Source organism: Narcine bancroftii, unplaced genomic scaffold, assembly GCF_036971445.1.
Source record: "Narcine bancroftii isolate sNarBan1 unplaced genomic scaffold, sNarBan1.hap1 Scaffold_122, whole genome shotgun sequence".
NCBI lineage: Eukaryota > Metazoa > Chordata > Chondrichthyes > Torpediniformes > Narcinidae > Narcine > Narcine bancroftii.
This window is the reverse complement of record NW_027211857.1, coordinates 122361-194449: the sequence shown is the minus strand read 5'-3', so window position 1 is coordinate 194449 and position 72089 is coordinate 122361. Positions and strand designations below refer to the sequence as shown.

Below are 72089 nucleotides of genomic sequence, written 5' to 3'. Positions count from 1 at the left end.
TCTCTGCCACATTGGGTCGAGAGCTGTTGGTGAATTGTAAAATTTTTGCTGAAGCATGGACTTTGATGAATGTTTATCCACCCAATGAAAATGATGAAGATGCTATTTCTGAAACTTTTTGGAATCTGGGTCAAGCTAATGAAAATATTTTGGTTGGTGGGGATTTTAATTGTGTGTTGGATAAATTTCCAAAAACTTTACAAAGAACCAAAATGGCAAAATGGATGTTAGACTCAATGAAAGATTTGAATTTGTTGGAAATCTAGAGGAAGTTAATACTGACAGAAAAAGAATTTTCTTTTTATTCACCCAGACATGATTCTTTTTTGAGAATCGACTTTTGCTTCATGTCAGCACAATTACAGGGTAGATTTATACATGCAGAGTATAAGAGTAGGATTTTGTCTGATCATTCCTCATTGTTAAGTAGAAGTACACAATCCTTTATCTGGACATCTAAAATCCAGAAAGTTCCAAAGTGGGGAGAGAGACGGCAGCGCGAGGAAGGCGGGAGAGGGGTGGGGGGAAAATGGCAGCGTGACTGGAAGGGAGTGAGGGTGGATACAGCAGCATAATTTGGGTGGGCTTAAATCTGGCTTTCCAAAATCGAAAAAAATCTGAAATTCAGAACACAGTGACCCCCCCCCCCCCAAGGGTTCTGGATAAAGGATTGTGCACCTGCACATGTTCTGGTTTGTATAATGTAGACACCCATTATCGCTGAAGATTTAATGGGATGTTATTGAAGCAACCAAAATTTCTAAGTTATATCAAAGACCATATTCAGTCTTATTTGCCAATTAATACATATTCAGTACAAAGTAAATTTGTTTTGTGGGATGCTTCAAAAACCTATTTAAGATGTCTGATAATCAATTATTCTACAAGAATTAAGACGCAGCATTTGGCAGAGAGGCAAAATTTGGAGAAGGAAATAACAATGTTAGAAAAGGAATTCCAACGAAATTCGACTGTGGATAAAAAGACTTTCAACCAGGTCATCACTCAGCTTCCAATGTTCCAGAGAAAACTATCCAAATTTGTCCAACCTCTCCCCAGAACCAATGCTCTATCCCAAGCAACCCCCTGATAAACACTTTTTGTCATGCAGCAACTAGAAATGCAGAAAACACTTGAAATGTGGTCTAACCACGTTTATACTTCATGCCCTGCTCAATGAAGAATACTTTCTTTAACACCCTACACTTTTGTTGCCACTTTCAAGGAGCTCGCGCTTCCACCCCAAGATCCCTCATTGCAACACTACTACAAGTCCTCACAAAGTGCAAGACACTTGTCCAGATTAAACTCCATCCGCCATTTCTCTGCCCACATTTATAAGTCATCTGGTCTGGAAGGGAAAATATGAGGGGAACTGGGTGGATCAACAGGACAGAGAGAAAAACTTGGCGGGGTGTGCGCAGGTTACATGAACTTGGAAAATTCCATATTCATACCATCAATTCACAAATTCAATAAGAGATGGTTCCTCTGTCTTCTGCCTCCTCCATTGTCTGGGTGAGGTGAAATACAAAGATCAGTGTGGGAATGGAATGGAACTTAAAACAGCTTGTGACCATGAGCCAAGATGGCCATTGTGATCCAAGTGGAGGTGCTCAGTCAATCTGTCATTTACTCTTGATTGGGTTTCCTGCCACAGAGGGCACGGACATGGTTGGAGGAAGTGAATTTGAAACTTTACCCTGCATGAGAATCCCTGGATGGTGGTAACAGTTATAGATTGCAGGGGAAAATGCCCGAGGACTGGGAGGAATTAGGAATTTGTAATTATTTGAAAGATCTTACTGCAAGATTCATGACCAACGAGTAGGAAAGCAGCTTCACTCTATTCTCCCTCTCAGAAAGATTTAGTTAATGAACAAAACAATCTTTCAGCACAGCCAGGGGCAAAAGGGCTCTTAATTTAGACTTACAATCAACAGACTTTGAAGTTACCTACCATAAATGACTCAAAATTCAATTCTAGATTCACTTCTGGTGGAAGTATAAGAGCCAGTGGCTTGCTTAATCAGATTAGCCTATTCTGAGTTTCCATTTTGACTTTCACACCATCAAATGCAAGCCCCAGTTTTTGATCCCCCAAGTATTTTCTATCCTTACCCACTTTACAACCACACCTACCTGAAATTGGAACAAACAACAGCTAATTTTAACATGTATAAATCATATACAAAATAATTTACCCACATTTTCACATCACTGTAGCCACTGAGAGAACTTCTGCCCATCAGGAAACTACATCAGCCACTACAGCGTGCTATTTACCTTGGTGTAACTGACACTTTTCCAGTGTTACTTTCAATCATAATGACATATTCAACATGCACAATATTTATTTTCTTACTGACCAGAACTATAAAGCATTGAGTAAAAATGAGAAAAGCTCAAGTCAACCAGGAGATACAAACTCCTGACTGCAATGTTGAGGTTCACATTTGCTACATTATTGAAGTCTCACAGAGCTTACAAGAGATATTCAAAGTCAAGCAATAACAGAAATAACAGAATATTACAGCACGGTACAAGCCCTTTGGCCCATGATGTTGTGTTGATCTAGATATTTCTAACAAAAAGGAATACCCTGTAGCAGCTACTGCGGTAGATGGTACTAAATATAGGCAAACACATACAAAGGTAGTCAACTCAAGACTGGTTTATTGCAGACATACACAGACCTTTTATTCCTTGCCTGTCAATGAGAATATGAGTGAACACCTTCTGGTCCACAGGACCAGCAGGTTAAAGCTATGAGCCATTAGTGCCCAATGCCTTTAGGCAGGGGCTTCAGCTGATCCACTCACTGTACTTTGGTACCCAGCACTGTTAGCCCGCGACGTGTCAGGTAAGTCTGTGAACTGATGGTGGTGGTTTGTAATACCGCGCTGTGCATCCGCTACAACCCTGTTTTTCTTTCACCCATGTATGCCAGTCTAAGAGTCTCTTAAATGCTCCTTACGTGATATTGTAATGGATAAATATATTTGGAGAATTTGGTAATATTTGGGACTTTGGTAAGATTTAGAGTAGGGTACATACATACACAGACATACATTTTAAAACATATTATTTGAAAGACTGAAGAAATATTGAAGATCTCTGGAGAAAGTTATTCACATTCACAAGTTGGTATTAGTCAAACTGATGTCATAAAATGAATGACCATTGTTTGGAAATGGAGCCAGGATGGCTACAAGTACTTTTCTGCAGGGGGCTTAAAGGAAAGTCACACCTGGGTTTTGTTTATCTAACAACAGCTTGAGCAGAAGAAAGAACTCCTGTTGTTTGGAATAAGAGGAATGGAACTCTGTAGTAGCTTGCAGAAATAAGTTACCATCTGGAAAACCCTAATGGGGCAAGGTTCATCAGTGAGACATTGAGGTGACTAATGGTGGTACCTCAAATGTGGAAATCCTGGAACAACAAATCTCTCTCTAAAAACCCTACAAGAATGATCCTGAGCGCTAAGCATTTACCTTTCGAGCACCAAATCCTGGTGAAATTTATACACATTGATCTGTGAACCAAATAACTTTTCTTAAATTTAAACACATTACAAACATGTGCACTTAGAATTGAAAGGGGGTTAATTTGGGTTTGTTAAGTATAGAGTTAAGTGAAAGTTTAATTCTACTTTCATGATTAAATTTGATTAAAAATAACTTCTGTTTTAAAAACCACTTGTCTTGGTGAATGTCTCTTGCTGCTGGGTTTTGGGATCTTTTGGGCTCTTAACAATATCTGTTTGGATAATGACATTGGGCCTGTTCAAAGTAGGAAATGGCTTCTACCAGCAGGAGTTTCTATTTGACAAAAAAATATTGATAGGTGTCTGGCCACATACGTTTCCTAAAAATTAATACCCTCTCCCTCCCTAAACCACATTCAGCCCTGTGACATCTTTCTACGTTGCATTACTGGGACCACCAAGGACCTGACCCATTTCCCATCTCTCCTTGCAATGCCAATATGGCAGCTGCCATTAAGAACTGACAAATCACATTTTAATTCAGCAAGTAACATGAAGGTTATCCTAACATTCTGCTTAAAAGGAAGGGTCAACAAACCTTCCTAATTTTGTCACTTCATTTTTATTTTGCTTCCCATGGGGCATTAGCAAAAATGTCCCATCCATTTGCTCACCAAATTATGAGTAAAATCATGATCCCTGTTCATGAAAACCCATAATTTTCAATGTTACACAGATAATCAAGGAAGAATTCTGTAATAAAAGTGAATAAAGCATTGAAAGAATTTCCCCCTTATCAACGCTGAGATTGTAGTGCACCAGGTGACCGGGCAAGCAAAAAAGGCTAAATGACTGCAAAACTTGGACAGTCCAAGATGGCACAGAGACCCCTTTACCACTGAGAAGGAGCCTGGGCCTAGCACCATGTGCAGGCTGAGATGCCCTTCACTTCCGCGTAGCGACCAGCCAGCTGGAGAGTGATGCCACAATGCAATGACGTCACTGCTGGAAGTCAGGGGTACATCACCAGAAGTGGGTGGGCCAGTGAGCACACGTGGGGAATTTAAACCAGTAAAGCCAGTCTTTGTTTTACACTCACCTTGGGTGGATGTCTCTTTATTTGGTAGCACTGCTGCAGTGGATGCTACAAATCGATAACTTCTTGCTGCAACCAAACAGGTCTGCAAGATACACCAACCTAAATAGAAAATATGACCAGAAATCCCAGAGATCATAAATTCAAAAGGATTGGTGAAATCTTTACTCTCTATTGTTAACACCAAAGTCCCTATTTTTTTCAAGGCATTCGGACAAGTAACTGAGAAACATTACATTTTAAACACATGGTACGTCAGGATCAGAAGGATTGGAGCATTATTGTTCAAGTAACACAACTTTAAAAAGTAACATCTAACTTTATGAAGAATGTGATGCTACAACAGGAAAAAGGAATGGAATCAGACACATTCTATGAGCATTGGGAAGCAAAGAAAAATGGATTGGTTTTCCATCCCTTCCTAAGCGACCCAATGACCCCGACAGGTCCTCCCCGACTTGCGACCGTAATGGAGTCAGATCCCACAATGGTCGCAAGTCGGAGTTTTGCCCTCGTGCGAGGAGCCCTGAAGTCTTAAAGCCTATTTTTAAAATTAAATGATTTGACAAACGAGAACAGAGACACAGGACACGAAAGACCCAAAATGTCCGGATTGACTTTGTGACTGAGGGTCCATTGGATGGGGGCAGCCATCTTAATTTCTGTGCGCATGCGCCAGTCATCAGTTGGCGCTTGCGCAAATGTTTCGCTTCGTGGCCCTCAATCGGCACATGCGTATCTGCAACATATGCGCGAACTCACCACGCATGCGCCAACCAGACTTGCCTATCTCCTGCCCCCGCCCCCTCCATCTGCGAGTTACCCCGCGGACCGCGCGGCTGAGGAAGGTCACGGCGCCGCCACTAACTTCTTCCATTTTGAGCTCGCGGCGACGCGACGGACTCCGAGCAGGCGAGGCCCCCGCCAACGTCCCGCCTCCTCACAGCACGAGCCAATCAGCCCGCGAATCCGCCGATCAATCCAACACGACTTCAGCGTCCAATCCGATAGCGGCCTCACCGAATCAGCCCATTGGCTCGTACAACTGAAGCAACCAATCAGCGAGCGTGCGAACACAAAGGCGCACCCAATCAGCATTGCAAGACAGAAGACAGGCAGTGGAAGGAGCAGGAGAACCCTCAGCCCTTCCATTTCATACTACCCCAACAACTCAATATCTGCCTATATCTGTGTCGTGGGGGCTGAGTAGAGGCCAGTTTGCTCATGTCCAGATGGAGGGGGGATGAGGTGGTTTATGGGGGGATTTCTTTATTCTTTCTTTTATAAATGCCACGTATATTTGTATTTCATTTGTATTATTATTAATTGTGTTAATTTTTTGTGCATTTAATTTATAATTAATATATTTTTTAAATGATCAGAGATCAATCCACGGGACCTAAAGAGGCCTAGAGCAACACTGGGGACACTCTCCTGCCCCCCACCTCCCCAAATATCAATGTGATCCACTACGATCATTGACAAAATCATCGAGGACCCCTTCACCCGGCCAACAGCATCATCCAGTTATTCCTGTTGGGAAAGAGATCCAGGAACTTTAGAGCCGGTACCACCAGACCTAGGAACAGCCTCTTCCTCCAGGCACGGAGAACATGGAATGATTGATGAGCTGCTCATACAAATACTCCTCAACTCTGCTATTTATTCAACAATATGGAGTTATTTTTCTGGACGTGCAGCACATGTATCATTTGTCTGTTGGTGTTAGGGCTTGGTTGTGTGTTTACGTATGTTTACCCCACTTATCAGGTCGTACTTGTGCTATCCAAGGGTAATAAATTTGTCCTTGTACTTTGGAGCAGGTGCAGAAGAGATTTCCTGGATCGGAGAATGTATCTCATGAAGCAAAGTTGACTGAGTAGGGCTTTTCTCTTCCCCTCCCCCAACCCCACAAAATTGACTTTATTTACAAATTATTTCCAAAGAGGAAGACCATTCCAAGTCTTTTCTCCTCCTCCTGTTGTATCCAGATATTCCCTTCACTACACATTGCTGCATACATCTCTGTTTACCTTCATTGCCACCACTTTGATACTGTGTGATTACTGCCCTCCTCTGCTGTTGGACGAGTTCCCATTGGTCTCAGCCTCTCAGTGCCCGATAATGGGAGGATTATGATCCATCCCCATGTTGCCTTCGTGTTGGCTGCGCCAACCCACTGTCCATCCCTCAGCATGACTCCTGCAGCCTGGAATGTGCCAGTCGACAGCGTTGCCACCCTGACATCTCCACTTGCTGAAACACCAACAGGTTTAACGTACAACATGAGAGCACAGTACAAGCACTTCGGCCCTCGATATTGTGCTGACTGATGTATTCCTACCAAAATAAAAATAACTAACCCCTTCCTCCCTCATAACCCTCCATTTTTCTTTCATCCACGTGACTCAGAGCAGCTTAAAGGCCCCTAAGGTTTCAGCCTTCACCACCACCCCAGTTCTAGGGCTCGTCCCATGTCCCTGACCTGGTACACATACACTGCATCCCCTCCCCTTGTCACCCTCCTGCTGCCCCACCCCGAGGCAGTGGTGAAGGTGGTTTCTGTCCCAACAGGTATTGGGGATCTCAACCAGGGAGCAGGTCCGGGAGATGAACCGAAACTGCTCTGAATTCACATTCCCGCAGATCAGTGCAGGACCGTGGACCAAGGTGAGTGACCCTATGGTGAACCGGAGCTCCAGGGGTTGTCTCCGTCCTCTGGGTCCATCCCCAATACTGTCCCGTCACCCACCAGACCCATCCCCAAAGCCCCCATTTCCCACCACGCCCATCCCCAAACCCCTCCCCCTGCTGAGATCATCCCCAAAACCCTGTTCACCTCCGGGCCTGTCAACAAAGCACCTATCCCCCACCGGTCCCATCTCCAAAGCCTCTGACCCCCAATGGGCCCGTCACCAATGCTCCACCCATTGCTTGGACTGTTCCCAGAGCTCCTGACTCCAACAAGGGCCTTCACCCAGCCCGTCCCCCCAACATGCCCAGCCCAAAGTCCCCATCCCCACCCCCCTCCCTTATTTGCCTGTACCCAAAGGCCCAACCCCCATCAGGTCTGTCCTCCCTCACTGGGACCCTCTCCAATCGATCACCCATCACAACTACCCCACCCCAGTTCTTGAACCTCCCCCTTCTGCCACCCACAGGCCTTGGAATCTGAGCTGTTCCTGGGACCCCCAGACAATGGAGATGTGGGGAGGGCAGAGTGGTCCATCACCTTCCTGGTGGCAGCGTCCCATACCTTCACCAAGCTGGGGAATCCCTTGACCCTTTGCACAGGGATATCTGTCCCATCTGAGCCAGTCCTCTCTCTCCCCCCACCCTGGAGAATGTGGCCCAGTTCAGCTGGCTGCTACAGTACACACTGCCCTTCACCTTTTGCCCCAGGAATCCTGCTCCCACTTGTCCTTCAATGAGCTATGTGACCACAGCCAGGAGCTTCCCCCTCCTCATTACCCTGTGGGTGAGTGGGTGGGACATGACGACGGGGTAGTAGGTGGTGGAATTGGGGTAGGAAAGTTCGGTTGAGACCTGGGAAAGAGAGCGGTGATCATCCGGCTGTGATCATCTGGCAAAGATGGTGTGAGGCATTGAAGACAGAGTCAGTGGGCAGTCCCCTGCTAGGTCCATCCCCCACTGGGTCCATCTCCAAAACTTTCCTCTGCCAGGTCCATCCTCAATATTATCCCTCACTGGGTCCATCTCCAATCACGTCCCCTCTGGGTCCAACCCAAATACCGTACCCCGCCGGGTCCATCCCCAATCCTGTCCCCACCGGTTCCATCCAAAATCCTGTCTCCCGACGAGTCTGTCCCCAATCCCACCCCCCGCCGGGTCTGTCCCCAATCCTGTCCCTGCCGATTCCATCCAAAATCCCGTCTCCAGACGAATCCGTCCCAATCCCATCCCCCGCTGCGTCCATCCCCAATCCATTCCCCCACTGCATCCAACCCCAATACCGTCCCCCACCAGATCACACCCCAATACCATCCCCCACTGGATCCATTCCCAATCGCATCCCCACCGGGTCCTCCCAACTCCTAGCGATTCTGTCCCCAATACAGTTCCCTACTCAGCCTGTCACTAATTATTTTGCCCGACAGGTCCTCCCACAAACGCAATTCCCCACAGGTCCCACCCCAAAGCCCCTGACCCCCACCAGGTCCATTCCCAAAGCCATTGTCTCCCACTGGCTGGTGCCCAAAGCCCCTGCCTCCCCACTAGACCCATCTTGAAGCCCCAGCCCTCCATTGGGCCTGCCCCAAAGGCCCATTCCCCATCATGTCTATCCTCCCACTGGACCGATCCTCTCACTAGGCCCATCTCCAATCGATCATGCATTGGAACTGCCCCACCCCAGTTACTGAACCTCCCCCTTTCCCCACCGACAGGCCTTGGAACCTGCTGCTCCAGGGACCCCCAGATGGTGGAGATGTGGGGAGGGCAGTGGTCCAGTCTCCTTGCCAGTGGCAGCATCCCATACCTTCACCAAGCTGGAAAATCTCCTGACCCTTGGCACAGGGATATCTGTCCCATCTGAGCCAGTCCTCTCTCTACCCCCACCCTGGAGAATGTAGCCCAGTTCAGCTGGTTGCTACAGTAAACTCTGCCCTTCACCTCTTGCTCCAGGACTCCTGCTCTCACTTGTCCTTCGACAAGCTGTGTGAGTACAGCCTGGACCCTCCCCCACCTCATTACCCTTGGCCCTGTGGGTGAGTGGGTGGGACATGACAGGGGGGTTGTAGGTGGTGGAAGTGGGGTAAGAAAGTTTGGGTGAGTGCCGGGAAAGAGAGCGATGATCATCCGGCCAGGGAGAGGCATTGGGGACAGAGTCACTGGGCAGGTGTCAGAGCCTCAGGGAAACAAGGGCACTGGAATTGGAAGCAATCACAGCTCATGGAAAGTCAGAGGAAGAACCCTAGGAATCATTGAGAGTGGCGAGATTAGCGTCGCGGTTAGAACAACGCTGTTAAGGGGCCAGCGAGCCGGGTTCAAATTTGACACAGTCTGTGGGAAGTTGTTCGTTCTTCCCATGTCTGCGTGGTTTTCCATCAGTTGCTCTTGGTCCTTCCACCATTTAAAATGTACCGGGGGTTGTAGATCATTGGTGTAATTGAGTGGTTGTGGCTCATAGGCTGAAAGGGCCTGTTCCCGGGCTGCATGTGACAATCTAAAATCTCCGTCTAAAATGATAGTCCAGCCTATCATGAATTTTTTAAAGATTCAACTCAAATGACTGGTCTAGATAGACAACTCTGAAGCAGTCCTTTCGGCCCTTCTTTTCTGCTGGCCAAGCTGCTTGCAAACAGTCCATATCCCTCTCAACCTTTTCATTCCACGGACGCATTCAACTCACATTACATTGTCAATCTGTGGGCCTGTGGGAAGAAGTTATTTCCCTGCCTCGCAGCTTGATTTTGTTCCTCCTTATCTCCTTCCTGATGGTAGTGGGTCAAAGATGCTGTCTGCTGGATATCTGCAGGTCTATTTATAGGCCCTATCCTTGGACAATCAGTGGCTCCTTGTCTCAAAGTCCCATCCATGTGGCCTCTCCCTCAGCAATCCCTCATTGGAACACAACTACCCCCTCCTTACCAACCTCAACCAGCCCTTAGTATCTTCATGACAGTTCCAGGCACCTGTTATGTCGACCCTTGATGACCTGCGCCAGCTCTAATTTGGACCCTGCCTCACCTAAACCATTGGAATAACCAGCACCTTCTACCCTCGAGAACCCGAGGGAATCCGCACCCTCAGCAGTGTCCTGCTGGTGCACCATCGAATGCCCTCCATCCCCCTTCCATGGGTTCCCTGCTGTTATCAGGCTCCTGTATGGACCCCACCCTGGCAAAACTACCCATATTTTCACTGATCCCTCTGTACCTCTACATTCCATCCAGGGATCAGTGTTGTGCTGTGGGACTGGTGGAGAACAAAGCACCAATATCAGGAGACAGGGAGCAGTGTAGAGAATCCCAACTCCAGGAGACAGGGACCAGCACAGAAACCCCCAGCTTTGGGAGAACGGCTGAGTTTTACACGTCTGGAAGTGGCTGGGCCTGGAAGAATACAATGCTATGTTCCAGGGTAAACTGGAACAAAGCGAGGCAATGCACTTTGGTAAATCAATCCGCTGTCCTCTTCACAGTCAGATCTGACTACCTGAAGGTGTCGGGAAACTGGCTTGGAGGGGCTGAGGCATGCTACAGGAATTGGTCAGAGACAATTGTAAATGTCCACCAGAAATTGGGTCTGTGGGAATGACACTCCCTCTCAGTAATGGGGAAGAACAAGGTCATCAGGTGCAAGGTGCTCTCGGTACTGCTGCATGAGATGCAGGTGTGGCCCATCCCACACACCTCTGCCCTGGCAGTTACCAGAGAAGTTTCCCTCTTCATGTGGGGGTCCAAAATGAATGGAGTGGGAAGGAGGTCCATGTACGTTGCCAGACTATGGTGTTATGAGCCCAAAGGACCCCAAAACCCAGCAGCAATAGACATTCACCAGGACAAGTAGTTATATAAAGATAAGTTATTTTTAATTATCTTTAAACATGAAAAGAAAATCAAACTTTAACTTATCTCTATTAACTAACCTTAATCCCCTTCTAAGTCTAAGCGCACGTGTATGATGTGTTTGTAAATTTAAGAAAAGTTATTTGGTTCACAGTTCAATCTCACTTCTCATTCTTCTAAATTCACTGGTTGTAGGCAATTCTGATACTGTGCACAGAATTGAACATGTATAAAGTTCATCAGGCTTTGCCACTCAGGAAAGTTCCGTTGGTTTTTCAGAGAGAGATTTGTTGTTCCAGAATTTCCACAACTGAGCTACAACCATTAGTCACCTCAATGTTTCGCTGATAAAACTTGGCCCATCAGGGTTCTCCAGATAATAACCTCCTCCTTTCAGGCTAGCACAGTTTTCCTTCCTGTTCCACTTATTTTGAGAGAAAGTTCTTGGACTACTGGGAACTTTTTTGGGGAAGCTGGGACCTATACCATAATGATGGGTGAAATCTTAATCCCAGAGGGACCAGTCTCCTGGTGGGGGCATTTGTTAGGGCTGTCAGGAGGGTTTTAAACTGGTATGGTTGGGGACAGAGTTTCAGGTCAGCCAGGACAGTAGGGTGAGGGTTAGTAGGATAAGGAAAGAGACAAGTTTAAATAATTTGAGGGAGGAAAAGCAGGAAGTAGTAAACAGATGTTGCAGTGAAAATTGTGAGAATGGAAGAGAGGAAGATATGCAGAAGGTAGGATGTAGGAGATCCCTGAGTTGTATTTATTTTAACGCGAGGAGCGTAGTAAGAAAGCTGGATGAGCTAAAGGTGTGGATTGACATGTGGCATTATGATGTGTGGCCATTAGCGAGACATGGTTGAAAGAAGGTTGTGACTGGCAGTTGAATGTTCCAGGATTTCACTGCTTTAGATGTGACAGAGTTGGTGGATTAAGAGGGGGAGGTGTGGCATTAAATGTCAGGGAGGATATTATAGCAATGCTGAGGCAAGATAGACTGGAGGGCTCGTCAAGAGAGTCAGTGTGGGTAGAGCTGAAAAATAAGAAGGGTGAGGTTACTATTATGGGGTATATTATAGGCCTCCAAATGGGGAAAGGGAACTAGGAGAGCAAATGTGCAAGGAAATAGGTGGGATATGCAGGTGAAATAGGTTGGTGTTGGTTGGGGTTTTCAATTTTCCAAACATCGATTGGGAAACGCAGTCAGTAAAAGGGCAGGATGGCTTAGTATTTATGCATTGTGTTCAGGATTGGTTTTTGCAGCAATATGTTGAGACGTCAATTAGAGTGGGAGCAGTGTTCGATCTGTTGTTTGGGAATGCAGTGGGGAAGGTGACAGAGGTGAGCGTTAGGGAGAACTTTGGATCCAGTGATCATTTTGACATACTCTTAAGAAATTGAAGAGGGAAATTAGAAAGACAAAAAGAAGGGATGAGGTGTCCATAGATAATAAGGCGAAGGTGAATCCTCAGGGTTTGTTCAGATATGGGAACAGTAAAAGGAGGGTTAAACATAGAATAGGTCGACTGGATGATGGGACCGGTGAACTATGTCAGGAACCGTATGAGATGGGAGAAATATTGAACATTTTTTTCTCGTCTGTATTCACGAGGGAAAAAGACATTGGGCTATACAAGATAAGAGAGGCAAAGGGGTTAGTTATGGAAAGGATAAGGATTAGTAAAGTGAGAGGTTTAGAGCTTCTTGGGTCAATTCAAGTGGATAAGTCTCCTGGTCCTGATGGGATTTTTCCCAGGACTTTAAGGGAGGTCAGGGAACAAATAGCGGGGGCACTGACAGCAATTTTTCAAAGATCACTGGAGGAGGGTGTGGTGCCGTGGGATTGGAGGGTTGCAAATATAGTTCTGTTGGTCAAAAAAGGCAGTAGGTGTAGGCCAAGTAATTATCGGCCAGTAAGTTTGACTTCCGAGTGGAGAAGTTTATGGATGGTATACTTCAAGATACTATGTACAAATATCTGGATAGGCAGGGATTGATTGGGGGCACCCAGCATGGGTTAGTGAAGGGAAAGTCATGTTTGACGAAACTTGTTGATTTTTTTGAAGAGTTGACAAGAAAAGAGATCTATTTGAATTTTAGTAAGGCTTTTGATAAGGTTCTGCATGTCAGGTTATTTAGGAAGGTTCAGTCACTAGGGATTAATAGATATTGAGATGGGTTCAGAGGTGGCTGGGAGATAGACAGCAGAGAGTCATGGTGGACAACTGTATGTCATGTTGGAAGCCTGTGACAAGTGGAGTGCCTCAGGGATCGATGCTTGGTCCCTTAAAATTAATGATTTAGAGTAGGGTGTGGTGAACTGGGTAAACAAATATGCAGATGATACAAAAATAGGGGGTGTGGTGGATAGTGAGGTAGATTTTCTTAGATTACAGGATTTGCTTTGTTTGGAAAAGATGGCAGATGGAATTTAATGTTGACAAGTGTGAGGTGCTGCATTCCAGAAAAAATAATATAAATAGAACATATGCAGTTGAGGTGAGGGGGTCGAGGGGAGGGGGTTGAGGAATGAAGAGGAACAGAGGATTCTTGGAGTTATGGTACAGAGTTCACTGAAGGTGGATTCCCATGTGTTATATATAGAGAATTTAGGTTAAAATGGCTTAAGTTAAAATGTGATGATTAATCATAAAAAGGGAAGCCAGAACGGACAGGGAGCTTACTAGCAGCCAAGGACAAAAGGTTCAGCTGGATATGTTTTTTTAAACATATCTTTCCATGGTCATAGTGAGAGACATGCAGGAGACAAAAGATTGATAAGAAGGGTGAGAAACAGAATTTAGTGTATGTAGAGTTCGCAGCGTACGTAACGAACGTGATAATTAAAAATGCAGTTATACTTAGAATGCTTTTGCAATACTAACCAATTAAAACAGTATTAATAAGTAGGGGAAGGGCAAACAACAAGGGTATAAAAATCAATGCACTGTATGTATCGGGGCTTAACTGGTGAGAAGCCAGTTGAGTCCAACTCTGCAGACTTGTAAATAAAGCTTGTCGTGTCATCAGTTTTAAAGAGACTCATGTGTGAGAAGTTTTATTTCTGACAAATGGGGACTCCTCCGGGATCTACACTCCAGCCGTGAGGGGAGGCGAGAAGAGGGACATCGGAGGTGGTGCACCCCGCTGAGTTCAGCGGCTCCTAGTCCCTTGCTCGTCGCTTCGGGCGGCTTGAGCGAGTGGTATCCGGACAAGGTGACACGACAAGACGGAGAGGAGAAGGGTGACGGTTCAATCCCCGAGAAGACACCGGTAAGTGACGACTTACGATTGTGGTGTGGGGATTGGGTAACAGGTTTAACGGGATACACCTGTTAGGATAAAAAAAACCTAACGTAATAGATAAGGTATAGAGCTTTTGTTGTGGCGTGAGGACCCTGTCGTGGGACTCTAGGATAGACCCCAGGGAAACCTCGGCGGTAACCGAAGGAGGGACAGCACCTCCGACGAAGTGCCGAGAAGAGAGGGGTCGACCGCAGGGAAACCTCAGCGGTAACCGAAGGAGGGACAGTACCTCTGACGAGGCATCTGAGAAGAAGGGAGTAGGGTCCAGAATGAGAGGGTCCTCAGCAACGATAAATGGATCTAGGTGGGAAAATGGGAGGATCAAAATCTAAGGGCTCGTCTGAAAATTCAGGACAATTCCTGGGAGTTCCCCTTGACATCCCTTTGGGGAGAATGTTTGAAAATTGGGATAGTAAAAGATATCGAGACAAAAACAAGAAAAAGATGGTCCAATATTGTCTCCTTTGGTCGAAACAACCTATTAAAGGTTCCTCGGTCTGGTGGCCGAAATTTGGATCTGATGAGGATTGGGTTAGACAAGCATTAAACATATATGTAAATTCGAGACCAAAGGTGAATCAAGAAGAGTCAGCGTATGCATTTTGTTGGGTTCCCTGGCCAGGATCCTTAACAAAATGTTTTAAATTGAGGGTTGCGGGAGAAAAGAAGTGGGAACCTCTGGACAACCTTCCCCCTCCTTATATTCCCCCGGTGCCTACTGCGCCCGAGGAAAGCTCATTACCGGAGGGGAAAGGTGATGAATCTGATTGCCCCGAAAGGGGCCGGGAAAAAAAGAATTAATTAAGGGAGTCGGACCCTAAACTTCCACCGGTAAACCGACCCTGGACAAGATCCCAGACTGGTCCAGGACCATCAAAGTTTTCAATAAGCCTAAATCCCCTGACGGAAGTTCCTATGGGAGGACCGGGAGGGGGAACGGGATATGTGAATGTTCCCCTAACTAGTACAGAGGTGCGGGGATTTAAGAAAGAAATGAAAAAGTTATTGGAAGATCCTATAGGACTGGCCGAACAGCTCGACCAATTCCTGGGACCAAACACATATACGTGGGAAGAGATGCAGGCAATAATGGGAACATTATTCTCACCCCAGGAGAGGCAGATGATTTGACGGGCTGCCCTCCTCATGTGGGAATATGAACAACCTGGGGACCCCAGACTCCATGAACAAAAATATCCCTTAAATGAACCCAGGTGGGACAAACGAACACCCGAGGGATTGGCAAGTATGAGACAATATAGAGAGTGGACAATTAAAGGGATACGGGAGGCTGTGCCAAAGGGTCACAATTTCACCAAGGCATTTGGGAACCACCAGGGGAAAGACGAGTCCCCTACTGATTTTTTGGAGAGGGTGAGAAAGAATGTCCAACAGTATGCGGGCGTGGACCCTAGTACACCAATGGGTGAACAGCTTATTCGAATTGAATTTGTTTCCAAATCATGGCAGGACATTAGAAAGAAACTAGAAAAGGAGGAGGACTGGAGCGAAAAACCCCTAAGTGACCTGTTAAAAAAGGCGCAAAAAGTATATGTGCAGAGAGAAGAAGAAGATCAAAAGAGGGCGACAAAGGTTATGGTACAGACTATCCGACAGATGAATGCTGAATCCAGAGGGGAAAGAAAACAAAACCTTCCTCTAAACAACCCAAGATATCCAAGAGAGGGAAGACCCCGGAGGTTCGTTAAGTGCTATTACTGCAATGAGGAAGGACACTTTAAGAGGGAATGCCCCCGATACAAGAGGGAATTGCGTGCCCTCGAACTTATGGAAGAAGATTAGGGGTGTCAGGGGTTCCAAATGTTAGGGACCAAATATAAGAGGGAACCCCTGGTAAAACTAAAAATTGGTCCCAAGGGAGAAGAGGTGGTTTTTATGGTGGACACAGGAGCGGAACAAAGTAGTGTAATAACTGTGCCAATCGGAACTGAGCCTGTAAAAAGTAATTTGACAATTTCTGGGATAGAAGGGGCTCCCAGAATGGTATCAATAATTCCCCAAGTAACAGTGAAACTGGAAGAAAGAGAAGGGGTACAAGACCTCTTGTTATTACCGTCGGCTGGATTTAACCTCCTAGGAAGGGACTTACAGGCTCTCCTAGGTTTGGGTGCTCTCCCTGTGGACGGAGAAGTGCGAGTCCACCTCTGCGCTTTAAAGGAAGAGGATGAACGGCAGATTGACGAGAGAGTCTGGTATAAGGAGGGAAATCGAGGAGGTCTGGACATCCCACCTTTACATGTCACATTAATACCAGGTCATCAGCCGGTAAGGAAACGTCAGTATCCTATTTCTTTGGAAGGGAGAAAAGGGCGACAGCCGGTAATTGAGACTTTAATACGAGACGGACTATTAGAAGAATGCATGTCACCTTATAACACCCCTATACTCCCAGTGAAAAGTCAGATGGATCCTATCGCCTAGTTCAGGATCTAAGAAGTTTGAATGCTATTGTTCAGACCCGCCACCCAGTGGTGCCTAATCCCTATACTATTATGAGTCGGATTCCCCCAGACCATGAGTGGTTTAGTGTTATCGACTTGAAGGATGCCTTCTGGACGTGTCCATTAGAAGAGGAAAGTAGAGATATGTTTGCGTTTGAATGGGAAAATCCATGGACAGGTAGACGGAGACAGTTTCGGTGGACTGTATTGCCCCAAGGATTCACTGAATCTCCAAACCTGTTTGGACAAATGCTAGAACAAATCCTGGTGGACTATCCACAATCTGATGATTCCCAACTAATGCAGTATGTGGACGATTTACTATTATCAGGACCCAAGGAACAAGAAATGAGGGGAGATACAATTAGACTCTTGAATTATCTGGGGAAAAAGGGTCTACGGGTGTCCAGGAACAAGTTACAGTTTGTTGAGAGAACTGTGATATATCTGGGACACCAGATAAGTAAAGGACAGAAACGGATTACCCCTGAACGGATTGCGGGAATCACTAGAATGCCTTTACCCCGTAATAAGAAGGAAATAAGACAATTCCTGGGACTCTTAGGTTACTGTAGGTTATGGATAGAGGACTACTCAGCTTTGGTGAAGTTTATGTATGAAAAACTGACAAATGAAAATGAATATCCATTGAAATGGACCCAGGAGGAGGAGGGATGGTTCGAGGACTTGAAGCATCGCCTGACACGAGCCCCAGTACTCACTCTGCCCTCTTTAAAACAGCCCTTCCAGCTATTTGTCACTCATAACCAAGGAACAGCTGTGGGAGTTTTAACACAGGAAAAAGGCGGTCAGCGACACCCAGTGGCTTTCCTTTCCAAAATGATGGACCCAGTGTCTCGCGGATGGCCGACGTGTATCCACGGAGTAGCGGCTGCTGCTCTGTTGGTAGAGGAAGCACGTAAACTTACTTTTGGAGGAAAGATGACTGTGTACACCTCCCATTCTGTGAGTGTTTTATTAACACAAACTGCCCATCGATGGCTGACTGATTCTCGCATATTAAAGTATGAAACCATTTTAATGGTCGGAGAAGATCTACAGTTTGCAAAGATTAATAGCTGCAACCCAGCTCAGTTTTTATACGGCAGTGAAACAGAGAGAGAGGTGGAGCACGACTGTGTCGAGTTGACAGATCTTCAGACCAAGACCCGAGAAGACCTTTGCGATACTCCGCTGGGAGAAGGATATGAATTCTACATTGACGGCTCCGCCAGATGTGTTGACGGAATGAGAAGAAGTGGGTATGCTATAATAGAAGGAAATACTTGGAAAGTAGTAGAATCCACGAGACTACCCGGAAGCTGGTCAGCACAGTCCTGTGAACTATATGCCTTGCAGAGAGCCCTCAGAATACTGGCAGTGAAAACTGGAACGATTTACACTGATTCCAAATACGCATACGGGGTAGTGCATACCTTTGGTAAGATCTGGAAGGAGCGTGGTCTAATTACATCAAGAGGAAAGGAATTGGCACACGAACAGATGATTACTCTAACTTTAGAAGCCTTGACATTACCCCAGGAAATAGCAGTGGTCTACATACCAGGTCATCAGAGGGGAGATACCCCGACAGCAATTGGAAACAGACTGGCTGATGAAGAAGCCAAAAGGGCAGCCATGCAACGAGAAGTCCGTTTGCTGACCTTAATCCCAATAAGGCAAGGCATAAAGAAGGCTCCCATTTTCACTGCTAAGGAAGAAAAGGACATGGCTCAGCTGGGCGCAAGCCAACTGCCTGATGGAACATGGAAGACACCAGATGGAAGAATGGTTCTAAATAAAGAAATAACTCGCAATATTTTAAAACACCTGCATCATCAGAGCCACTGGGGCACCTAAGCCTTATGTGACACAGTGCTTCGAGAATATGTGTGTAAGGGAATCTACACCTTGGCCCAACAGGAGGTGCAGAACTGTCACCTATGCACAAAAATTAATAAGAAGGTAATGAGGACAGGGACCATGGGAGGTCAACCATTAGCCATACGCCCTTTTCAACGTATCCAGATCGACTTCACAGAGTTACCTCAAGTCCAAAGATGGAAGTATCTGTTGGTGATAATAGATCACTTTACCCGATGGGTGGAAGCCTTCCCAACAGTAAATGCTACAGCCTCTACAGTAGCTCACCTCCTCCTAGAGCAGATAATCCCCAGATATGGTATAATGGATTCTATAGACTCAGACAGGGGTCCACATTTTTCTTCAAAAATCCAGCAATTGATTTGTAATGCATTACAGGTCTCTTGGAAATTGCATACCCCTTGGCATCCACAAAGCTCAGGGAGTGTTGAATGTATGAATGGAACCCTAAAAATGCAATTGACAAAATTAATGGTGGAAACTAAAATGCTTTGGATAAAGTGTCTGCCCCTGGCTTTATTGAGAATTCGTACTGCCCCACGAAAAGATGTAGGATTGTCCCCTTGTGAAATGATGTTTGGGCTTCCCTTCTGGAGTACAGTTGAGGGGTGTCCCACCTTGGGGGAAGGGGATATATTTGTTAGGAACTATTTACAGGCACTGTCACGCTCTCTTACAGATTTACGAAAGAGAGGACTATTGGCACAAACACCGCCTCTAGACTTTTCTTTACACAAAGTGGAACCAGGAGATTGGATTCTCATCAAGACCTGGAAAACTGAAAAACTCCAGCCCCAGTGGGAAGGTCCATACCAAGTTCTCGTAACTACAGAGGCTGCAGCACGAACAAGAGAGAAGGGGTGGACGCACGCATCCAGATTTAAGGGACCTGTAGAGGCGCCTCAGGACCCTGATACGAACTCAGATTGGACTTGTGTTCCTGGAGAAAAACCTCTTACCTTGCGATTTTGCAGAAAGACTTGATTCACAATGTTATTGTTATGTTCTTTGATTTTTCTTAGTTTGCCTATGTCTTTATCAGGTGTGAAATGTAAGAAATGCAGAGACACAGTGGTCCTGTTTCAGGACCACATTTGGGGAAGAAAGGAGGGTAATTTTATTTCCCATACCTCAGTTCCTGAGAAATGCTGGGCAGAAAATACCACCCAACATCCATATACCCCTTGTGTGGAAAAAGAAGGAAATAATATGGGTCATTATATACAGATTCCTAATACCACTCCTTTCCCTCTTAACGGTTGGAAGGGTGACTCAGGCCCACCATGCCCTGATGGACTCTGGTTTTGCATACACCAGCGTACTATTCCAATGAAAAGTTCCACTCCACACTCGAAAGTGCCTGCCCCTTTAAGACAGCCGGACTTAGTTCGAGTCCATCCAAATAACCATGAAAGTTTCGGTCATGCAGTTGGGGGAGATAACCTTTTTGTAGATCTGGCAACTAAAATTGCAGGAACTTTTAATGTAACCAATTGTTGGGTCTGTGGGGGTCCACGGATGTCAGAGCAATGGCCTTGGTGGGGGGAGTCCCTCAATTCATTGACCATGATTTCCCGAATATGGACAACTAACCGAACGAGATCAAGAGAAACTTGGTCTCTCTCTAACGTCCCCTCTGGTTTTTATTGTCTCTCACGAACCGGCAAATACCCAGTAGGAAAAAGTCCCTGCAAGGCTGTATGGATTCGCATTTCGCCTGGTATTTTCACTTGGTTTCCTAAACCCCTGACTTGGTTCTTATCCACTGTTTTTAAAACTAATTGCCTACCCCTGTCTAATAGCAATATTCAGCTTTGGAATTGTACCAGTTCCACCATCACAGGACCATACCCATCAAACCCCACTCTTAAAAGAGTTTGGGAACGGGGATATGGAGTATCCCCAAATGGATTATTCTGGGTATGTGGTAATAAAGCTTATACTCGTCTCCCCTTACAGTGGAGTGGAACTTGTTTCCTAGGAATAATCCGCCCAGAATTTTTCGTTCTACCCCACGATCACGGTCATAAATTAGGAGTGAAGATTTTTGATACATTACACCGTCAGCCCCACTCTAGCACGGTACATTTGGGACAATGGGGAGATGATTGGCCTCCAGAACGCATAATTCAATATTATGGTCCCGCTACATGGGCTCAAGATGGATCCTGGGGTTATCGTACTCCTATTTATATGTTAAATCGCATTATTCGCTTGCAAGCAGTCCTTGAAATTGTTACAAATCAAACAGCTATAGCCCTGCAATTACTTGCATCCCAGCAAGGTCAAATGCGCTCTGCTATATATATCAGAACCGTCTAGCCCTAGACTATCTCCTAGCCACGGAAGGAGGTGTATGTGGAAAGCTTAATTTGACTAACTGCTGCTTACAGATTGATGATAATGGCCAAGCCATTCGAAAAATCGCTGATAATATTCGTACTTTGTCCCATGTACTGGTTCAAACCTGGCATCCTTTTGCAAAATTAAATTGGATGGACAAATGGTTTGGAGGAACCTGGTGGCGTACCTTATTGTGGGTCATCGGAGGTATTTTATTCCTCCTACTTGTTTTGCCCTGTATTATTCCCTGTCTACGCAGCCTGGTGATTTCCATGGTCCAACAGGCTATGCAACCAGGGGAACTGGGAGACCCCGTTAGAATTTTACTTCAGCACGAAATTAATTTATCATGAGACGTTTCTCTTCCCCGAGTTAAAATCCCCATTCATATATATATATAATACACACATTTTAAAGAGAGAAAGGGGTGGATTGTTAGAGATAGAGAATTTAGGTTAAAATGGCTTAAGTTAAAATGTGATGATTAATCATAAAAAGGGAAGCCAGAACGGACAGGGAGCTTACTAGCAGCCAAGGACAAAAAGTTCAGCTGGATATGTTTTTTTAAACATATCTTTTCATGGTCATAGTGAGAGACATGCAGGAGACAAAAGATTGATAAGAAGGGTGTGAAACAGAATTTAGTGTATGTAGAGTTCGCAGCGTACGTAACGAACGTGATAATTAAAAATGCAGTTGTACTTAGAATGCTTTTGCAATACTAACCAATTAAAACAGTATTAATAAGAAGGGGAAGGGCAAACAACAAGGGTATAAAAATCAATGCACTGTATGTATCGGGCCTTAACTGGTGAGAAGCCAGTTGAGTCCAACTCTGCAGACTTGTAAATAAAGCTTGTCGTGTCATCAGTTTTAAAGAGACTAATGTGTGAGAAGTTTTATTTCTGACACATGGATCCCAATTTCAAATGCACCTTCAAAAGCGGAAAGAATTCCAAGGATATTACATTTTCATTGAAGACATTTCTTAAAGTCTAAGCAGCTGATCGGTTATTGGGAACTTGTGACACTTGGTGTTCGGCTCCTTTGCATTATCCTCTCTCGATCCGTGCTGCTGTGTCCTCTCACAATGTTGTAAGGTCATCTTCCTTTTTACCAACGACCAAGAGATCCACATTCAAACTTTCCTTCTATCGCCTGCTTAAAACACCCCAGAAACAAATCTTACGATCTTTGTGCAATTCTCATGCTTCAGGTAAGGAAACTGTACACGTGACTCCCGATGTAAGATGAGCAAGACCATTCAATGTGAAATTGGAGCGTGCGCGCTACTGTGATGGGTGGAAAGGCGGACACACGCCCAAAAAATCAAAGTCAAAGACTCGCAGCTCTGCTTCTATTCTCTCCCTGCTGCTGTCGACTGGAGTGATGTCACATCCATGCCGGCCTCCAATTGTTCGGTGTTCCCTTCTTTGTTGATTCCTGCCGTGCGCGTTGTCCCCTGGTATGAAAGTTGTTGGTCCCCGTGGACTCTGAACAGTTGCCACATTCGTCGGCCATCTTGTGTACTGGGTGGCATCCCAGTTAGCATGATGCCCCACCTCCCTAGAACCAGCGCTGTTCACTGCTTTCGGTCGCCTATATCTGGGTCGTGGGGGCTGAATTTGCTAATGTCCAGATGTGCTGGTTTGAGGTGGTCAATGGTGAAAATCTCTTCCTTCGCACCGATATCCAGCACACTCACCATAATGTGTGGAATGAATGATACACACCCGTGAAGTCGAAGTCGAAGACTGGTTCGTTGAACTGGCAGCTCTGCTTATATACTCTCCTGCTACTGATGACAGGTCTTTCGAGACGGCAAAGCCAGCCTCGGATTGGTGGGTGTTCTCGCCATTGCTCATTGCTTCCCACTGTGCGGGATGTCACCTGGGACGAAGATGATTGGTTCCCGCAGGATCTGTGTAGTCACCGCGTTCGTCATCCATCTTGTGTACTGGCTTTCGTCCTGGTGAGCAGGCCGCCTCAACCATATATTGTGGAAGAATATGGACCCCATATTTACAAAGGGTGGCTCTAACATTCCCTTTCTCCTTAAGGCCTCAGTTTTTGAAAAGGAACGTTAAAGTACTTGGTTCTCCTGTTGGGGGTCCCTTGTCCTCATTTTTCTTCTTTTTCTTTTAGCAAGGGGATGGAGGGGAGATGGGGTGGTTTAATGGGGGGGGGGGATTTCTTTATTCTTTCTTTTAACTATGACAAGTGTATTTATATTTTATTTGTGTTATTATTAATTGTGTGAATTCTTTGTGGATTTTATTTATAAATAATATTTTTAAAAAATAATCAGAGGTCAATCCACAGGACGTAAAGTGGCCTAGAGCAACACTGGGGACACCCTCCTGCTCCCCACCTCCCCAAATATCAATGTGATCCACTATGATCATTGACAAAATCATCGAGGCACCCTTCACCCGGCCAACAGCATCATCCAGCTATTCCCGTCGGGAAAGAGATCCAGGAATTTCAGAGCCAGTACCTCCAAGCCCAGGAACAGCCTCTTCCTCCAAGCAGGGAGAACGTGGAACGATTGATGAGCTGCTCATACAAATACTCCTCGACTCTGCTATTTATTCAATAATATCAAGTAATTTTCTGGACGTGCTGCACATGTATCATTTGTCTGTTGTGTGAGGGCTTGGTTGTGTGTTTGCGTATGTTTATCCCAAGAACGCTGTTTTATCAGGTCGTACTTGTGCTATCCAAGGGTAATAAATTTGATCTTGTACTCTGGAGCGGGTGCAGAATAGATTTTCTGGATCGGAGAATGTATCTCATGAAGCAAAGTTGACTGAGTAGGGCTTTTCTCTTCCCCTCCCCCCAACCCCGCAAAATTGACTTTATTTACAAATTATTTCCAAAGAGGAAGACCATTCCAAGTCTTTTCTCCTCCTCCTGTTGTATCCAGATATTCCCTTCACTACACATTGCTGTATACATCTCTGTTTACCTTCATTGCCACCACTTTGATACCGTGTGGTTCCTGCCCCCCTCTGCTGTTGGAGGAGTTCCCCTTGGTCTCAGCCACTCAGTGCACGGTTATGGAAGGATTATGATCCATCCCCATAGTGCCTTCGTGTTGGCTACGCCAAGCCTCCGTGCATCCCTCAGCATGTACCCCTGCAGCCTGGAATGTGCCATTCGGCAGCGGTCCCTCCCCGACATATCCGCTTGCTGAAAGACTGACAGGACATGTTTAACATAGAACATGAGAGCACAGTACAAGCACTTCAGCCCGCGATGTTGTGCCGACCGATGTATTCATACCAAAATAAAAATAACTAACCCCTTCCTCCCTCATAACCCTCCATTTTTCTTTCATCCACGTGACTCAGAGCCTCTTAAATACCCCTAAGGTTTCAGCCTTCACCACCACCTCAGTTCTAGGGCTCATCCCATGTCCATGACCTGGTACACATACACTGCATTCCCTCCCCTTGTCACCCTCCTGCTCCCCCCACCCCGAGCCAGTAGTGAAGGTGGTTTCTGTCCCAACAGGTGTTGCGGACCTCATCCAGGGAGCAGATTCGGGAGATGAACCCAAACTGCAACGAATTCAGCTTCCCGCAGATCAAAGCACGTCCGTGGGCCAAGGTGAGTGACCCGAGGTGAACCAGAGCTCCTGGTGTGGTTTTGTCCTCTGGGTCCTTCCCTAATACTGTCCCCTGTCACCCACCTGGCCCTTCCCCAAAGCCCTCATCTCCCACCAGGCCTGTCCCCAAACCCCTCCCCCTGCTGAGATCATCCCCAAAATACTGTCAGGCCTGTCAACAAAGCCCCTATTCCCCACTGGGACCATCCCCAAAGCTCCACCCATTGCTTGGACCGTCTCCAGAGCTCCTGTCTCCCACCAGGGCTTTCAACAAGCCCCTGTCCCACAACATGCCCAGCCAAAAGTCCCTGTCGCCGTCCCCCATGCCAATTCGCCTGTATCCAAAGGCCCAACATCAGGTCTGTCCTCCCACCAGACCAGTTCCATCACTGGGACCCTCTCCAATCGATTCCCCATCACACTACCCCACCAAAATTCTTTAACCTTCCCCTTCCCCCACCCACAGGCCTTGGTATCTGAGCTGCTCCTAGGACCCCCAGACAGTGGAGATGTGGGGAGGGCAGTGGTCCATCTCATTCCCGTTGACAGTGTCCCATACCTTCACAAAGCTGGGGAATCCCCTGACCCTTGGCACACAGATATCTATCCCATCTGAGCCAGTCCTCTCTCTCTCTCTCTCTCCCCCCACCATCCTGGAGAATGTGGCCCAGTTCAGCTAGCTGCTACAATACACACTGCCCTTCACCTCTTCCCCAGGACTCCTGCTCCCACTTGTCCTTCAACGAGCTGTGTGCCCACAGCCAGGAGCTTCCCCCTCCTAGTTACCCTTGACCCTGTGTGTGAGTGGGTGGGACATGACAAGGGTTTGTAGGTGGTGGAATTGGGGTAAGAAAGTTTGGGTGAGACCTGGCAAAGAGAACGGTGATCATCCGGCCGGTGTGAGGCATTGAAGACGGAGTCAATGGGCAGTCCCCTGCCGGGTCCATCCCCCAGCATGTCTATCTCCAAAACTGACCCCGCCAGGTCCATCCTCAATATCATCCCCTGCCGGGTCCATCCACAATCCCGTCCCCTGCTGGGTCCAACCTCAAAACTGTCCCCCGCTGAATCTGTCCCCAATACCGTCCCCCGCCGGGTCCATCCCCAATTCTGTGCACGCCGCGTCCATCCCCAATTCTGTGCACGCCGGGTCCATCCAAAATCCCGTCTCCCTCCGAGTCCATCCCCAATCCCACCCCCCGCTGGATCCATCCCCAATCTTGTCCCCCACTGGGTCCAACCCCAATACCGTCCCCCACCTGATCCATCCCAATAACATCCCCCACCGGATCCATTCCCAAACGCATCCCCGCCGGGTTCATCAACATCCCATCTCCTGCTGAGCCAATCCCCAATGCCATTCCCAACTTGGTCTGTCACTAATTCTTTTGCCCGACAGGTCCTCCCACAAACCCACTGGTCTCTCCCCAAAGCCCCTGACCCCCACCAGGTCCATTTCCAAAGCCATTGTCCCCCACCGGCTGGTCCCCAAAGCTCCTGCCTCCCCACGGGATCTGTCCTGAAGCCCCAGTCCTCATGTCTGTCATGTCTGTCCTCCCACTGGACCGATCCTCTCGATCACCATTCAGAACTACCCCACCCCAATTCCCGAACCTCCCCCTTCCCCCACTGACAGGCCTTGGAACCTGAGCTGCTCCTGGGACCCCCAGATGGTGGAGATGTGGGGAGGGCAGTGGTCCAGTCTCCTTGCCGGTGGCAGTGTCCCAGACCTTCACCGAGCTGGGGAATTCCCTGACCCATGGCACCGGGACATCTGTCCCATCTGAGCCAGTTCTCTCTCTCCCCCCACCCTGGAGGCTGTGACCCTGTGTAGCTGGCTGCTACAGTACACATTGCCCTTCACCTCTTGCCCCAGGACTCCTGCTCTCACTTGTCCTTCGACAAGCTTTGTGACTACAGGCTGGACCTTCCCCCACCTTGCTACCCTTGGCCCTGTGGGCGAGTGGGTGGGCCATGACGAGGGGGTTGTAGGTGCTGGAATTGGGTAAGAAAATTTGGGTGCTAGCCAGGAGAGAATGGTGATCATCTGGCCAGGGAGAGGCATTAGGGACAGAGTCACTGGGCAGGGGTCAGAGTCTCAGGGAAACAAGGGCACTGGAATTGGAAGCAATCACAGCTCATGGAAAGTAGGAGGAAGAACCCTGGGAATATTTGAGAGTGGCGAGGTTAGTGCCGCGGTTAGAAAAACGCTGATAAGGGGCCAGCGAGCCGGGTTCAAATTTGACACTGTCTCTGGGGAGTTGTACATTCTTCCTGTGTCTGCGTGCATTTCCACCAGTTGCTCCTGGTCCTTCCACCATTTAAAACGTACCGGGGTTTGTAAGTCATTGGTGTAATTGAGTGGTTGTGGCTCAGAGGCTGAAAGGGCCTGTTCCCGGGCTGCATGTGTCAATCTTAAATCTTCATCTAAAATGATAGTCCTGCCTGTCATGAATTATTTAAGTATTCAACTCAAAAGTGTGGACAAGATAGACAACTCCGAAACCATCCTTTTGGCCCTTCTTTTCTGATGGCCAAGCTCCTTGCAAACAGTCCATATCCCTCTCATCCTTTTCATTCCACGGACCCATTCAACTCGCATTGCATTGTCAATCTCATGGCCTGTTGGAAGAAGTTATTTCCCTGTCTGGCAGCCTGATTTTGTTCCTCCGTATCTCCTTCCTGATGGTAGTGGGTCAAAGATGCTGTGTGCTGGATGTCTGCGGGTCTATTTACAGGCCCCATCCCTGGACAATCAGAGGCCCCTTGTCTCGAAGTCCCATCCATGTGGCCCCTCACTCATCAATCCCTCGTCGGAATACAACTACCCCCTCCTTACCTACCTCTACCAGCCCTTAGTATCCTCATGACAGTTCCAGGCACCTGTTATGTCGACCCTTGATGACCTGCGCCAGCTCTAATTTGGACCCTGGCCTCACCTAAACCATTGGAATAACCTGCGCCTTCTACCCTCGAGAGCCCGAGGGAATCCGCACCCTCAGCAGTGTCCTGCTGGTGCACCATCGAATGCCCTCCATCCCCTTCCACGGGTTCCCTGCTGTTATCAGGCTCCTGGATGGACCCCACCCTGGCAAAACTACCCATATTTTCACTGATCCCTCTGTACAGGGGTCAGGGTTGTGCTGTGGGACTGGTGGAGAATAAAACAACAATATCAGGAGACAGGGAGCAGTGTAGAAACCCCCAGATCTGCAAGATGGGGAACATTGCAGAGACTCCCAACTCCAGGAGACAGGGACTAGCACAGAGACCCCCAGTTCTGGGAGAACGGCTGAGTTGTACACAAGTCTGGAAGTGGCTGGGCCCAGAAGTATACAATGCTATTTTCCAGGGTAAACTGGAACAAACACGAGGCAATGCACTTTGGTAAATTAGTCCGCTGTCCTCTTCACAGTCAGATCTGACTACCTGAAGGTGTCGGGGATCTGGCTTGGAGAGGCCGAGGCATGCAACAAAAAAATGGTCAGAGCCGATTGTAAAAGTCCACCAGAAACTGGGTCTGTGGGAATGACATTCCCTCTCAGTAATGGGGAAAAACCTGGTCATCAGGTGCAAGGTGCTCTCGGTACTGCTGCGTGTGATGCAGGCGTGGCCCATCCCACACACCTCTGCCCTGCCTATTACCAGAGCAGTTTCCCTCTTCATGTGGGGATCCAAAATGGATGGATTGGGAAGGAGGTCAATGTACGTCGCCAGACTATGGTGTTATGAGCCCAAAGGTCCCTAAAACCCAGCAGCAATAGACATTCACCAAGACAAGTAGTTATTTAAAGATAAGTTGTTTTTAATTATCTTTAAACATGAAAACAGAATCAAACTTTAACTTATCTCTATTAACTTAACTAACCTTAATCCCCTTCTAAGTCAAAGTGCATGTGTATGATGTGTGTGTAAATTTAAGAAAAGTTATTTGGTTCACAGTTCAATCTCACTTCTCATTCTTCTAAGTTCATTGGTTCTAGGCAATTCTGATACTGTGCACAGAATTGAACACGTATAAAGTTCATCAGGCTTTTCCACTCAAGAAAGTTCCGTAGGTTTGCAGAGAGAGTTTTGTTGTTCCAGGATTTCCACAACTGAGCTACCACCATTAGTCACCTCAATGTCTCGCTGATAAAACTTGGCCCATCAGGGTTCTCCAGATGATAACTTCTTTCTTTCAGGCTAGCACTGTGGTCCTTCCTGTTTCATTTATTCCGAGAGTAACATCAGGCAGCTAGCACTTCCAGCGAGCACCTAGGATTAGGTGGAGGTTAAACATGTGGCTCAAGGGGTGGAGTCAGAGACTGGGTTTCAATTCTTGGACAACTGGGACCTTTTTTGGGGAAGCTGGGACCTATACCATAATGATGGGTGACATCTTAATCCCAGAGGGACCAGTCTCCTGGCGGGGGCATTTGCTAGGGCTGTCACGAGGTGTTTAAACGAGTATGGTTAGGGACAGGGTTTCAGGTTAGCCAGGACAGTAGGGTGAGGGTTAGTAGGGTAAGGAAAGAGACAAGTTTAAATAATTTGAGGGAGGAAAAGCAGGAAGTAGTAAACAGATACTGCAGTGAAAATTGTGAGAATGGTAGATAGGAAGATATGCAGAAGGTAGGATGTTGGAGATCCCTGAGTTGTATTTATTTTAATGCGAGGATTAATGTGGATTGACATGTGGCATTATGATGTGAGGCCATTAGCGAGACATGGTTGAAAGAAGGTTGTGACTGGCAGTTGAATGTTCCAGGATTTCGCTGCTTTAGATGTGACAGAGTTGGTGGATTAAGAGGGGGAGGTGGGCATTACATGTCAGGGAGGATATTACAGCAGTGCTGAGGCAAGATAGACTGGAGGGCTCGTCAAGAGAGGCAGTGTGGGTAGAGCTGAAAAATAAGAAGGGTGAGGTTATTATTATGGGGATTATTAAAGGCCTCCAAATGGGGAAAGGGAACTAGGAGAGCAAATGTGCAAATAGGTAAGATATGCAAGTGAAATAGGGTGGTGTTGGTTGGGGATTTCAATTTTCCAAATATTGATTGGGAAATGCAGTCAGTAAAAGGGCAGGATGGCTTAGTATTTTTGCATTTTGTTCAGGATTGCTTTTTGCAGCAATATGTTGAGACGCCAACTAGAGTGGGAGCAGTGTTCGATCTGTTGTTTGGGAATGCAATGGGGCAGGTGACAGAGGTGAGCGTTAGGGAGAACTTCGGATCCAGTGATCATTTTGACATACTCTTAAGAACCTTAAAATGGAAATTAGAGAGGCAAAAAGAAGGGATGAGGTGTCCATAGCTAATAAGGCGAAGGTGAATCCTCAGGGTTTTTACTGATATGTGAACAGTAAACGGAGGGTTAAACATAGAATAGGTCGACTGGATGATGGGACCAGTGAACTATTTCAGGAACCGTATGAGATGGAGAAATATTGAACAAATTTTTCTCATCTGTATTCATGAGGGAAACGGACAATGGGCAATACAAGATAAGAGAGGCAAAGGGGTTAGTTATGGAAAGGATAAGGATTAGTAAAGTGAGAGGTTTGGAGCTTCTTGGGTCAATTCAAGTGGATAAGTCTCCTGGTCCTGATGGGATTTTTCCCAGGACTTTAAGGGAGGTCAGGGAACAAATAGCGGGGGCACTGACAACGATTTTTCAAAGATCACTGGAGGAGGGTGTGGTGCCGCGGGATTGGAGGGTTGCAAATATAGTTCTGTTGTTCAAAAAAGGCAGTAGGTGGAGTCCAAGTAATTATCGGCCAGTAAGTTTGACTTCCGAGTGGGGAAGATTATGGATGGTATACTTCGAGATAGTATGTACAAATATCTGGATAGGCAGGGATAGATCAGGGGCACCCAGCATGGGTTTGTGAAAGGAAAATCATGTTTGATGAATCTTGTTGAATTTTTTTGAAGAGTTGACAAGAAAAGAGATCTATTTGAATTTTAGTAAGGCTTTTGATAAGGTTCTGCATGTAAGGTTATTTAGGAAGGTTCAGTCATTAGGGATTAATAGATAGTGGGATGGGTTCAGAAGTGGCTGGGAGATAGACAGCAGAGAGTCATGGTGGACAACTATATGTCATGTTGGAAGCCTGTGACAAGTGGAGTGCCTCAGGGATCGATGCTGGGTCCCTTGTTGTTTATCATTAATATTAATGATTTAGAGGAGGGTGTGGTTAACTGGGTAAGCAAATATGCAGACGATACGAAAATAGGGGGAGTGGTGGACAGTGAGGTAGATTTTCTTTGAATAAAGGATTTGGTTTGTTTGGAAAAGATGGCAGATGGAATTTAATGTTGACAAGTGTGAGGTGCTGCATTCCGGAAAAAAAAATACAAATAGAACATATGCAGTTAAGGGGAGGGGGTAGAGGAATGAAGAGGAACAGAGGGATCTTGGAGTTATGGAACAGAGTTCACTGAAGGTGGGTTCCCAGGTAGACAGGGTGGTTAAGAAGGCATATGACATGCTGGCCTTCATAAATCATAGCATAGGCTAGAGTGCAGCTGTTTAAGGCATTGGTGAGGCCATGTTTGGAGAATTGTGTTCTGTTCTGGTCTCCAAATTATACGAAGAATATAGATAAGGTGGAGAAGGTGCAGAGATTTATAAGAATGTTGCCTGGCTTACAGCATCTGGATTACAGGGAGAGATTAAGGAGACTGGGACTTTATTCATTGGGACGTAGACGAATGAGAGGGGACAATATAGCTATTTAAAATTATGAAAGGAATAGATAGACGAGACATAGACAGATACCTTCCCGTGAGGGAAGGGAAGGTTGGAACAAGAGGCCATGAGTTAAAGGTAAGGAGGCAAAACTTCTGGAGAAATTTTAGAGGATGCTTCTTCACTCAGGGAGTGGAGGCAGAATGGAATGATCTTCCGAATGAGATAGTTGCGGCAGGGTCCCTTCTGTCATTTAAGAGAAGGTTGGATGTGTAAATGGAGGTGAGGGGGTTGGAGGGATATTGGCGGAAATCGGGAGGATTGAGCTAGTGGAGTTGTTCTAGTGAACCGGTGCAGTCTCAAAAGGCCAACATGGCCTGTTTCTGCTCTGTAAATGGTTATATGGTTACATAGTGACACAGTTTTCATTTCAATGTCCCGTCTCTCATTACACAACTCTCTGCTCTCCACGTTCATGCTGCACATTTCTTCACTGCTGTTATGGCTGGACTCAGAAAATGTTTTTGATATTTATTCAACTTCAGTTTTGTATCTGCTTCATATCTCTGACCAAGCACAAATATTCTCACATCCTTTTGTATTTTAATCTTCATAATTTGTCCTAATAATAGACTGAAATCCTTCCACTTTTGCACAGGTCCAAACCGAATGGAAAGAAAAGTCTCAATCACCTGATTACATTGAAAACATTTCTCGGAATAATTGGAGATAAGTCCATTTAATTTATATGTCTTTGGCTTGGCTTCGCGGACGAAGATTTATGGAGGGGGTAAAAAGTCCACGTCAGCTGCAGGCTCGTTTGTGGCTGACCAGTCCGATGCGGGACAGGCAGACACGATTGCAGCAGTTGCAAGGGAAAATTGGTTGGTTGGGGTTGGGTGTTGGGTTTTTCCTCCTTTGCCTTTTGTCAGTGAGGTGGGCTCTGCGGTCTTCTTCAAAGGAGGCTGCTGCCCGCCAAACTGTGAGGCGCCACGATGCACGGTTTGAGGCGTTATCAGCCCACTGGCGGTGGTCAATGTGGCAGGCACCAAGAGATTTCTTTAGGCAGTCCTTGTACCTTTTCTTTGGTGCACCTCTGTCACGGTGGCCAGTGGAGAGCTCGCCATATAATACGATCTTGGGAAGGCGATGGTCCTCCATTCTGGAGACGTGACCCATCCAGCGCAGCTGGATCTTCAGCAGCGTGGACTCGATGCTGTCGACCTCTGCCATCATTTATATGTAGTATAGCAGAATTGATGTGGAGATTTTTATTTTTATATCTGGCATTAATCATATTTGTAACACTCTTGACACAATCCTGACCCTATTTCTTCTTGAATTTGTATATTTCAATCTTCACACCACTCTGAACAGCTTCTTTCTGAAATCGTCACATCCAAGCCCGACTCCCATCTTTCTCCTGACCTCTGCTATCCTGGTTTTGGATTTTCTCTCTGGAGAGCATCGTACATTTCATTGATAACTTTGGGTGTATTTCCCATCCAATTCTTTGTTCCATTTCACTAATTTTAGGTGGAGTCAATGTTGGTCCCTATCTTTCTCTTAAGAATGATCTAAGCGGGAGAAAACAGAAGGTCCCACTTGCCTCTCCGTATTTGTGTTTAATTGTTTGAAGAATTTTTTCCATGTAGCGTCTTCAAAATATCTTATACTCTGTCATAACATAAATTTAATATTCTATTGCCTCTGTTCATAGGCAATAACACATTTTGACATACTTTGCTTCCCCTCCTCCATTGTTGTCACATTCGTGTGGGTCCGACAGATTAAGAACCAGACCAAAGCGGAGGTACAAAGCACACATTTATTTCGGGGATGGAAACAGAACAGGGTTGATATGTTAGGCAAGCCTCTACACTTCTAATTAGGAGGGAGAAACCGACAGAGACGGGGAAATTACATGAACATACACATTCAACATTTAGGATCAAGGTGATAAAAGGTGAGGAGGAATGCAGTGGTCATTGTCAGAGGTACAGACAAGAGATTCTGTGAGCCAGATAGGTATACCCGCATGGCGTGCTGCCTCCCTGGTGCAAGGGTACGGGAATATCTCAAATCGGGTCCAGAGTATTCTGAAAGGAGACTGTGAGCAGCCTGATGTCTTGGTACATGCCTTATTGGGTACCAATGACATAGATAAAAAGAGGGAGGAGGTACTAAAAAAGGATTACAGAGAGCTGGGACAGAAGCTAAGAAAAAGGACCGCCAGGGTGGTGATCTCTAGATTGCTACCTGTGCCAAGTGCAACTGAGGACAAAAATGGAAGGTTAAGACAAATGAATGTGTGGCTCAGGGGCTGGTGTAAAAGACAGGGTTTTGGCTTCTTGAATCATTGGGATCTCTTTTGGGGAAGTCATGACCTTTACAAGAAGGATGGGTTACACCTAGACCCAAAAGGGGTCAATATATTGGCAGCTAGGTTTGGTACAGCCGTCGGATGCGGTTTAAACTAATTTGGCAGGGGGATGGGAACCTGTATGATAGGGCAAAGGACAGGAAAGATAAAATAGGAAAAGTTAGGTTGGGCAGCGAAAGTAAAAAAATCAGAAAGAGCAGGGAAGGTAAAAAAAAGCTCATTTGAATGCTTTATATCTTAATGTAAGAAGCATTCGGAACAAGGTAGATGAATTGGCTGTGGACATTGAGACAAACAAATACGATTTGATTGGGATTACAGAAACATGACTGCAAGGTGGGCAAGCCTGGAAACTTAACATCCCGGGGTATACGATATTTAGGAGGGATCGGCAAGAAAGAAAAGGGGGTGGGGTAGCATTGATGGTGAGAGAAGGGACCGACACGATTGACAGAAAGGATATTAACTCGGAAGATACCGAATCTATATGGGTAGAACTGAGGAATAGCAAGGGGCGGAAAACGTTAGTGGGGGTGGTATATAGGCCTCCAAATAGTAATGTAGAGGTGAGGGAAGGCTTAAAAAGAAATTAGATAAGGGAACAGCTGTCGGAGACTTTAATTTACATATTGATTGGACTAGCCAAATTTCTAAAAATACTGAGGAGGAGGAGTTCCTTGAATGTTTACGGGACGGTTATCTAGACCAATATGTCGAGGAACCAGCTCGGGAGCAGGCCATTTTAGGCTGGGTAGTATGTAATGAAAAGGGGCTAATCAGCAATCTTGTTGTACGAGGTCCTTTGGGTAGGAGCGATCACAATATGATCGAATTCACACTCGACATGGAGAGTGAAGAAATTAAAACCGAGACTAAGGTCCAGAATTTAAATAAAGGGAATTATGATGGTATGTGATGGGAGTTGAGTAAAATTGATTGGGTGGTGTTTATGGGGGGGGGGGGGTTGACAGTGGATAGACAATGGAAAGCATTCACAGATCTAATGGAAGAATTGCAGAAATCGTTTATACCAGTTTGGCATAAAAATAAACCAAAAAAGGTGACTCAACCGTATATAACATGGGAAATTAGAGACAGCATTAGGTCCAAAGAGAGAGAATATCAATTGGCCAAAAAAGTACCAAATCCGAAGACTGGGAACAGTTCAAGATGCAGCAAAGGAGGAGAAAGGGATTAATCAAGAGGGTAAAAATAAATTACGAGAGTAAGCTTGCGGCAAACATAAAAACCAACTGCAAAAGCTTTTATAGATATGTCAAGAGGAAAAGATTGGTGAAATCCAGAGTAGGTCCTGTTCGAAATAGAAGTACCTTTAAAGAAATTGCTCGAGACAAATATTGAGAACAAAGAACATTTATTACAACAACAATGCAAAGTTGGGTGCTTCCCCTTACCCTGGGAATACACACATACACTGGGGCTCACCCAACTTTTATACAGTAAATTTCAGTATCAGAATACCCTCCCCCTTACATTCTTCTGCCCCCTGGATGGGTTTGGCAGAGGCAATCCTTCCTGCCTACGTGCAGTTTCAGTATACTTGGAGGACCAGGGGGTATCCTGTCGGTGTCTTCTTTTGCCATTATTCCCATTGTCCTTATTCACATCCTAGCCCTTGTCCCCATTCACACCTTCCCGACTCTCAGGGCTACAGTCCCTTCATCTGCAGGGTTCGTTAATCTTGTCTAGGGTTTACTAGTTAAATACGCATACTTGAAAAATCTGTTGTATGACTTACTAATTATATATGTATAACTTGCTAATACTGTCTAAGGTCTTCTAATTATTTATGCAAGCCTTGCTAATTCTATCTGGGGCTTGGCGACCCTTATCTCGTTCAGACTAACTCTACTTCTATTCTCAATTGTCTGTCCTTCTCTCCTTCATTCAGTGAACTTGCTGGTGTAAGAGATTCTTACCTTACTCAGACAGTGTCAGCTTCCTGCCTTCCAATATCCATGTCTCATGTTGTTTGCACTGGCTTCATTCATTTACTTATGTATCAATTTTATTTTCTTCATTTCTTCATGTTCATATTACAATGTCAGTTTTTCTCATCTCTCACAATCCTCACTTTTCTTTTAGATCAGTAATACTGATCTCACACAATGATCAGTGTTACTGATCTCAGTGTTACTGGTCTCTCACAATCCTCCGTTTTCTTTTAGATCAGTATTACTGATGCGGTAAAGTGGAACTTGTTGGTTTTCCCAGCTGGTAAATAAACGGATAGCAGTTTCTATGTCCTCAGAAAGATGTTGGGAATTGTACATCCTTTGGGTGTAAGTGTTCTGACGAAAGGGTTGATGAGTTAAACGATGTGTACCAGTCTGTATGTAGGGAAGCAGTAAGATGGTGAGAGTAATGAGTCCAGCTGTTAAAAGGGTTGCGAGTATCAGATTCCAGTAACCGGTGAAAAGTCCAGTCGATCCTGCAGAGGACCGAGGTGGCAAAGTCTGTCCCTGGGCATGGGAAGTTTTTTGACGTCCTGAAGAAGTGTTCTTAACCGCCTGCCCGTTGTGAGTAGTGTCTTTAAGGAGTCTTTCACAAGTGCTGCGTTCAGCAGCGAAGCTGTAATCGAGAGGCAGGCGGTGTTGTTGAAGTGTGTCTGGTAAACGTTGTTTATCTTCAGCCCGTAACCTCAGGGCCATTGTGTTGTGTTGGATGATAATGCCCAAGGCTGCATGGAGTCTGATTAGATGTTTCCGGTGGCAAGGAGCGTTAGCGATCTGTAGCCGCTGTTGCCGTTTATAACTGGAACTTCCCTTAACGATGCAGTAGTAAGGATTGTAAATGCCGGCGGAACCCAAAGGATGTTTGAGAAAAGACCAGTCTGGGGAGGATTGTGCATTACGATTAGAGATGTGTTTAACAGTCTGAGTAGAATTGAAGTTGTGAGTCGAAGCCTGTCTGTGTACATTAGCAAACGTCTTCTCTCTCTTTCTCTGACAGGTGCATTGGTTACTAACATTCAGTGTGTCTGTGTCATATCGCTCTCTTTGTGCTACAGGTTTAGAACTCATACCTTTAATATCTATGTGGGAAGTTAAGTGACGGTCTCTACAGCTGTTCTGGTCCCCTGGTCCGTATTGGAATCCCTTATTAAAACATATCTTACTATGGCTAAAAACTAAATCTACACCTTGTCTAAACTCTAAAGGAAAAAAATTGTGACCTCTGCTGCCCCTATTCCAGGAGGACTTAATACATTGTGAGTAATTAAGTGATGTCCCAGAAATGGAGAAGCAACAATTAAACAATACAATAAAGAATAAAAACAACATTACGGCACTTTTTCACGGCGTAGTGTAAGTTTCAGGTCAGAAGGATGAGGCACTGCACGCCAGGTGGAGGGTTGAGTTTGAGTGTCTTAATCCTGTGGTTTGGTAGCTGGTTTAATCCGTTGGATGTGGGTCCAGCCTTTTTCTCTTGTTCGCACGGCAGCGTCTGAAATCAAAAGGACACAGTAGGGACTATCCCAGGCAGGTTTCAGTTGGTTATCTTGCCATGCTTTGACATAAACCCAATCACCAGGTTTAATAGAATGGATAGGAAATTCCAGGGGTGGAGTTTGGGCTAATAATCCCTTCTGTTTCAGGTCATGTATAGAAGTAGAAAGACCCTGTAGAAATTTTGAAATGTATTGATCATTAGCCTCAGGGATAGGGGTATCAGTGTGGAATCCCATAAATGGAAGTCCAAACATCATTTCGTATGGTGAGACTGCAAGGTCTTTACGAGGGGCTGTGCGAATTCTAAGCAGGGCTAATGGTAAAGATTTAATCCAGGAGAGGCCAGTCTCTTCATGAAGTCGAGTGAGTTGATTTTTCAAAGTTTGATTCATTCTTTCAACTCGACCTGAACTTTGGGGGTGCCATGGGGTATGTAGTTGCCAGTCTATTCCCAGTTTCTTGCAGACACCCTGGAGAACCTGAGAGGTAAAATGTGTTCCTCGGTCTGAATCAATGGTTTGAATCAGACCATATCTTGGAATCACAGATTCAATAAGTATTCCGATTACAGTGATAGCTCGATCATTCGGGGTGGGGAAAGCTTCAACCCATCGTGTAAAATGATCTACCATGACTAGAATGTATTTGTAAATACCAATTTTAGGAAGTTCTGTAAAGTCAACTTGTATGCGTTGAAACGGGCGAACTGCTATGTCGCGACCGCCAGGCCGCATAGATTTTTTATTGATTCTCTGACAGATCGGACAGCTGCGAGTAGTAAGTTTAGCAATTGTATATATACCGGAGCAGTATAAAGATCGTTGAAAGGCATCAACAAGCGCCTGAGTTCCCCAATGTGTCTGTTGGTGTAGCTGATCTACCACTTGGCGGGCTAATGCTTTGTTAAGGACTTGACGTCCGTCTGCTGTCCACCACAACCCGTCGGCAGTTTGGCGAAATCCCTGATCTTTCATTGAGACCTCTTCTTCCCGTGAAAAGATGGGTTTTTTTTAAATCTCTAGTGGTGTGGGCAGTAATAGGTGGATGTGAATCTTTTCCGCAAGTTCAGCCTGTTTGGCAGCTGCATCAGCTTGTCTGTTGCCGTTCGCTTCAGGACTGTCACCACTTTGATGTCCTCGGACATGTACTACGGCTATTTCAGTCGGGAGAGTCAGAGAATCTAGGGATTGGACAATTAACTGTTCATGGGCTAACTTCTGTCCTTTACCAGTTATCATTCCCCGTTCTTTCCAGATCTTCCCAAAGGTGTGGACTACACCAAAAGTGTACTTAGAGTCAGTGTAGATAGTGTCTATTTTGTTCTCTAAGCCGTGGAGTGCTCTACATAGGGCGTATAATTCACGGGATTGTGCTGACCAATGACCAGGGAGTCGACCGGCTTCAATCACCAGTCCTTGCTTCCCATCCACTACACTGTACCCACTATAGCGAGTTCCTGCAATGCATCGTGAAGAGCCGTCAATAAACCACCTTTCACCTTCTTTTAAAGGGACATCAGTTAGATCTTCCCTAATTTTGGTTTGTAGATCTATGACTTCTAAGCACTCATGTTCTAATTCATTTGTGGAATTGTCCGAATTTGGAGCAACGAGGAAGGCTGCTGGGTTAAGGGTTTTAGTCGTGAGCAAGGTCAAATCATCCCTATCCATTAGGATCGTTTCATATTTTAAAATTCTAGGGTCCGTGAGCCATCTCCCAGCACGTTGTAAGAGAATATTGCGGACTGTGTGAGGGGTGTGAACTATCATAGGGGCGCCGAAAGTAATTTTCCTTCCTTCCTCAACTAAAACAGCAGTGGCTGCGATGGCTTGTACACATTCTGGCCAGCCACGACAAACGGGGTCTAAAATCTTTGATAGAAAAACCACTGGTTGTCTATAGCCTGCCCTGTCCTGGGTTAGTACTCCGGTGGCTACACCTCCTTTGGCATTAGTATATAAATCAAAAGGCTTATTTAAGTCGGGTAGTGCCAAGACTGGGGCACGCGTAAGGCTATGTTTAACGAAGTCAAAATCTTTAATCTCATCATCTGTCCAGACTAGAGCTTCGGTCTCTATAATCGTGAGTTTATCGTAAAGAAATTTGACAAGGCTAGAATAATTTTCCATCCAGATTCTACAGAATCCCACTAAGCCAAGGAATTTCCTAAGTTCCTTGGCATTTTTGGGAGGGGGAATCTGCAGAATACCACGTATCCTCTCTGGACTTATTTTCCTAGTTCCCTGACTTACCAGATGACCTAAGTATTTAACTTCTGATTGAACAAATTGTAATTTGGATTCGCTCACTCTAAGATCTTTTTTTTCTAAAAAATTTAAAAGTGCAACAGTAAATTCTTTAGCCAATTCATATATTCTTCCAGTAATTAACAAGTCGTCTACGTATTGTATTAGCTGACAATTGTCTCTTCGAGGAGCCTCATCTAGTATCTGTTCCAGGACCTGACCGAATAAATTTGGAGATTCTGTAAAGCCCTGAGGAAGGACAGTCCACCGGTATTGATTTTTACGTCCAGTAAAAGGGTTTTCCCATTCAAAGGCAAACATGTCTCTGCTTTCTGTTGCTAACGGACAGGTCCAGAAAGCATCTTTGAGGTCAATCACACTAAACCATTTACTATGGGGATCGATTTTACTCATGATCGTATAGGGATTAGGTACAACAGGGTGACGGGTGAGAATGATTTTGTTCAACTCCCTTAAGTCCTGTACTAATCGATAGGTACCGTCTGGTTTCTGGACAGGTAAAATCGGGGTATTAAAGGGTGACATACAAGGTTCGAGTATACCATCCTTAAGCAGCTGGTCAATTACGGGCTGCAGACCTTTGCGGCCAGCCATAGGAATTGGGTACTGTTTTCTTCTAATTGTTTGTTGCGAGTCTTTTAAAGTAACTTGGAGGGGAGGAATGTCTAAAACTCCTCTATTGCCTTTTTCTGACCATACTCTTGGATTGATAAGTTCTCGATCTTCCTCGCTTAAAATATAAAATTGAACCCCAATGCCTGATTCTAGTGGTCTGGTACCGATAGCCAATTGGTGCTGTAAGTCTCGTCCTAATAAGCATACTCCAGCCTGGGGAAGTAGTAGAAGATCCTCTACTATTACCTTATTTCCCATTTGGATTCTGACCTCTCTTAATACAGGGACTGTGAAGTCTCTTCCTCCCACCCCCGAAACTATCATTGTCCCTTCTATTTTAACCCCCTTTGGTTGGTGTAAAATACTAGATCGGGCTGCTCCAGAATCAACTAAAAATATCATGTTGTCACTGTGGGGTCCTATGCATAAATTAACTAATGGTTCTCCGTGCAGCCCCACAGTGTGTATTGACTGAGAACCGTGACCCCCCTATTCATAATCTGCTTCCATCGGGGCATAGGATCGTGTGTCCCTGGCTCGCAGTGGGCAATCCTTTTTAAAGTGTCCTTCCTTTTTACAATGGAAACAGACAAATGTTCCCATTTCCCAATCTCTACCTGGGTTTCTAAGGTGCCCCGGGAAGGGTCTTCATCCCCGGAATCCTCCTCTACTCCTCCATCCACTGGGGTCTGCACTTCCCCACCCGTGGCTTCCCTCACCGCATACAGGAGCTGGCACACAGTCCCTATCCTTTTTATGTCGCTCATCTACTACCTCTCTGACTGCTTGGATTAATGTTTTTGCCTTCCCTATTTGCTTATCTTCAGACCTCTGGACAAATGCTTTCTGTGCAATCTGTAGTAGCTGGGTAATTCCTTGCTCATGCCAGTTTTCTGTTTTTTGTAATTTTCTTCTAATGTCTGGGGCTGAGTTGGTAACAAAACCAGTTAGTACCAATTGTTGCCCTGCTGGGGATTCTATGTCGAGACCCCCATATTGCTGTATTGCCGTGCGCAATCTATTCAGAAATGCGGAGGGGGTCTCGTCGGGACCTTGGGGAACCTCAAAGGCTTTCTTGAAATTCTGTCTCTTTGGGACAGATTCCTTGATTCCTCTTATCAAATTAACCCTGTACTCTTCCATCAATACCCGACCGTCATTGGTATTTTTATCCCAATTAGGTCTTGCCAAGGGGAATTTAGTTTCTCCTGGTACCGCATCTAGTCCCCCTTGGTGATCCCTATCGCAGACTTTAATCCCTGCCTGGCGGATCATTCCACGCTCATCCAAAGTAAACAGGGTCCTAAAGATAGATGTTAACTCCTCCCAAGTATATAGATTTGGTCCCAAAAATTGGTCTAACTGTTCGGCACATCCCTGGGGATCTTCTATCAGGGAAGTGAGTTCTTTCTTAAAGTTACGCACTTCAGTACTGGTCAGGGGCACATTTACGAAACCGAGACCCTCTCCTACGGGAACTTCCCGCAGGGGTCGCATCCAGTTGGTTTCTGGCTTATTAGGTCTGGGTTCCTGCCCCCTGGGAGATGGATTGGGGGGCTCTGCCCTTTCTTCCTGAAGAGTCTCACACTGTTCTGAATTAAAGTTTCCTCTCTCTCCTGTCAACGGGGGTGGTAATCGAGTGCTTTGTGAGCGAGTCATCATACCACTCCTGCTCTCTTCTTTCTTCTCTAGTGATGGGGGAGGTGGGGAAGGTGCAGAAGGGTAGGTTATAGGAGGGGGAGGAAAGATAGGAGCCGGCATAGGAGGAACATAAGGTGGAGGGAGGGAATGTAGCACATCCCACCCTTGTGTTTCAGGGACAAAAGGTTCCTCCTCTCTCTTGTCCCTGTACTCTTTTTCTTTCAAAACCAATTGATCACACGATCCCCTAAGCCAGCAGGCTGCATATTCCTTGCTCTCTAGGTTCTCTCTCTGGTTTTGATAGAGCCAGATGTTCAAAGCTTGACACATCCAGTCATCCTCGGATCCGAGTTTTGGCCAGTACACGGAGCTCCCTTTTATCGGGTATTTAACCCAGTCCCTACAACAATACCTGACCATGGTCAGTTTGTCCTTTCCACGGGTCCTTCCCGTGCCCCAGTCAGATAACATCAACCCAAGCGGGCTGTGTGTAGTTATCTGATCCTCACATCCTTTACCAGGACTCTCTTCCTTGCTACCCATATTTCCCATACTGATAGGCAAGTAAAATTCCTCTTACCGGGTTCCAGTAGCAAGGCTCTAGCGCGCTTCCTTAACGTTCTTCCGTCGTTTGTTCTCAATGCCTCTTCTCGGATATCACTCGCTTCTTCCACTGACGTCGTCCGTGAGTCCAGCTGAATCAGCCGGGATGCACCTACTCTCGTCGTCGGGCACTCTGTCAGTGGAGGGAGTGTTATCCTGGACGAGCCCCCATTTGTTAGAAATAGAAGTACCTTTAAAGAAATTGCTCGAGACAAATATTGAGAACAAAGAACATTTATTACAACAACAATGCAAAGTTGGGTGCTTCCCCTTATCCTGGGAATACACACATACACTGGGGCTCACCCAACTTTTATACAGTAAATTTCAGTATCAGAATACCCTCCCCCTTACATTCTTCTGCCCCCTGGATGGGTTTGGCAGAGGCAATCCTTCCTGCCTACGTGCAGTTTCAGTATACTTGGAGGACCAGGGGGTATCCTGTCGGTGTCTTCTTTTGCCATTATTCCCATTGTCCTTATTCACATCCTAGCCCTTGTCCCCATTCACACCTTCCCGACTCTCAGGGCTACAGTCCCTTCATCTGCAGGGTTCGTTAATCTTGTCTAGGGTTTACTAGTTAAATACGCATACTTGAAAAATCTGTTGTATGACTTACTAATTATATATGTATAACTTGCTAATACTGTCTAAGGTCTTCTAATTATTTATGCAAGCCTTGCTAATTCTATCTGGGGCTTGGCGACCCTTATCTCGTTCAGACTAACTCTACTTCTATTCTCAATTGTCTGTCCTTCTCTCCTTCATTCAGTGAACTTGCTGGTGTAAGAGATTCTTACCTTACTCAGACAGTGTCAGCTTCCTGCCTTCCAATATCCATGTCTCATGTTGTTTGCACTGGCTTCATTCATTTACTTATGTATCAATTTTATTTTCTTCATTTCTTCATGTTCATATTGCAATGTCAGTTTTTCTCATCTCTCACAGTCCCTTGCGGTCAGAATCAGGGGAATATATAATGGGGAATAAGGAAATGGCAGACCAATTAAATTCTTACTTTAGTTCTGTTTTCACAAGAGAGGATACAAATAACCTCCCAAGGATGTTGGGAAACATAGAGACTAATGTAAGGGTGGAGCTGAAAGAAATCAGTATCTCTAAGGACATGGTCTTGGGGAAATTGAAGGGATTGAAGGCCGATAAATCCCAAGGGCCTGATAATCTACATCCTAGTGTACTTAAGGAAGTAGACATTCTGAATTATTTTCCAGAACTCAATAGACTCAGGATCAGTGCCCATGGATTGGAGGGTAGCTAATGTTACCCCACTATTTAAAAAGGGGGGTAGAGAAAAAGCGGGGAATTATAGGCCGGTGAGGCTTACATCAGTAGTGGGCAAAATGATGGAATCCATTATTAAGGATGTAATAGCGGAGCCTATGACTAGCAGAGAAGGGATCGGACAGAGTCAACATGGATTTACAAAAGGAAAATCGTGCTTGACAAATGTATTGGAATTCTTTGAGATGGTAACAGGTAATATAGATGGGGGAGAGCCAGTGGATGTGGTGTACCTGGACTTCCGAAAGGCCTTCGATAAGGTCCCACATAAATGTCTGGCATGCAAAATCAAGGCTCATGGGATTAGGGGCAAGGTATTGATGTGGATTGAGAACTGGCTGGCAGATAGAAGACAGAGAGTTGGGATAAATGGCTCGTTTTCTGAGTGGCAGGCGGTGACCAGTGGGGTGCCACAGGGATCTGTATTGGGACCCCAACTGTTCACAATTTACTTTAATGATCTAGATGAGGGGATTGGATGTAATATCTCCAAATTTGCAGACGACACTAAGCTAGTGTGCACTGAAGAGGGGGTCAGGAAGCTCCAGTGTGATTTGGATAAATTGGGGGACTGGGCAGATACAGGCAAATGCACTACAATGTGGATAAATGTGAGGTTATCCACTTTGGTAATACAAACCAGAGGGCAGATTACTATTTGAATGGCAATAGATTGGGAGATGGGGAAGTGCAGAGAGACCTAGGGGGTTCTTGAGCACCAGTCACTGAAGGTGAGCATGCAGGTACAGCAGGCGGTTAAAAAGGCAAATGGTATGTTGGCCTTCATATCAAGAGGGTTTGAGTATAGGAATAAGGATATCTTACTGCAGCTGTACAGAGCCTTGGTGAGACAACACCTGGAGTATTGTGTGCAGTTTTGGTCACCTTATCTGAGGAAGAATGTTCTTGCAATGGAGGGAGTGCAGAGGCGATTCACCAGGCTGATAACTGGAATGGCAGGAATGACTTATGAGGAAAGATTGCGCAAATTGGGATTGAACTCACTGGAGTTGAGAAGATTGAGAGGGGATCTCATAGAGACATATAAAATTCTGGCAGGACTGGACAGAATGGATGCGGAAGGGATGTTTCAAATGGTGGGGGAGTCCAGAACCCGGGGCCATGGTTAGAGGATAATAGGCAAACCATTTATGACTGAGATGAGGAGGAATTTATTTACCAAGAGGGTGGTGAATCTGTGGAATTCATTGCCACAGAGGGCAGTAGAGGCAGGTTCATTGAATATATTTAAGAGGGAATTAGATATATTTCTTCAGTATAAGGGAATTAGGGGTTACGGAGAGAAGGCGGGGACGGGGTACTGCACTTTAAGATCAGCCATGATCTCTTTGGATGGCGGAGCGGGCTCGAAGGGTCGAATGACCCACTCCTGCTCCTATCTTCTATGTATCTATGTAAGCTATATGGGGAAAACACCACTGTCAAGTCTTCTGCCTTAAAGGAGTAATTATATTCAAATGGGCAGTAGATCAAGAGATGGAAACAGTGAAATCAGACAGAGGTGAGTGGCTGCTTAAATTAGAAACATTCGTGTTCATGCTATAGAGTTTAAGGCTGCCCAGGAGGAATATAATGTGTTTTCTTTAAGATTGTTTGCCCTCATCCTGGCGAAGGATGGGGCCAACAGACATGTTGCTGGAAGGGTTCGAGAATTGATATGGTAGGTCACAGGAAGCTCAAGTTTAGATCCACAGAGCGCATGTGTTCAGCAAAATGGCCACCCAGTCTGTATTTGGTCTTGCTGATATTGAGGTCAGCTGAGTCTACCAAATGTATTAGATTAGGTTGGATTGGATGCATGTGAAACACTGCCTCACCTGGAAGGCCTGATTGTGGCCTTGGATGGAGGTGAGAGGAGATGTAGGGACAAGTTTGGCAATTTCTGCAGTTCCAATGGGGAGTGCATCAGGTGGTGGTGGGTGGAGAGGGAAGTGCCTTCGAGGGAGTCACAGAAAGACGTGCACCTATGAAAAAAGGATATGAGTGGAGCGGGTTAGATGTAGCAGGTTAGAGGATGGTGCTGATGTTGGAAGTGTCCAAGGATAACGTGTCAGATGTGGCAGCTGATGGGTGGTAAGTGAGAAATCTGCGGGATTCTGTCCGTGTTTTGCCAGAAAGGAGATGGGGTAAAGGCAGAAAGATAATTGGAGATATGGTTGCAGGCTTTATCAATGAATGTATGGGGGAATCGGCAATTATTGAAGAAATAAGACATTTTGGGTATCCAGGTATGAAGACCTAAACTTGGGGTTGTTACAGGCCCAGAGGACCCCAAAACCTAGCAGCAATAGAAAATCACCAAGACAAACGGATACTTCAACAAATGTCTTTTTAATTTCCTTGAAACAAAAAAACAGGATCAAACTTTAAACTATCATTATTAATGTAACTGCCTAACATTAACCCTTTATAATTCTAAGCACAGGTGTATTTAATGTGTATAAAGTTCTTTGACACTCTTACAAGTTCACCGGTATCTATCAATTCTTATACTGTGCACAGAATTCAACATTTATGACTTTTCACCAAGCTCTGGTGCTTAAAAGTAAATGTTTACCCTCCACGAAGGCTCTTGTTGGTTTCAGAGAGGGATTTCTTGCTCATTGGACACACAAAAACTGATTCCCTCTGATCAGCCACTTTGGTGTCTTGCCAAAGAAACTTTCACCATCAGAGTTTTCCAAATGATAACCTCCTCTGCAGGTCACCATTGAGTTCCTTTTGTTTCACTTATTTCAGGTGAAACACCATTTCTAGCCAGCCATTTTCTCTTGTATGTAGAACAAGGTTTTTCAACAGGCTGAACTGAGAACTCACAAACCGTCTTCAAAATGGGGTTTCAACAAGATGCCAGCTTGCCATCTCTCTCTCTTTTAGCAAAAAGCCTATTTGGTGTCTCCTCTCTGCTTGCAAAAGCACATGACCTTCTTAGAACAGTTAACTTCTGAGTCCAATAATATGTTGTTTTAAAAACAATATTCCATTTTGCACCTGCTTTTAAAATTATTTAGCTAGACAGTCTTTGCAAAGGCTCTCGGCGGCTCTCGGCGCCTGCATGACTCACTCTCGGCAAAGCTCTTGCATTTTAAGTAAGAGCTGTTTTGCAAAGTGTTTGTATTTGTTTGTGACCTATACAACTCCTACAATCTATCCTTCAAAAACATCTCTATATACAATGTAAAATATATCATCTGTCACAGGACAGATGCAGCAGAGGAGTTGTGATAAAATTAATGGTGTCCTTGCAAAAAAATAAGTGGGAAGAGGTATAATCCAGGTAGCTCTGGTGAGTGGAGTTTATAATAGTTTGAAACTTGAACCTCTCTCTCTATTTCAGGAGACAATTTACTCTCATGTATTTAAAATGTGTCATATCACACAAAATTGTTTTTTTCTTGGTGAAAGACAGACAGATTCGCCATTGGCAGAAATTGGCTGAAATGCCTCTTGCAGCCAGAGAAGGAAGGAAAAGAGAGTCACTCTCCCCTACCCCCACCATCCCGAATCCTGGGTCAAGTCACTGAGGGTCTGTGGATTCTCTTTCAGTGCTCACAGACCAATCCAAGCCATTGGTAATGCGAGCTCCAGTTTTGAACCTCTGACACGATTAGGAATCCTTCAGCACCCACTCATATCCCAGGTCTGACACCCTTTTAGCCAGTTTTCAACCAGTCTCTAGGAATCCACGGCCTGGTGTGAGTTCCTTGACTGCTTTATCCGGAAGCCCACAGCCTGCGTGGGTTCCTCTCCTCAAGTCACCAACAGCCTGTCACCTGTGTGGGTCCTTCAGCTGCAGAACCCCTCACTGGTCTGCTTCCATTGTCACTGACCTGTGGATTGAATCCTCTGCTTCTAAGATGTTGATGGGGTTTGGTCTTCTTGTTTTCTGGTGCCCTGCGCTAGTCCTGCGCTTCCCTAGAGTTCGCGGTGCCGAGGAAATTTAACACATCTAAATTAAAATTTTACAACTTAGAGGAGAATCTCCCATGTCTAGAGGGATGGAAAGGGCATTATTACAAATTGAAGCCTAATATTTGAATATTCATGTGCCAAATTTGGAAAAGCATAGAGTATATATTTCTCAAGCTATATGTAATTTTTTCCAAAAGAATACAACTTTGAATGTTTGCATGTCATCTTGGCATCCCTAAAAATATATCTGATTTCCAACTAATGAAATACATTTCCTCATCACCACTAAGGCTAATTTAACAAATTTCAATTGATATATTAATAGTTTTAATTTGGGCCTTGTTCATTCAATATTTCCTAATAAAAATAAAGTTTGATTTTGCGGAAAAACATCTCCTGTAGCTTGTTTCAAAAAATTTATAATTCTCCCTAAAAAGATCTTACATTAGGACAAAGATAAGTTGAATGCAAGAAAGTTGCTACATCTTCACCACACTTAAAACATTGATCTGATAATTCTGATTTTATTCTAATCAATTTCTCTAGTGTAAGAAGTAACTGTAGAAGAAAAACTAGTTGTAAATTCCTTCCTCACTGCTGTAGTGTGGAACTCTGGTCAATAATTCCAGACTGCTGAGTTGAAGTGAATTAATACAACTCCCCTGGATCACGTGATCCCTATTGCCAAATCAGCTTCCTGCAGTGCTTTTCATATCCAACTGCGTGAGTCACCTGATTCTAGGTGTAGCTTTCAGATAAAATCCTTGCTGACATCTGGTACATGACTGATGTAAAAACAATTATACTGAACTAATTTATATCATACATTACTACAACATTCAAATCCATTTCCCACATTTGTCTAGACTTATGAACTCCTCATTTAAAAATTCCTACTAGCAATAAAGAATACATTATCGAAGTAAACATTTTAACAATTCCTCTTTATAAGGAATTTCTATTTCAGTACAACATGGTTGGTCCTAACTTATCCTTCAAATATTTCCTTAGTTGGAAAGAGCAAAAAAGATTGCAATGAGTTATACGATATTTATTTCTCAGTTGCTCAAATGACATTATTTTACCCCTTTCATCACAATCTTCAACATTTATAATCCCTTTACGAAATCAGCTATTCAGAAATTGATGATCCTTCGAAAAAGAGACGAGGATTTGTATATCCACTTACACCAATTTCATAATTTATTTTATTCCATATATTAATCAAATGTTTAAACAATGGTTTATCTTTATCACCAACCATTAATTTCAATTCCCACTTGGATATAAATTCTTCTGCTTTTCCTCTCTCCTATTTTATTTGATTCAAATTTAACCCATGGCAATTTTTTCCCTTTCAAAAAAAGAAGCAAGAAATCTCATTTGAGCTGTTCGATACTAATTTTCAAAATGAGGAAGATGTAGTCCTGTCAATGTAGAATTTGCATTGAGAGAAACGCAGCTGTCTTTAGTTATCTTATTGAATTGGCTAAAATGGCATAACATGAGAGCAAATATCCTGGAGGAGTGTGGGTCACGTGTAGCATGCGATTCAATCGGAAATGGGTTCACATGACATAAACACATGATGCAGACTGTTTTCTAAGAATGGAAAACAACAGGAAGGTTGTCCAGGTCTCCAGCAGTATATAGATCACAAGATAAAGGAGTAGAAGTACGCCCTTTGAGTCTATTCCACTATTCTTGCACTCAGCCCCACTGCCCAGCTCTCTCCCCATTACCCTTGATTCCTTGACTAATCAAATACCTGTCAATCTCTGCCTGAAATACGCCCAATGACCTCAATTCCACAGATTCACGATCCACTGACAAAATAATTTGTTCCACATTTGTTTTAAATTGACACCCTTTTATCCTGAAATTATGCTCTCCTGTCCTAGAATCCCCTACCATGGGAAACATCTTTGCCATATGTACTCTGTCCAGGCCTTCCATTATTTGAAATGCCTCTGAGGACCCCCTTATCCTTCTGTACTCCAACTAGTACAGTCGAAGAGTCGACAATTGCTCCTCATACACTAACCCTTTCATTCCTGATATAATTCCAGTAAATCATCTCTGACCTTCTCCAACACCAGCACATCTTTTCTCAAATACGGCACCCAAAACTCTAATTCTGATTGAATGGAAAGGGAATTGTCCAACGACACAAACACAACAGTGAAATGATATTATGTCTTGTTGATATTTACCAAAAATTATTGAAGAGTCAAATAATAACTTTCAAAAGATGCCGGGGCCCAATTATGAACAAATATCACAACCTAAAGAATTCGGGTTGTTCTGAAGCTTGGTGCTTTGTTATGAGACCAGAGGATCCCAAAACACAACAGCAATAGATATTCATCAAGACAAAAGGTTGCTTAAATAAAAGTTGATTTTAATTATCTTTAAACATGAAAACAGAATTACTCTTTAACTTATCACCATTTTACTAACTTACTTTACCTAACTTACCCCCCCCCTTCTAATTCTAAGTGCACGTGTGTGTAATGTATGTGTAAGTTCAGAAAAGTTCCTTGATTCACAGTCCAATCTCACTTCTCATTCCTCCAAGTCCACTGTTTGCAGGCCATTCTTATACTGTGCACAGAATTGAACATATCAAAAGCTCACCAGACTTTGGTGCACAAAAGGTGAATGTTTACCACTCGGGAAGGTTCTTGTTGGTTTTCAGATAGAGGTGTGTTGTTCAGGGAAGCATTAGTGTTTATTTGTGCTCAACGAATCATCATCTGAAAACCGTTATATCATCAGAAAATCTCTGATAGCTTTAGCATCGAGCAGAGCTGAGCCAGGACTTTACAGGTATTCAAGGGAGTGTGTGGGCAGGGTTTGTTCTGGACCAACAATCTCACCAAATGACTTTGCTTGAAATCAAGATTCAAACCATTTTGAGGAATACAACAGGAATTGTTCAACAAGAGCCTGGTGTTCCCAGAGGAGTTTTCTTTCAATAGTGGAAATTATTTTTTTTAAAAAGCCCGTTAATCTTCCTGATGCAGATTATTGTATTTAACTTTCAGGTTGCTATCTGTTGAAACTGCAAGTCACAGCGTCATTTTTGTTTTTGAAAATGCAGATGTGAAAACTTTGGTCTCCTTGGTTTGCTTAAGTTTACAGAGGAGACGTTGGGTCAAGCTGAGAAGACAGAGGCTGGATGCCCATTTGGGGAATTGGCTGAGCAAAGCAGAAAGCACAAAACATGGGACTGAAAAAATAATGAAGGAGACTGAAGTGCCGTTGAACCAAACCCAGGTAAAGAATTTAATTTTGTGCAGCGTACTTTAGTAACCAAACAATTTGGGCTTTTAGTGGTGACCTATTTAAATTAACAAAATCTGACTAGAATTGAAGTTTATGGAATGTTTGGAAGTTACCACAAAAAAATGGAGCAAATAAATTAGATATAGTAATTAAGATAAATGAACAATACAATGAGCCTGGTGTCACAATATCTGCCTCACTACCATACATCACCATTAAACCTTCTCCCCAATATAGTTACAGCCAATCGCTGTAACTATATACACTATATACATTCGTGATAGATCTGTACCATCACAATGTCAAAGTATATGCCAGAATTTATTGTACATCACTGTTAAACCTTCTCACTCCAGTGAATCCGGTGTCAGCATTATCTGTCTAAGTTAACCGTACATCATCTTCAATATTCTTCCCACTCTGAACCTGGAGTCACAGTATCTAACAGAGTTTATTGTACAACACTGATAAACCTTATTCCCCCTGTGAACCTGGGGTCACAGTATCTTCCACAGTTTATCGTACATCACCGCTAAACCTGCTCCCCACTGTGAACCTGCGATTACAGTATCTTCTACAGTTTAGCATACATCACTGATAAACCTTATCCCCATTGTGAATTCGGTGTCACAGTATCTGCCTCAGTTTTCCGTACATCACCATTAAACCTCTCCCCAATGTGAACCTGGTGTCACTTTATCTGTCACATTTTATTTTACATCACCGTTAAACCTTCTTCTTACAGTGAAACTTCTGTCACTTTATCTGCCACATTTTATTTTTTTTTATCAACGTTAAACCTTATTCCCATAGTAAACCTGCTTTCACAGTATCTGCCACAGTTTATTGAACATAACTTTTATACCTTCTCACTACTGAAAACCCGGAGTAACAGTATCTGACTCAGTCTACCGTACATCATCGTTAAACCTTATACCCACTGTGCACCTGGCGTCACAGTAGCTGACAGAGTTTATAGTACATCACTGTTAAACTTCTCACAAATGTGAATCCTGTCTCACAGTTTCTGCCTCAGTCTACTGTACATCACCTTAAAACATTATCCCCACTGTGAACCTGCTGTCACAGTATCTTCCATGGTTTATCGTACATTAGTGATCAACCTCTCCCCATTGTGAACCATGTGTCGAAGTTTCTGCCACAGCCTTCCATACATCACTGTTAAACCTGATTCCCACTGTGAATCTGGTGTCTCGTTAACTGACACAGTTTATTGTACATCACAGTTAAACCTTCTTACTTCTGTAAACTCGGTGTCACAGTATCTGCCAAAGTCTACCTTACATCACCATAAAACCTCCTCCCCGCTGTGAACCTGCTGTCACTGTATCTGCCTCAGTCTACAGTACATCACCATTAAACCTTATCCCCACTGTGCACCTGGTGTCACATTATCTATCTCAACATACCATACATCATCGTTAAACCTTATTCCCATGTGAACCTGGTGTCACAATATCTACCTCAGTCTACCGTACATGACTGTTAAACTTCTGTATCTGACACAGTTTATCGGACATTACTATTCAACATTCTCACTGCTGTGAACCCATTGTCACAGTATCTGTCTCAGTCTACCGTACATCATCGTTAAACCCTCTACAACTCTGAACCTGGTGTCACTGTATCTGCCTCAGTCTACAGTACATCACCATTAAAACTTATCCCCACTGTGCATCTGGTGTCACATTATCTCCCTCAACATACTGTACATCACCGTTAAATCTGATCCCTCTGTGACCCTGGTGTCACAGTATCTGACACAGTTCATAGTATATCACTGTTAAACCTTCTCACAAATGTGAATCCTACTATAAAATAATGCTCCCCTTCTAAGTCTCGCTGTATTCGAATCCCCACCTATTTTAAAAGTTCCAAAAAAAAAGAGAAAAATCAATCCCAAAACAATCTACTCAAAAGTAGTAGCCCCCTAAAAATCTGGGGGTGGTAAAGTCCACAAGTGGCAGGTGACTAAAGGACTCAGTGTCACCCACCCCCAGTCAGACTTTCACAAAGTCCTGAAACAAAAACATTCAACCCAGTGATTCCAGTCCCAATGATTGTTCCGGATCTTCAATATTGCGAAGACTTTGCTTCAATTCAACTTTTTTCCCATTCTTTCCATATTTTCCAATCTTCCCATTTCCATTCCCATTGACCCTTCCCTTCGGTGACAATGGTGATGATCGCCCATTTCCTCGTACATCTGGCAATGAATTAGCAAATATTAAAGCATCATGGTCATTTTCAAAAAACTGAGATTAAAAATTCCCATAAAAATCTTTCAATACTGCTGCATAATGAAAAGCAAATTTATATCCCTTTCGCCACAATACTTCTTAAGCCGAATTAAATTCTCAGCATCTTCTGATAATTTCTTGACTCAGATCTGCATTTTAAAAAAAACCTATTATTTTGAACCATCAGTGGAGCCTGATTTTGCCGTGTTTTCTGCACCACCAATTGGAGGATCACCTCTCTGTCTTGATATTTAAAACAGCGAATCAAAACTGCTCGTGGTAATTGGCCTGGAAACGGTTTCTTCCTTAACGCTCTGTTTGCTCGATCTAATTCCAGTCCATCTGGAATGAATTACCTGCCCTACACTTTTGGGATCCATTTCTTCAAAACCTTCACCGGATCCAAACCTTCCATATCTTCCGGAAGACCTACTATCATAACATTATTTCTACGACTTTGGTTTTCTAATGAGCCCAACTTCTTCAATAATTCCTTCTTCTGAATCCCCCAATCTACAAAAGGATCTTCCACTATTTCCATTTTTTCTCTATTACTCTCCACTTGACTCTTGCATTCAAGAAAGCCTCCTCAATCTTTTTAAAATGATTTTGCACAGTATCCACTGATCGTGTCCATCTCGTAACATCACTCTTAACTACATTAATATCTTGCTTCAGAAAAGTTCTTTCTTCACACACAGTGTTCATCTGAGTTTTCATTTCCAAAAATCCTTGAGTCATCTGATGAGTCATCTGCATTGATATATTTGCCATATCTTCCATGAGCTAAGCAATCTCTTCAAGAATTGGAAACACAGAATCCAGTCCAGGATCCATCACCTCCCTTTGAGGCCGACCGTCTTTTGCCTCAGTCCCCAGTTCTTCAAATTCAAATGAAGTTGAGCTCTCTTCTTCCTCCAAAGCAGTAGGTTCTCTTCCAGTGCAGCTGCAGGTCTGGACACCCGACAACAGCATGCCTACCTCGTCAGCTGGCCATCACTCGGGCTCCCCCATAGCCCACACCTTCTCCAAAGGTTCGTGGACCCTCGACGCATGGCGCATGCCTGGTCGGGCCACCCACCGCACACGTGTATCTTCCGACGCTACACTGCGCACCCCCGGACCACCAGGCAATGCTGCAGGCACGCAGTTGGCCCGTCCTCGCCCCCGAGTTAACGAGCGTATGAGTTGAAACCAGCCAAACTCATCGCTGAGCCTGCACCATCTTGCGATTGCACAAGATAGCGCTGCTGTAATACTAAGCCGGGCAGGAGTCTTCTGAGGCTTGGGGACTCCAGTCAACGACTCCATTGCTTCAACTTGAACTAGGCCTCGATTCTTCAACACTTTTGTAAGGTAATTTCTTCTGTAACTGAGTTTTCACTTTTTTTAAAATTTGCAGCTATTTCGATCCTCGACTATTCCAAAGTCTATAAACAGTATTTTTAATCAATTTTACAACTTTTAAAATTGAGCATTTAATAGTCTAACTGGGGAAGGGTGGAACCACATGTCTACCCTCTGCGCCATCTTGTCACAGTATCTGACACAATTTATAGTAAATCACTGTTAAACCTTCACAGTCCTCTGTTTCTGCCTCAGTCTACCTTTAATCAACATTAAATATTCTCCCCCTGTTAACTTGGTGTTAAAGTATCAGCCTAAGTTTACCACACATCACCATTAAACCTTATCCCCATTGTGAGACCAGTTTTACTGTATCTGGCACAGTTTATCGTACATCACTATTATACCTTCTCACTACTGTGAACTTGGTGTTACAGAGTCTGCCAAAGTCTACCGTACATCACCAGTAAACCTTCTTCCCAATGTGAGCCTGGTGTTATTGTATCTGCCACAACTTATTGTACATCACCGTTAAACATTCTCCACCATGTGAACCTGGTGTAACTGTGTCACAGTATATTCCACAGTTTATTGTACATCACTGATATACCTTCTCCTTATTGTGAATGCAGTGTCACCGTATCAGCGTCAGTCTTCCGTACATCACCATAAACTTCTCGCCAATGTGAACTTGATGTCACAGTATCTGCCAAACTCTACCGTATATCACTGTTAAATATTCTCCCCAATGTGAACCTCGTGTCACAATATCTGACATAGTTTATTATACATTACTGTTAAACCTGCCGGATAAGCTCCAGATAGCGAAAGAGGAGTTCTCGCATCTGCAGGAACTGGGGCCTCGCCGCTCCACCTGGTCCAGAGCCTCCTGTGGCTGGCGCCCCTGCAGAGATTAGCGATGGCTTAATGACACGACAGTACCTGACCCTTACCCCATCCCTCTCATTCAGGATTTTACGGCCAATCTGCATGGCGCGAGGTTATTCTCCAGGGTCGATCTGGTGCGCGTGTGTCATCAAATCCCATTGTAGCCTGAGGACATCCCCAAAATGGCCATCATCACCCCCTTCGGCTTGTTTGAATTTCTACGCATGCCTTTCGAGCTCAAGAACATCACCCAGACTTTCCAGCACCTCATGAATACGGTGCGCAGGGATTTGAATATCATGTTCATTTATCTGGATGACATTCTTGTCGCCAGCAGAGACTGGGCACAAATCAAGTCTCACCTGCACACCCACTTCTCCCGACTGGCCGAATCTGGCCTAACAATCAACCTGGCCAAATGCCAGTTCCGGAAAGAGTCCATGAAGTTTCTGGCCCACATCATCATGGCCGAAGGAGCTACACCAGCTGCTATGAAGGTCACTGCAATCAGAGATTTTCCATGCCCGGACAACCACAAGGGGCTACAAGAGTTCGCAGGTATGGTCAACTTCTACAACCGATTCATTCCAGGAGCTGCACACATCATGCAGACACACTTCGCCAAGGACAAGATACTCGCCTGGACTCCAGAGGCCAACAGGGCGTTCAAAGCCACGAAGGTTGCCCTCGTGAAGGCTACCCTGCTCCTCCACCCACGCACCGACCTTCCTATGGTGCTCTCCATCAATGCCTCTGCCACTACCATTGGTGCTGTCTTGGAGCAGCAGGTTAATGGACAGTGGAACCACTGGAATTCTTTAGCCAACTTCTTCATCCGCTAGACTGCAAGTATAGTGCTTTCAACCGTGAGTGGCTGGGCATGTACCTTGCTGTGCCTCATTTTTGCTATTTCTTGGAGGGGAGGCCTTTCACAATTTATTCCGACCACAAGCCCCTCACTCAAGCTGTCACTATAGCTAGAGATCCCTGGTTGGCCCACTTACACCGTCACCTGTCCTTTGTATCGGAGTTCACCACCCACATTCAGCACAAGGCAGGGAAAGACAATGTGGTTACTGAAGCGCTCTCCCAACCGGCCATTTGCTCGCTGATACCCAGACTAGACTACGACCAGCTTGTCCCGGATCAGAAGTCCGACGAGGAGATGCAGGCCTTCAGGACTACCATCATGGGCCTGCGGTTCCAGATCCTCCCGAAGCCTCTCAGTGATGAGCACCATGTGACCAGTGGTTCCCCAGCAGTGGCGCAGGCAAGTTTTCACCATATCCACGACCTTTTCCAACCTTCCATCAGGTCCAAGGTTCATATGGTGGCAGAACACTTCGTCTGGCATGGGCTTCGAAAGCAGATTGTGGACTGGGGCAGAACCTGCACCCATTGCCAGCTTTCCAAGGTACACAAGCACACCAGAATGCCCGTGCTCGATTTTGAACACGTCCGAGACTTTTCAGCCACATACATGTGGACATTGCCAGCCCCTTACCCGTTTCCCGAAGTAACTGTTATCCTTTCACATTGGTAGACTGCACCACTCGTTGACCTGAGGTGATCCCGATGCCAGATGTCTCCACGGACTCCTGTTCCCAAGCAGGTTGGGTTACCTGGTTCGGCATCCCGGCCCACCTCACTCTGGGCACAGCTCACCAACAGACTGGGAATTGAGCTGCATCACACAATGGCCTATCACCCACTTGCCAATGGACTGGTCGAACGATTGCATCGCCACCTTAAGTCGGCACTTATGGCCTGCCTCACCGGCCCCAACTCGGTGGATGAGCTGCCTTGGGTACTCCTGGGAATCCGCTCGACACCCAAAGAAGACCTGCAAATGTCATCTGCTGATCTGGTCTACGGTAAACCACTAGCCCTGCCTGGTGAGTTTATCAATGCACCTCACAACCTGCAACAGTCACCGCACGGTTTACTTCTCTGCCTGCGGGCCCAGTTGGACTCCTTCACACCCCCACCACCGCCCAGACATAGCACACAGGCCTCTTACATGCCCAGTGAGCTGTATTCCACAGAGTATGTTTTTTATCAGATGAGGCCCTTCCACAGCACTCCCTCAAAGACTATATGAAGGGCTGTACAGAGTCATCCAGCATTCGGGATCCACCTTCACACCAGACATCAGTGGTAAGAGGGAACAGTTTACTGTGGACAGATTAAAGAAAGCACACCTCGATCCCAACGAGGCAGTGGTTGCGGCTCAAACCAAGAAGCGAGGCTGCCCGGCAAAAAAGGCCATTGACGCCGGTTCTGGGGGGGTGTGTGGCGGCAAGCCATGAGGCAGGCGATCTAGCCCCTCATGTCACGCACGTGGCGGGGCAGCCAGCCAAAATGGCGCTGTCGGGGGTTTCTCGCCGACCTCGGCACCAGACTCAGAAGCCCGCAACCTGCGGCCCACGTGACCCCCCAGTGACATCAGGGCCCCCGGTGTGCTTCTCAGCCAGGTCCGGGCTCGGAGCATAAGACCTGAATAAAGGAGTTTTTGCTCACTAAACTCAACCCGTCTGTTTGTGAGGTCATTCAGTAACAGAGTTGCCGCCGCTACAGTCGTATCTTAGTTTCTTTTCCTTTCTTTTCTTTTTTATATGTTATCAACATATATTTGTAAACACTGTAACGTTGTGATTTGAGATTAATTGTTATAATATTTGATTTAAAGGAGGCTGGTCCAAAAAAGGCATAAAAAAGATTTTAATATGGGGACAGGAATAAAAGAAAAACAGAGGGTACTGGTGTGAGGAAGGGAAGGGTAATATTGTTGTGGGGTAGGTTCAGATGGGTCAGCTGAAGGGACTCGACTGATCCATCCATGATTTGTCCAGCATCTTGCTGTCATGTAGTGGTGAACCAGGGTGTTGCCTGATGGGTACACGGTGCTCTGAGCTCTGCACAGATAGATTGTGCTTTTCTCAAAAACACACTTCCTCAGGTAAAGCAGAGGAAGTGGAAAGGCCCTAGTGTGAAGGGGTAGGGAGGGGGGTGATGGGGGAAGAATTGGGACCCTCCAAAATCATTATGATCAGGCCTCGGAGACCACATCTCTATCACTCGTATTTCTCTTCCCAGGAGAAGGAGTGATCTCAGAGACAAGACACAAGTCCAGAAGAACCTCGCATCCCAGCTGAACAGAGGATGGACAACATCATGATGGCCTGAATCTCTCCCCTTCTTCTCCCTCTGGCCCTGCCAACCCCATTCCCTGCATTTTCTATGTCCCTTTACCCACACCCCCTTTCTCCCCTGCACCTCCTCCATCCCAACCCCCTCCTGCTTACATTCCCCTTCCCTCAGCCCTCCTCCCTTCACCTCCCCTTCCCCCCCTTTCCCCTTCCTACCCTAACCGGGGGAAGGAGTGGTAGGGGAAGGGGGGTAGGAGAAAGAGGGTAATGGAAGCGGGGTGAGTAAGGGGTAGGCTTGGGGGTGTGGGTATGGGATAGGGGTAAGGGGTATGGTTTGGGGAAGGAGAGAGGTGTAGAGGATAGGGGTAGGGTTTAGGCTTGGGTTGGGTGAGAGTAAGGGTTAGGGCCGGGATTGAGGTAACATCATGGTTAGGGTTAGGAGACATGGGCTAGGATTAGGTCTAGGTTTAGGGTTAGGAGAGTTCGGGGAAGTGGGTTTGTATTAGGTTTAGGGGAAGGGGTTAGGAGTAGGAGATAGAGGTGCGGTGAGTGTTTGGGTTAGAGGAAGGTGGGCAGAATTAGGGTTGGGGTTAGGGGACGTCGTAGGGGTAGAGATAGAGTTAGGGGACGGGGTAGGGGTAGAGTTAGGGGATGTGGAGTAGTGATAGGGGGTATCGGTAGTGTTAAGGTTAGGGTTTGTTAGGGGTTAGAGTTAGGAGTAGGGGAATGGGAAGGGGGAGGGGAACCGGGAGGCGAGCGGGGGAAGGAAAGGGGAAGGGGAATGGGGAAGGGAATGTAATAGAAGATTTAAACCGTGTTTTTTTTTTTTTTACCTTTGCAACCTTTGCTTCTGCAAGGCTGAGAACCTGCTTGTTTTTTACAATCAGCAGACATAAGCTAAATTCCACCAAGGGGCCAGAGATGCAGTTATCTGACAAAAGGACATCTGTGTACCAAGAACATTTAATCTTCCTGCTTGTTTTCGTCACAGACTGTCAGAGGCCTAGCCTTGATGCAAAATAACCATTGTATTCAAAGTGATAAGCTGAAAATTACGTTATTTCTTAGAAGCCTAACATGCTAGCTTGCTCGCTTATCTTTCTTACTGCGCTGGGAATACATGCTTGGGTAAGCAGTTTTTGGGTAATATAAGCCATGGTCGCGCTGCTGAAGTTTGAGACTCTCCGAGTGGTGGCAACATCTTTCAGCAAGAAGAACTTCTAGAGTCCAGCTAACGTCCTGGTCGAGGGAGGTGGAGAAGCTGCAACCAGTGCACCGACAACCTATTACAAGTGTGCAGTCATTGCCTTGCTTCGGCAGTTGGGACCAGTCCAGGCGTTGATAAGTATAATTGGGAAGGGCTTGCATAATTTAGTTTGAAATCAGCTTTTGAATTTGTAATAAACATTTGTTTAAACTGAACTGCTCTCGGTGTGGATGTCTATTTTCTTATGGTAGCTCGAACACTGTGACCAATCTAAAACGAACAAAGTGAGAGGTACAAGTTTAACCTGGACAGGGAACGGGGTGGAGGAAAGGGGAGGTGAATGGAGGAAGGTATCTCTACACCCTCCCTTCCCCACCCCTTCCCCTACATTATCCCTGCTTCTCTTCACCTCCTTCTAGCAGAAGTCGGGCCTCATTCCGGCCAGAACCTCCCTGTGGTTTCAGAGCCTCGGTTTCAGGAAGTGCCTTCGATGCTCGCTGCTGGACAGACATCTTGTCTCTTGATTCATTCTGTACCGTTATTATTAAATTTAAAAATGGTTGGGTTTTTTTAAGCTTGAACTCAAAAGGCTGGTTCAGATAGACAACACAGAAACAGGACCTTCGGCCCCTCTCTTTTGCTGGCTGAGCTGTTGTAATCAGTCCATATTCCTCTCCCCCTTTTCATTCTTTGCTCCCAGACAGCTCATGTTGCCTTGTCAATCTCAAGGCCTGTGGGAAGAAGCTAACTGGCTGTCCTGCTTCTATTCCTCCATATCTCCTTCCTGATGGCAGGGGGACAAAGAGGCTCTGTGCTCGAAACCTATTTACAAATGCCATCCCTGCAAATAATCAGGGGTCCCTTACCTTGAGGTTCCACCAATGTTGCCTCTCCCTCAGCACTCTCTCGTCAGAACACTCCTGCACCCTACTTCCCCTCCTCTCCCAAGTCTCAGTATCCCGCTGACAATTCCAGTCAGCTGCCATGTCTATACCCTGCCCCACCTAAACCGATGGATCAATCAACACCTTCCCCCCTCAAGAGTTCGAGGAATCCACTCTCTCGCAATGTCTTGCTAATGAATGTCCTGCATTCTCCTTCCCCCTTGGTTTCCACCTGTTATCAGGCACCTGGATGGACCCCACCCTGTTGAAACTACCCATGTTCTCACTGATCTCTCTGCACCTCTGCTCTCCATCCAAGGGTCTTGGTTGTCTTGTGGGGCTGGTGGAGAACAAAGCACCAACTCAAGGAGATGGGGAGCAGTACAGAGACCCCCAGCTCCAGGAGACAAGGAGAACCACAGAGATGCCCAACTCTGTCAATCGGATCATCAGTTGCAAGGTGCAAGGAACTCTCAGTCCTGCTGCACGTGGGGCAGGTGTGGCCCGTCTCCACACCTCCACCCTGGCAATTCCCAAAACAGATTTCCTATTCATGTGGGGGTCCAAAATGGATAGAGTCTGGAGAAGGACCATGTATGTTCAATCAATGGGGACAAGGGTGTAACCAGCATGGCCATCATTGTGTGTGGCTGTCCATGGAACCAAAGTGCAAGGGCACCAAATGCCGCTATGTGCTGAGGTTCTACCTGGCTCAGATGTTGCGAAAGATTGGCCTGGCCCTGGTGCTGCACAATGTTCCAGTCAGCAAGACTTTGCCCCTTTACCTTCCTGGGAACGGTTTCATAGACAAACACATTTGACCACAAAGCCATCAGGCAGTGGTCAGCAGAGAATGTCTGACACAGAGACTCTAGGACTAGATGGGATACTGCGGGGTGGTCCACGGAGCTGAGCATCCAGAGACAGACATCCAGAACTGCTGGAAAACCAGAAACTCGGTGAAAGATGCCCTTCAGTTTGCCTGAAACGCACATGGGAGTAGCAAACACTAGAAGACATCTGTCTAAAGCAAAGGGAGGAAGATTTAGGGGAGATATCAGGGGTATTTTCTTTTACCCAGAATTGTGGGTGCCAGGAATGCCTTGCCAGGAGTGAAGGCCAAAACATTTGGGGCATTTAAGGGGCTCTTAGTCACATTGAGGGGCTGAGACCAAGGAATATATTCTCCAACAGCAGAGGGTGGCAGTAACCACAAGATATCAAGTTGGTGGCAATGAAGCTAAACAGAGACCACCTAAGGCGACTGTGCACCCGGCTGCAGGAATTTGGACTTACTATAAACCTTACTTATTGCCAGTTCAGGCTGGAAACGTTTGACTTCCTGGGGCATCAAATCAACAGGCACGGAACTAAGCCCCTGCTTGAAAATGTAGAGGCTGTTCAGTGCTTACCCAAACACACCATAAATTCACCAGTACAATTAATTTTTATAACCAATTCATACCAGTAGTGGCCCACATCATGCGGAGAAAGGTAAAGACATTACCTGGGACAATGAGGATTTGGAGGTGTTCCAGAGGGCCAAGGACGCACTGGCCAACACCATCCTTCTGGTACACGCCAGGCCAGATGCACCCACCACTCTCACAGTAGATGCTTCCAGCACAGCAGTAGGGGGCGCAATGGAGCAATTCATTGAAGGGCAATGGCAGCCCCTGGCCTTCTTGAGCAGACACCTCTGGCCACCTGAACTCAACTACAGCACCTTTGGCTGAGTGCAATCGGTGTTGTATCTGGCAGACTGAGGCAGGTAATCTGACCACAGCTTCACAGTGGGGAGAATGTTTCACGGAGATGTACGAAAAACTGTCACAAACATTGTGACACTGGGTTAACGGCAGGGAGAAGATTTAACACTAATGTACGATAAACTGTCGGGAGAAGGTTTAATGATAATGAGATAGATACTGAGACAATGGGTTTACAGCAGTGAAAAGGTTTAACTGTGATGTACGATAAACTATGGCAGAAGCAGTGACAAATGGTTCACATTGGGGAGAACATTTAACTTAATGTACGATAGACATGGCAGATATTATGACAACAAGTTCACAGTAGTGAGAAGGTTTAACAGAGATGTACGGTGGAATGTGATGGATACTGTGAAACCGGGTGCACATTAGTGAGATGGTTTAATAGTGAGGTTCAATGAACTGTGGCAGGTACTGTGACACCGGGTTCACAGTGTGGAGGAGGTGTAAAGGTGACACGTGATACATTGGTGCAGATACAGAGACACAGATTTAACAGTGGGGAGAAATTTTAATGGTGATTTTCGGGAGACTGAGGCAGATACTATTTCACCGGGTTCACAGTGGGGAGAAGGTTTAACGCTGATGTATGGTTGACTGAGATAGATACTGTGAAACTGGGTAAACAGTGGGGAGAGGAATTATTGGTGATATATGGTAAACTGAGGTAGACATTGTGACACCGGGTTCACAGTCGGAAGAAGGTTTATCAGTGATGTAAGATAAACTGGGGCAGATACTGTGACACCAGGTTCACAGTGGGAAAGAGGTTTAACGGTGATACACAATTCAATGTTGCAGATACAGTGATACCGGTTTCACAGTAGGTAGATGGTTTAACATTAATGTACGGTAGAATTAGGTAGTTTCTGTGACAGTGGGTTCACATTAGGGAGAAGGTTTAACAGTGATGTATGATATAATGTGGCAAATACTGTGACAATGGATTCACAGTTGAGAGATAAATCAACGGTGATGTACGATAGACTGAGACAGATAATTTGACACCAGGTTCACAGTGGGAAGGAGGGTAAACAGTGATACACGATTCATTGTTGCAGATACAGTGATACCTGTTTCACAGTAGTGAGAATGTTTAGTACTCATGTCCAATAAACTGTGTAAGATACTATGACACAGTGTTCACAGTGGGGAGAAGGTTTAACTGTGATGTACAATAAACGCTGGCATAAACTTTGACAAATTGTTCACATTGGGGGATAAGGTTCAACGCTGATGTATGGTAAATTGAGATAGATACTGTGTCACCAGGTGCACAGTGGGGATAAGTTTTAAAAGTGATGTATGGTAGACTGAGGCAGAAGCTATGATACAGTGTTCACAATGGAGAGAAGGTTTAACTGTAATGTATGATAAATGCTCGCAGAAACTTTAACAAATGGTTTACATTGGGGATAAAGTTTAACGGTGATGTACAGTAGACTGAGGCAAATACTGTGACACTGTATTCACAGTGGGAAGAAGATTTAACGATGATATACGGTGAATTGAGGTAGATACCATGGCTCTAGGTGCACAGCGCGGAGAAGGTTTAATGGTGATGTACGATAAACTGTGGTAGGTACAGTAAAATCGGCCTCACAGTGGGGAAAAGGTTTACTGATGATGTACGAGAAACTGAGGCAGATGCTACGACACTGACGGGATTGACGGTGGGGAGAACGTTTAACAGTTCTGTATGATAAACCGTGGCAGAGAAAGTGACACTGTTTTCACTGTTGGGAGAATGTTTAATGGTGATGTACGATAGACGTACGCAGATACTCTGACACCAGCTTCACAGTGGGGAGAATGTTTATCGGTGATGTACGGTGGACTGAGATAGATACTGAGACAATGGGTTCACGGGAGTGAAAATGTTTAACATTAATGTACGATAAATTGTGTCAGATACTGTGACACTAGATTCACAGTGGGTAGGAGTTTTAACGTTGATAAACAGTAGACTTAAGTAGGTACTGTGACACCAGGTTCACATTGGGGAGAATGTTTAACAGTAATGTACGATAAACTGTGTCAGATACTGTGACACCAGGTTCACAGTAGGGAGAATGTTTAACATGATGTACAATAAACTGTGTCAGATACTGTGACACCAGGTTCACATTGGGGAGAATGTTTAATAGTAATGTACGATAAATTGTGTCAGATACTGTGACACCAGGTTCACAGTAGGGAGAATGTTTAACATGATGTACAATAAACTGTGTCAGATACTGTGACACCAGGTTCACAGTGGGGTGAAGGTTTAACAGTAATGTACGATAAACTGTGTCAGATACTGTGACACCAGGTTCACAGAGGGGAGAATGTTTAACAGTAATGTACGACAAACTGTGTAAGATACTGTGACACGAGGTTCACAGTAGGGAGAATGTTTAACATGATGTACAATAAACTGTAGCAGATACTGTGACGCCAGGTTCACATTGGGGAGAATGTTCAACAGTAATGTTCGATAAACTGTGTCACATGGAGGAGTCACGTGATGGAGTAGTGGCCAGTCGGGGAACTCCAGCCCTTTCTGGAAAAGTTTAAAAAAAACACAGAAAACACAAAGGCACAAACACAAAAATTAAAATAAAGTGAAAGTAAAGGTGGGAAGAAAATGGCAGCAAAGAAAGAAATGTCGAAAGCAACGGGAAGAAGAGAAGAAGAAAAGACATCAGAAGAAGAAGGTGAAGGCCTTACCTGTCCGAGGAAGCCCGCTGTGGAGAGAGAAGCCCGCTCCCTCAGGTCAGTCAAAGTCCCAAAGTCCCGAGCTCGGGACTACAAAAATGGCTCGCGGAGCCAAGCAAAAGTGCACAACTGCGCTGGCGCGACTCCTCGCACATGCGCGATGCGCAAGACAAAAAAAAAAACACTGACGGGAGGGGGGATCAGCTGAGGAGTCGATCTCCACAGCTGAGAATGACAGCCACAGCACAACATCAAGAAGAGAACATAGAAAACAACGAGAACAAGAAAGAAGAGAGTAAAAATAAATCGAGGAAACAACAGATGAGCAACCCAGAGGAAGAAGAAGTAGAAGAACACAGAGAAATGGAAGAAGAAGGGAAGGGCAAGACAATGGATATATTTTTTTAAAGAATATATGGAATCAGTAAAAGAATGGCAATTACAAGAATTTAATGAAATAAAAAGAAGAATTAAAAGTACAGAAGAAAAAATGAATAGATTAGAGATGATCATGTCAGATATAGGAAAAAGATACAAATTCATCAAACTGTGGGGTCAGAGTTTGCCTTCCACCTGTCTTGAAAGGTCCTGTTTTCTGTTTTTTGTTTGGCCATTTTTCATAAGGGGTTTATTACACGTGAGTTTGGCGACAGGTCGCAGATCCTAATGAAAGTAAAGAGAGGAGGTGGGGACGATTAGCAGGCTGACGGGTCAGTGCCAATGCATTTGCAAAGCATTCTGGGATTTGTAGTATTAGCTGTGCATGCGCTATACTGGCACGGCGGCCAACGGGCCAGCACTAATACATATTTGATATGATCTTGTGGGCCAAATATAATTATATCATGGGCCAAATTTGGCCCGCGGGCCTGAGTTTAACATGTGTGATCTAAGGCGTCTGTGCACTCGACTGCAGCAATTTGGACACTATAAACCTTACTTAGTGCCAGTTCAGGTTGGAAACGTTCGACTTCCTGGGGTATCAAATCAACAGGCACGGAACTAAACCCCTGCTTGAAAAGGTAGAGGCTGTTCAATGCTTCCCCAAACCCCCCATAATGAAGGGGCTGCAGGAATTCACCGGTACAATTAGTTTTTATAACCAATCCATACTGGTAGTGGCCCACATCATGTGGAGAAAGGTAAAGACATTACCTGGGACAATGAGGATTTGGAGGTGTTCCAGAGGGCCAAGGACACACTGGCCAACACAATCCTTGTGGTACACGCCAGGCCAGAGACACCCACCACTCTCACAGTAGATGTATCCAGCACAGCAGTAGGGGGCACACTGGAGCAATTCATTGAAGGGGAATGGCAGCCCCTGGCCTTCTTGAGCAGTAACCTCTGGTCACCCAAACTCAACTACAGCACCTTTGGCTGAGAGCAATTGGTGCTGTACCTGGCAGACTGAGTCAGGTAACCTGACCCCAGCTTCACAGTGGGGAGAATGTTTCACGGAGATGTACGATAAATTTTCACAAACACTGTGACATTGGGTTAATAGCAGTGAGAAGGTTTAAAAGTAATGTACGATAAACTGTGTCAGATAATGTGACACCAGGTTCACAGTGAGGAGAAAGTTTAATGGTCATGTACAGTAGACTGAGGCAGATACTGTGACACTGTGTTCACAGTGGGGAGGAGGTTTAAAGGTGATGTATGGTAAATTGAGGAAGATACCATAACACCAAGTGTACAGTTGGGATAAGGTTTAACAGTGTTGTACGGAAGACGGAGTCAGATACTGTGACACTAGGTTCACAGGGGGGGAAGCTTTAATGATCATGTACGGTCGACTGAGACAGACACTGTTACACTGGGGGCACAGAGTGAGAAAATCTAACAGTAATGTATGATAAACTGTGTCAGATACTCTGATACCAGGTTAACAATGAGGATAAGGTTTAACAGTGATATACAGTTGATTGAGGCAGATGGTGTGACCCCAGGTTGACAGTGGGGATAATTTTTAATGGTGATGTACAGTGGACTTTGGCAGATACTGTGAGACTGAGTTAACAGGAGTGAGAAGGTTGAACAGATATTTAAGATAAGCTGTGGCAGATATTGTGACACCAGGTTCACTGTAGGAAGAAGGTTTAACGGTGATGTAGGATAAACGATGGCAGAAACAGTGACAAATGGTTCACATTGGGGAGAATATTTAATGTGATGTACGGAAGACTTTGGCAGATATTGTGACACCGAGTTCACAATAGTGAGAAGGTTTAACGGTGATGTAAGGTAGACTGAGGCAGATACTGTAACACTGGATTCAAAGCAGTGAGAAGGTTTAACTCAGTCAGATACAGTGACACCAGGTTCATAGGGGGAGAAGCTTTAATGATCATGTATGGTTGACTGAGACAGACACTGTTACACTGGGTGCACAGCAGTGAGAAAATCTAACAGTAATGTACGATAAACTGTGTCAGATACTTTGATACCAGGTTAACAGTGAGGATAAGGTTTACCAGTGATGTACAGTATATTGAGGCAGATACTGTGATCCCAGGTTCACAGTGGGGAGAATATTTAAGGGTGCTGTACGGTAGACTTTGGCAGAAACTGTGAGACCGAGTTCACAGGAGTGAGAAGGTTGAACAGAGATTTACGATAAGCTCTGGCATATACTGAGACACTATGTTCACCGTTGGAAGAAGATTTAATGGTGATGTAAAAAAAAACTGTGGCAGATAAAGTGACACAAGTTTCACAGTTGGGAAATGTTTAATGGTGATGTACTAAAGACAGAGGAAGATACTGTGACCCAGGTTCATAGTGGGGAGAAGGTAATATGGTGATGTATGGTAGACTGAGACAGATACTGTGACACCAAGTTTACAGTGGGAATAATGTTTAACAGTAATGTACGATAAATTGTGTCATGTACATTGTCACCAGGTTCACATTGGGGAGAATGTTTATGGTAAGTTTGGTAGAACTTGGAAGATACTGTGACACCGAGTTCAGACTATTGAGAAGGTATAACAGTGATGTACAATAAACTGTGGCAGAGACTATAAGACCAGGTTCACAGTGGATAGAAGGTTTAACTCAGATGTGTGGTGGATTGAGACAGATACTGTGGCACTGGGTTCACAGTCGGGAGAAGGATTAACAGTGATGTACAATAAACTGTGGCAGATACTGTGACAACAGGTTCACAGTGGGGAGGAAGTTTAACGGTGATTCACGTCACACTGTTGCACATACATTGACACTACATTCACAGTGTGGAGATGTTTAATGGTGATGTACGGTAGACTGGGACAGAAACTGTGACACTGGGTTCAGAGCAGTGAGAAGGTTAAACAGTGATGGGCATAAAACTTTAGCATACACTGTGACACCAGGATCACAGTGGGGACGAAGTTTAAAAGTGATACACGGGAGACTGAGGCAGATACAGTTACATTGTGTTCACAGTGGGGAGAGGGTTTAATAGTGACGTCCAAAAAACTCTGGCATATACTGTGACATCAGTTTCACAGTGCGGAGAAGGTTTAATGGTGATACATGGGAGACTGAGACTGATACTGAAACACTGGGTTCACAATGGGGAGAAGGTTTAAAAGTGATGTATGTTAAACTGGGGCAGATACAGCGACACCGGGTTCACAGTAGGGAGAAGGTTTGCATTAATGTACGGTAGACTTAGGCAGATCCTGTGACAGTGGGTTCACATTAGGGAGAAGGTTTAACGGTGATTTTCGGTAGATTGATACTGATACTATGACACAGGGTTCACAGTAGTGAGAAGGTTTAACAGTGATGTTCGGTAAATGTTGGCAGAAACCATGAAAATGAGTTCACAGAAGTGAGAAGGTTTAATAGTGATGTACGATAAACTGTGGCAGATACTGTGACACCAGATTCACAGTTGGGAGAAGGTTTAATGCTGATGTGCGGCAGACTGAGCAAGATACAGTTACACCGGGACCTCAGTGGGGAGGTTTATCAGTGATGTATGATAAACTTTGGCAGAACCTCTGAAAACAGGTTTCCAGTGGAGATAAGGTTTAACAGTGATTTAACTGTGGCAGATACTGAGACACCAGGCTCAAAGAGGTGAGAATGTTTAACTGTGATGGATGGTTGACTGAGGCAGGTACTCAGACCCCAGGCGTACAGTAGTGAGAAGGTTTAACAGTGATGTACAATAAACTACAGCAGATGCTGTGGCATCAGGTCAACAGTGGGGAAAAGGTTTAATGGTGATGTATGGTATAATGTGGCAAATACTGTGACACTGGATTCACAGTTGAGAGGTAGATTAACGGTAATGTAGAGTAGACTGAGGCAGATACTGTGACTCCGGGTTAACAGTGGGGAGGAGGTTTAATGGTGACACACGATAGATACATTGTTGCAGATACAGTGACACAGTGGGGAGAAATTTTAATGGTGATTTTCGGGAGACTGAAACAGATTTGTGAAACTGGACACACAGTGGTGAGAAGGTTTAACAGTGATGTACGGTAGAATGAGGCAGATATTGTGAAACTGAGTAAACAGTGGGGAGAAGATTTAGCGGTGATATATGGTAAACTGAGGTAGATATTGTGACACCGTGTTCACAGTCGGGAGAAGGTTTATCAGTGATGTAACATAAACTGGGGCAGATTCTGTGACATCAGTTTCACAGTGGGGAGAAGGTTTAATGGTGATGTACAACGAACTCTGGCACAATCTGCCACACAGGTTCACAGTGGGGAGAAGGTTTAATGTTGATACACATGAGACTGAAACAGATACTGAGACACTGGGTTCACAGTGGGGAGAAAGTTTATCGCTGATGTCCGGTGAACTTAGAGAGAAACTGTGATACTGGTTCAGAGCAATGAAAAGGTTTAACAGTGATGTACGATAAACGGTGGCAGAAACTCTGACAACAGGTTTCCAGTGGAGATAAGGTTTAAGAGTGATGTAAGATAAACTGTGGCAGATACTGAGACACCAGGTTCACAGAAGTGAGAATGTTTAACGGTGATGTATGGTTGACTGAGGCAAGTACTCTGACCCGGGCTCACAGTAGTGAGAAGGTTTGCGGTGATGTACAGCAGACTGAGGAAGATACTGTTACACTGGGTTCACAGTGGGGAGAAGGTTTAAAAGTGATGTATGATTGACTGAGATAGATACTGTGACACCAGGTTCATAGAGTGGAGAAGGTTTAATAGTTGTGTAAGGAAAACTGCAGCAGATTCAGTGACACTGGGTTCATTGAGGGAAGAATTTTATTTTTGATGTGATGGTAGACCACAGTGGGGAGAAGGTTTAACAGTGATGAACTGTGTCAGATACTGTTACACCAGGTTCACAGTGGGGAGAATGTTTAACAGTAATGTACGTTAGACTTTGTCAGATACTGTGACACCGAGTTCACACGAGAGAGAAGGTTTAACAGTGATTTACAATAAGCTGTGACAGATACTGTGACACCATGTTCACCACGGTAGGAAGAAGGTTTAAAGATGATGTGAAATGAACTGTGGTAGATAAAGTGACACCAGGTTGACAGGGGGAGAAGGTTTAACAATGATGTATGGGAGACTGAGACAGATATTAAGATTATGCCTTCACAACAGTGAGAAGTTTTAACAGTAATGTACGATAAACTATGATAGATACTGTGACACCAAGTTCACATTGGGAGAATGTTACACAGTGATGTACGGTAGATTGAGGCAGATACTGTGACACCGATTTCAGAGTATGGAGAAGGTATAACAGTGATGTACAATAAACTGCGGCAGATACTGGGTTCACAGTGGGGAGAAGGTTTAACGGTGATGTACAGTAGACTGAGGCAGATACTGTGACTCCGGGTTTACAATGGGAAGAATTTTTTAAAATGATGCCCATTACACTATTGCAGATACATTGACGGTGGGTTCACAGTAGGGAGGAGATTTAAGGGTGATGTATGGGAGACTGAGGTAGATACTGTGACACCAGGTTTACAGTGGGGAGAATGTTAAACGGTGCTGGACGGTAGACTGAGGCATGTAGTATTACACCAGGTTCACAGGGGGAAGAAAGTTTAACGTTGATGGACTATAGACTGAAGCATAAACTATGAGACAGGATTCACGTTCGTGAGAAGGTTTAACAGTGATGTATGATTAACTGTATCAGATACTTTGACATCAGGTTCATATTGGGGAGAACGTTTAATGGTGATGTACGGTAGAGGGAGGCAGATACTGTGACACCAGGCTCATTGTATTGTTCATTTATCTTAATTACAACATCTAATTTATATCTCCATTTTTTGTGGCACCTTCCAAACATTCCATAAACTTTAATCCTAATCAGATTTTGTTCATTTAAATAGGTCACCACTAAAAGCCCAAATCGTTTGATCTCTTAAGTACACAGCACAAAATTAAATTCTTTACCTGGGTTTGGTTCAACGGCACTTCAGTCTCCTTCATTATTTTTTCAGCCCCTCGTTTTGTGCTTTCTGTTTTGCCCAGCCGATTCGCTAAAAGGGCATCCAACTCTGTCTTCTCAGCTTGACCCAACGTCTCCTCTGTAAACTTAAGCAAACCAAGGAGACTAAAGTTAATATTTTCACATTTGCTTTTTCAAACACAAAAATGACGCTGTGACTTGCAGTTTCACATCATCATCCCACTTGCTAAACTTGCAAGCAACTGCACCGCATCCTACAGCTGGAAAATTGCAAGAGAACTGCTTGGTTAAAGCAAAGATTCCATTAAAGGCCTCCAAGTTAACAACAGATAGCAACCTGAAAGTTAAATACAAAGATCTGTATCAGGAAGATTAACGGGCTTTTAAAAAAATCATTTCCACTCTTGAAAGAAAACTCCTCAGGGAACACCAGGCTCTTGTTGAACAATTCCTGTTGTATTCCTCAAAATGCTTTGAATCTTGATTCAGAGTCATTTGGTGAGATTGTTGGTCTAGAACAAACCCTGCCCACACACTCCCTTAAATAGCTGCAAAGTCCT

General features: G+C 45.0%; 3 long non-coding RNA genes across 3 annotated transcripts in view; 2 read left to right on the top strand and 1 right to left on the bottom strand.

The window, feature by feature from the left end:
* Positions 1-5578, bottom strand: part of LOC138750363 (uncharacterized) — an 11545-nt gene extending 5967 nt beyond the window's left edge. Inside the window, exons 1-2 of the long non-coding RNA XR_011349286.1 lie at positions 5452-5578; positions 4587-4685 (exon numbers count right to left, since the gene is read on the bottom strand). This is a non-coding gene — a long non-coding RNA (uncharacterized lncRNA). The remainder of the gene's footprint in view (positions 1-4586; positions 4686-5451) is intronic.
* Positions 5579-13713: 8135 nt separating this feature from the next.
* Positions 13714-21993, top strand: LOC138750354 (uncharacterized). The gene is made up of 2 exons (XR_011349280.1): positions 13714-14389; positions 19448-21993. It is a non-coding gene; the product is annotated as an uncharacterized lncRNA (long non-coding RNA).
* A 2641-nt stretch (positions 21994-24634) lies between these two features.
* Positions 24635-58849, top strand: LOC138750356 (uncharacterized). Its single transcript, XR_011349282.1, has 3 exons — positions 24635-24723; positions 50748-50889; positions 58491-58849. It is a non-coding gene; the product is annotated as an uncharacterized lncRNA (long non-coding RNA).
* Positions 58850-72089: the final 13240 nt, after the last annotated feature.